We start from the raw sequence: 53,471 nt of genomic DNA, 5'->3' as shown, positions 1-53,471 counted from the left end.
CTTTCCTTTCCTTTCCTTTTTTTCTTTTTTGTTACCAGGGATGCTTAATCATTTAGCAACAATCCCAAACTATATTGTTTAAAAATAGTTTTCTTTAGTAGTGGATGAACACAATACCTTTATTTAGTTTATTTTTTAATGTGGTGCTGAGGATTAAAGCCCATTCTGCACACTTGCATCAACAGTGAGCTACAATCCCAGCACCCAACCCCCGCCTTTAAAAATTTGAGACAATCTTATCCTACATTTCCTATGTTGCTTAGGGCATGGATAAGTTGCTGAGGCTGGCTTTGAACTTGTGATACTCCTGCCTCAGGCTCAAAAATGCTGGGATTACAGGCATGGGCCACCATTTTTGTTGCAACTTGCGGTGGTGTACAGAAGGCCCACCTTTTGGTGACATAGTAAGAAATGTCTATATTGATGTATTTATCTGTATTTTTAGTCTCTGTCCTAGGTTCCTAAAAAGTGATTTCTCTCCCTGATTCCTGAAAACATCTCTTAAAAACCTTGGAATTTTCTGTTTAGATGAAGGGAGAGTCTATTGTTTTTAATAATAAGCCCCTTTCAGCCATCTGAGTTTATGTTAATAAGACAATTTTTAGAAAGCCCCTGGGTCACCTCAGGATGGGGGCAGGTTACCAAAGGAACAAATTTTATGAATAAAAAGTGAAAGAGGGGACAAAAATAGAGCTGAAGGTTGAGTTAATTAATTGCAAGCAGTCAATGATTTGATCAATCATAATGACACAATGAAATATCCATAAAATATTGAGGGAGCTTCTGAGTTGATGAACAACAATGTATTCATGTTTCTGGGGGTGCTGCCTCTCAAACTCCACCACAGGATAGGTATTCCTGTGCTCCAGGCTTTTCTGGGCCTCACCCTATGTGCATTTCATCTGGCTATTCACTGTATCCTTTACAAGATCTTTTATACTAAATTGGTTAGTAAACAAAGTTGTTTCTGTTGATTTTCTGAGCCTGTATAGAAAATGTATGTAGAAAATCACCCAATCTAAGAATGGATCATGGGAATGGAAGATGATTATTTGGAATGAGATAGAAATTTAGGATACTAAAAAAGGCTCTAAAGGAGAAATGTGCCTGTTGGGATGTGGAACAATAACTTGTGTACTGCTCCTGACCTGGACAAAGAATATTAAGGGAAGGAAAGAGACCAAAGGTAAAAATGTACCAAACAATCTCAAAAATTACTTTGTAAGTTTTCAGTTCTGTATAGATTTTCTGGAATGCAGCAAAGCAGGAAAAAGTTTTCAAAAGAAAGACACTACTAACCTCATAAAGATAGGGGCTAACATTTGATTGGGTCAAATACCTGATCAAATATCAGATGAAAACAACATAGCAGACTAGATTTCCTAATGGGAAACCATGTTACTCAATATTTCCCAGTCTCCAGGGAAGTCCTGTCCCTTTGGATCATATATTCTACCTTTGTACCCTATAAAATAATCTGACCTTAATCCCTGGTGGTGTGGTTCTTCTTCCTCTTGAGATTGCCCACATTATTCTCTGAGGGTTTCTATATTCACTTTTCACTTTCTCATGATGCTCTTCTTCTCATTACTAAAGCCAAACACATCCTTACATTCTTTTCTGTGGTATGGGCAAGGGTCTGAAAGTCCTGAGTATAGGTTTTCTTTGCCACTGGAGAGACTACATTGGACCTCCTTACAGTGACAGGAACTTCAGAAACAGGTGGGTAACTTGAGGAGCCATCTTGTGATTGTCATCTGAAGACATGGGGGGGCATACTTTTAAGACTGTGGGTTCCACTTAACCTGTAGGACTCTCTTGTAATTCCTTAATTGAATTATAGGACACCGTGATATATGCAGAGAATTGGTGTGGAAACCTCCAAACATTTGGTGTCACAAATGTTGGAGCGGGGGTATTATGAAAGAGGACACCTGGTGAGTTGGAGCATTACAGATCCATTTCAACCTTCCAGTGGGCCATGGTTCCATCTTCCCCAATGAATTCTGCACCTCAGTCTCATTGGCGACCTTGTCATACATTTTTTTCCTTCCTTGGCTACTCTGCCTCAATCCAGAGGTACTACTATCTTTTCCCTATATATGCCATTTCTGCATTCTTTTGAGGCTTCTTTTATTTCTTTTAGTAGTTAACTCCTTTTTTTTATTCGATTCTTTTTCTTTTTTCTCTGTGCTGGGGATTAAATTCAGGGCCTCAGCCATGAGTAGGTCTATGTTAAATTTTCCTTGTTCAAATGATTTATGTGGTTTCAAGACTTTGAGAGAAGCATCTAAACTACAATAACTTAGTACTTGTTAAAGGAGGGTGCTGAATTGCTCACAGCATGTCAGAAAGAGTAATTGAGAAATTAATCAACTTAGCAAATGCTTAACTCTAACAATAATGTTATATAAATATGTTGATTTTTTGGTGGTTTTTTAAGTATTTTCTACATGTAAATATATTAATTGTCAGTTTGCTTCAGAATTATATTGTCTGACTTAGAATGTGATGACATTAATGCTAGATCATGTTGCTCAGAATTGCTTGGCCATACCATTGTCACTGTATTTTTCTTATTTCATTTAACTGCTTCATCTTCCTTTTCAACTAACCTGTTACTACTTGGAATACAGATTGGTTCATTATGGTGCCAAATGGCAATATGGGGGTGTTTGATTCAACAGAAATACAAAATTGAGGGCAACTGAAGTTGTTCATGAAAGAAGCCTTGATCAAGCTTGGCTTTCTCTTGGGAGCTACCATTTAGGAATTGAGTGCCCCTTGACCTTGAATGATGAGAATGTGGAGATGTGGCAAGCCAGCCATGGGCTGTGTGTGTGTGTGAACTATGAGCACTGAGCACACAAAGTGTACTGAACCAACATTGCCCAGCTGTTTGGGCTGACCTCACTGTGGTCTTTTTGCTTGCTCTGCCATGATCCCTATACAGCTCATGAGATGGGCATGACCTGCCCAGATGTCAATCAACCTGCTGACAGCAGACATCACATAGGTAGACTCAGTCCCTGAAATCTGACCCCTTGCCTCATTTGAATGGCTTCTTCCCAATAAAAGTGTTCAGCATGTGCTCTCTCTCTCTCTCTCTCTCTCTCTCTCTCTCTCTCTCTCTCCCTCTCTCTCTCTCTCTTTCTCTCTCTCTCTCTCTCTCTCTCTCTCTCTCTCTCTCTCTCTCTCTCTCTCTCCATGGACCCCCTAAGGTTGGAGGAGCTGTCACAAGACCTAAGGTATTTCTCTGTCTCTGTGTGATTATTTCATGCAGCCCAGTTCACCTGGAGTGACCCTAAATGTTTATTCATGAAATGCAACAGTTTCCATTTGTTTTGTTTCTTTATGTATCTTTAAAGTATGATTTTTAGCTTTGATAAATATCTGAAGGCAGAGAAACTGTGGTTGGAGTTAAGATACACTACAGTGGCATATGATCAACCCAAACTGAGTCAAGAGGACATACACAATTTATACAGATCAATTTCAAGCAAGGAAATAGAAGATACCATCAAAAGCCTACTAACCAAAAAAATCCCAGGACCAGACTGATTCACAGCTGAGTTCTACAGGGCCTAAAAGGAATAATTAACACCAACACTACTCAAATAATTCCATGAAATAGAAAAGGAAGGAATTCTTTCAAACTCATTCTACAAAGGTGGTATCATCCTGTTACCAAAACCAGGCAGAGACACATCAAGGAAAGAAAGCTTCAGATCAATATCCGTGATGAACATTGGTGCAAAAATTCTCAAAAATGGGACCGGGGTTGTGATTCAGTGGTAGAGCACTTGCCTAGCATGTGTGGTGTACTGGGTTTGACCCCTGGCACCACATAAAAATAGACAAAAAATAAAGGTATTGTGTCCATCAACAATGAAAAGTATTTAAAAAATTTCAATAAAATTTTGGCAAATTGCATACAAAAACGTATTTAAAAAATAGTGCACCATGATCAAGTGGTGTTTATTCCAGGATTGCAAAGTTGTTTCAACATACGGAAATCAATAAATATAATTCATCACATCAATACACTTAAAGATAAGAATCATATGATTATATCACTTGATGCTGAGAAAACATTTGACAAAATACAGCACACTTTCATGTTCAAAACACTAGAAAACTGAGGAATAGTAGGAACATACTTCAACATTGTAAAAGCTATATATGCTAAACTGAAGACCAACATCATTCTAAATGGCAAAAAGTTGGAACAAAAAACTGGAACAAGACAGGGATGCCCTCTTTCACCACTTCTATTCAATATAGTCCTTGAAAAACTCTGCCCAGAGCAATTAGACAGATGAAAGGAATTAAAAGGATACAAATAGAAAATGAAGAATTCAATTATTATTTATTTGTGACATGATTTTATACTTAGAGAATCCAAAAACTCCACCAGAAAACTTGTAGAATTAATTAATTAATTGAGCAAAGTAGCAGGATATAAAATCAACACCATATATCAAATGCATTTCTATATATCAGTGATGAATCCTGACAGAGAAATTAGGAAAACTACCCCATTCACAATAGCCTCAAAAATATATGCTTGGGATTTAACTTAATAAAAGGTGAAAGACCTCTACAATGAAAACTACAGAACACTAAAGAAAGAAATTGAAGAAGACCTTAGAGGATGGAAAGATCTTCTATGTTCTTGGATAGGCAAAATTAATATTGTCAAAATGGCCATACTTCCCAAAGAGCTATACAGATACAATGCAATTCCAATTAAAATCCCAACATCATTTCTTATAGACATAGAAAAAGCAATCATAAAATTCATTTGGAAAAATAAGAGACCCAGAATTGACAAAGCAATCCTTATCAAGAAGAGTGAAGCAGGAGGCATCACAATAATAGACCTTAAACTATACTACAAAGCTATAGTAACAAAAATGGAATGGCATTGGCACCAAAATAGACATGTAGACCACTGGCAAAGGATAGAAGACACAGAGACAAACCCATAAAAATACAGTTATTTTATACTAGACAAAAGTATCATAAAAAAACATTGGATAAAAGATACCCTCTTCAACAAATGGTACTGGAGAACTGGAATTTCATATGCAGCAAAATGAAAATAAACTCCTCTCTCTCACCATGCACAAAAATCAACTCAAAGTGGATCAAGGACCTAGGAATTATTACAGTAACCCTTCGCCTAATGGAAAAAAAAGTAGGCCCAAATCTTAATCAGGTTGGATTAGGCTCTGACTTCCTTAAAACGAGTCCTAAAGTGCAAAAAATAAAATCAAGATTTAATAAATGAGATGAACTCAAATGAAAAACCTTCTTCTCAGAAAAAGAAATAATCAATGAGGTGAACAAAGAGCTTTCAATTTGGAACCAAATTATTCCCACACACATGTCAGATAGAACACTAATCTCCAGGATACATAAAGAACTCAAAAAACTTAATACAAAACAAAACAAAAAAAAACAACCAAAAAACCAAATCAACAAATGGGCTGGAGCTTAACAGGCACTTCTCAGAAGAAGATATACCTTCAATGAGCAAATATGTAAAAAAAATGTTCAACATCTGTAGTAATTAGAGAAATGAAAATCAAAATTACTCTAAGATTTCATTTCACACCAGTCAGAGTGGCAGTTGTCAAGTATACAGACAACAATAAATGTTGATGAGGATGTCGGGGGAAAGGCACACTCATACATTGCTGGTGGGACTGCAAATTGGTGCAACCACTATGGAAAGCAGTGTGTAGATTCCTTAGAAAACATGGAATGGGACCATCATTTGACCCAGCTATGCCACTTCTCAGTCTATACCCCAAAGACTTAAAATCAGCACACTACAGTGACACAGCCATATCAATGTTCATTAGCAGCTCAATTTATAACTAAACTATGGAGGAAACCTAGATGCCCTTCAGAAGATGAATGGATGAATAAACTGTGGTATATACACACAATGGAATATCAATCAGGATTAAAAGGGAATAAAATCATATATTTGAAGTAAATGGATGGAGTTGGAGAATATTGTGCTAAGTGAAGTAAGCCAGTCCCTAAAAACCAAAGGCCAAATGTTCTCTCTGATAAGTGAATGCTAATCTAAAACAAGGAGGGGGAAGGCATGGGGAGAATGGTGAAATTTGATTGGGCAAAGGGAAGGGAGGGTGGGGAGGGGTTATGGAGGCAGGAAAGATGGTGGAATGAGATGGACATCATTAACCTAGGTACATGTAAGACTGCACTTAGGGTGTGATGCTACATTGTGTAGAACCAGAGAAATGAAAAGTTGTGCTGCAATGTGTACAACGAATCAAAATGCATTTTGCTGTCATACACCTAATCAAAATTTTAAAAAAATGATACACTACAGTGAGCAATTGAGAGTCAGTGACTACCTACATCATCCTGAGAACCATGACCATAACAGTATATAATTTAGTATTTGAACAAGATAGTATTTTTACCTTATAAAGTATTTAAAAAACAACAGAAAAAATATTACTTGTCCTATCCCCCTTCCATTTAGCTTTTATCTTTATGAACTACATTATTTTTGAATGAGCTACAGACACACTTCCTTTGAAACAGAAAGGATGCTATGCAGATAACATGATTTTATCCATACAAAATAGAAGTAATCTTTCTAACAAGTAGACCAGCTGCCCAATCCCAGAGAGAATGCTTAACATCCTCACTATTGGTAAAGCTTTGTTAACATTGCTATGATTTATAAGTTACCTAGGTAGACATCTTGCAATGAATTTCTCTTGGAAAGTTATACTGATCAAGGTTGCAAAGTGTTTTTCTGAGCTTTTTAGTTTTGTTGTAGGGACATGTTTGATTTTATAGAGGAAGACTTTTTTTGGCTACATTTATTACATCCAAATCCATGGTGTAGATCCTTGAAACCCTGTTCTCTTTGTTTTAAAGCAGAGATCACTTCTCCAGAAGATTCTTGGTGCTTCTGTACAGGCCCAGGTTCTTCAAAGTCCCCCAGACTTCAGAAGGGAGTGTGAACATAATCCCACAGGCCAGCTCCACTTCACTGTTCACATAGATTGGCTGCTCTAGGTCCTTGTTTGAGCAGTTCTACTCAGTCTCTGGTTGTTTTTGTCATGGTTTATTCCTATCTTAGTACTATCTCAGTATTATTCAAGGTATCCATTCTTTATGTTGTCAGGGAAAATTATTTAAAACATAATAAGTTTAATAAGTTGGGTTTTATGTCCTTTCAGTGTAATACTGGAGCATTAATAGGCTATATGTATTACCTGTATGTATGTATACATATGTGTTTATGTTGTGTGTTTGTTCATATATTTTCTTAATCTATACATCCATCCATGGACACCTAGGTTGATTTGCCACAGTCTGCCTGGGCACAAATAACCGAGCCGCCACAAAGCCTTGTAGATTCAAACAGCAACTCTTTATTCCCCAACTCTCACTGGCACTCCTTACACCACAAGGGACCACACTCCCTCCACCAGGCTCTGTCCAATCTCTCTGAACCCCGGTGAGAATTCCACGGGAACTCCAAAATAGCGGGCGCTAGAGGCAGCAAGAGCTGCCCTATTGCCCGACAGTAAATGTCAAATATACAATACAATCAATCCAGCATCACAGAAATAATATATAGCTTAACTTAAATCATCATCTCAATGGTTCGCTGGCATCACCTTTCAACCATTCCCTCTGGCAAATGCCAGGCATCATTCTGACTGGGCTGTGGCTCTCAACATTGATTCCATATCTTAGCAATTGTGAATAGTATCACAATGAATAGAAGTTCAGATATCTCTTTGCCACACTGAATTCCTTTCCTTTGGATATATTACTAGTCATAGGATTGCTGGATCATAGCATCTTTAATTTAAATTGTATTCCTTGTTGCACAATAACAATTTGTTCTTTAAAACACTCTGTGAATCAGTCTAGAGTAATACTAATTCTAATACTGATTAAGTAATTAAATAATTTCTTTGATTTCTATACTTGTCCCAGAGTCTTATTTATTTAATATTTTAGTACTAGAAAAGATTTATTAAAAATTTCTTGCCCCTAACTAGTATAGTATAGTATGTGATACTGAATGACCATTCATTAAAACTCGAGGGAAAAAGAAAGAAAAATATCTAAATGAGTAAATGTGGTTTGATTGAGGAATAAAATACATATATAAATAATTTTCTTTTTTCCCATTTTTATTGGTGCATTATAATTATACATAATAGTGGGATTCATTGTTACATATTCACAAATGCATGCGATATAACTTGGTCAGTATTGTTCCTCAGTAAGAAAGATATTTATGACTATGAGAACTATACAGTATTTTATTGCTTTCAATAGATTGATTTTATAAACTTTTATACTAGTTGTAAGTTGAATACTTTTATATTAGGGGTTTTATGATAAACACTTTACAAAATATCTTTTTATTAATTTGTAAATATCAAACATTGAAATTTAAGTTACAATATACCCAAATATTTTTTTCTGCTGCAGAATTGACAAGAAGAGTAAAGAGAGGAAGAGACTTTTCTGGATCATCCCCACAGGACTGGAACTCAGATCCTCTATTCTAACTTGAAAGCTGCTCATCTCATAACTGTGGACCCCATTCTCATTCCCTTACCTTGGTCTTCCCCATAGCTGAGTACCTTCCAGTTTCCACTTCATAACAAAGTCCTTGCTAGTGTTTTCTTTGCCTCATTCTCTGTATGAACCTTTGCTTGTTGTCTGTCACCTTTGCCACTCACCTTTCTGACTCTCTCTGCCTCAGTGAGGAGGACATCTGATGGAAAGCAGAGTGCTTTAGCCAGAGGGAGGGGGAATCTCAGAATGACCAAGGGATGTTTGGGAGAGTTAGTTTCTGTTCTCAAGGGTCATCCTCCCCAAATGGCTTTTTTTTTTCTTCTTTGAAGCCTCCTATGTGTCCTCCCACCACCCAAAGCTCTGGAGAAACATCAGAGTCTCTTGAGTGAAGCCCAGACCAGGATATTTCAACACTGGTTCTGAGGGAGTTAATGAATTTTTCACTTCCACTGTGTCCTTTATTTTTTCCTTCTTTCTTTCCTCTACTGTTCTTTTTTAAGTTGATTTTATTTTTTGAATACATGATGGTGGAATGCATTACAATTCTTATTACACATATGGAGCACCATTTTTCATATCTTTGTATATACAGTGTGTTCATGCCAATTCATGTGTTTATATATGTAATTTGTTTTTTAATTATAATTCCTATTACACATATATACCAAATTTTTCATATCTTTGTTTATATATAAAGTATGTTGACACCCAATTTCAGTCTTCATACATGTACTTTGTATAATGATGTCCATCACATTCCACCATCTTTTCTAATCCCATGCCCCCTCCTTTTCCCTCCCACTCCTATTCCCTATCTAGAATTCATCTATTCCTCCAAGCTCTCCCTCCCTTCCCCCACTATGAGTCAACCTCCTTTTATCAGAGAAAGCATTCAGCATTTGCTTTTTTGGGATTGGCTAACTTCACTTATTATCTTCCCCATTGCCATCCATTTACCTGCAAATGCCATGATTTTATTCTCTTTTATTGCTGAGTAAAATTCCTTTGTATATATATGCCACATTTTTTTTTTATCCATTTCTCCACTGAAGGGTATCTAGGTTGGCTCCACAGTTTAGCTACTGTGAATTTTGCTGCTATAAACATTGATGTGGCTGCGTCCCTGTAGTATGCTGTTTTTAAGTCCTTTGGGTATAGACCAAAGAGAGGCATAGCTGGGTCAAATGGTGGTTCCATCCCAGATTTCCAAGGAGTCTCCATACTGCTTTCCATATTGGATGCACCAATTTGCAGTCCCACCAGCAATGTGTGAGTGTACCTTTCCCCCCACATCCTCCCCAACACTTATTATTGTTTCCTTTACTGTTCTACATTGACTAGCCACATGGCTTTTCCAGTGGCATCAGAGTGATGCTCTAATAATCCTATTATGGTCCAGACTATTCTCTCTAGTACCACAGGATATTTTAACAAAGTTTCTCTGAGCCGAGCACCATGAGGAATGGCACACAGCCCACCTGTTCCTTTATCAACTTACCTATGAAGGAGCAAGGGCAGCAGAAAGTTAGGTCCCTGTTGCACTTATTCTCATTCCCCCTGGAGATTGCTCCTTTGACCTTGACTTTGGCATTTTGCCCGGGTCCACACCAGGAAGTGTTACAAAAAATGATCTCACTGGACTCATTGTTGAGTGTATTGTGGGGATTTTGCTTGCTCTATTAAGTGCTGTGTCTGTTTTAGTGAGGGATGACAGGGGTGGGATCTCTCTGTTCTTACTACCAGGAAACAATGGAGTAGTACCATGCTACTATGGTTAGGGTCTTAAATGTCTGCAAATTTAAATGTTTGGCTCCCAGCTTGGTGCCAATGGGAGGTGGTGGAGCCTTTAGGAAGTGGGGACTAGCAAGAGGTCTTTAGGTCATTGGGGGTGTGCCCTTGAAGGAGATTTTAGGACACTTTTCTCTTAGTCTTTCTCTCTTCTTAGCCATGAGATGAGAGGTTTTGCTCCTGCATATGCTCCCACCATGATGAACTGAGTCACCCGAAAGCAACAGGGCAATCTATGTGATCAGTTATAGTCACTGAACAAATATTTATTAAGTAGCCATGATATGACAGGCTCATATCATGTAATCCCAGGCTTTGGGAACACATGCACACCACCATGAAATTTATATTCTAGTGGAACGTTGGGCATCAATCAAATAATGAAGACTAACTGTAAACTGAAAAAGCTTATGTAAGCTTGATGTGTGCTATAAGGATTATTTTGACCATAGTTAAGTTTTACCTGCCTAAAAACTTTGTGTAAGGTGAACAGTTTTTTTTTCTCTTCCCCTCTCTCATAATCTCTTTCCATATGTATGTATGTATGTGTGTGTATGTATATATATATATATATATATATATATATATATATATATATATATATATATATATATTTCTAGTAGGGATGGAACCCAGGGGTGCTTACTCCCTGAGGCACATTCCCAGCCATTTTTATTTTGAGAAAGAGTCTGCTCAGTTGCTTAGTTCCTCACTAAATTGCTGAGTCTTGCCTCCATTTTGTAATCCTCTTGTCTCAGCCTCCTGAGCTGCTGGGTTTATATGTGTGTTCCACTGTGCTCAGCTTTTTCTTCTTTTTTTTAATGTTGGAAGTGAATGAATGCACTGATCTTTAGTTTCCAATTACACAGTTTACATGTGTGTATACCTGAGGAAGCACCCCAAATTAAGATATGAAACCTTCCCTCACCCCAGGAGGCACCCTGCTGTCTCTTCTTGTCTTAACTACGTCCTCAGTCTGCCCTGGAGCTCCTCATATGACTTCTGTCACCACAGCTTTCGTCTGTCTATTCTTTAACTTCATATATTTGCAATCCTACAGCATCTGGCATTTTATGTCTGGTTTCCTTTGATGTCTTCCACATTTTTAAGATTCCTTTTTTTAAAAAAAAGAAACTTGATTTAAACTTGATTTTATTCACCTTTTTTTAATGTGGTGCTAAGGATTGAACCCAGTGTCTTGCACATGCCAGATAAGCTCTCTAAGGCTGAGCAACAACCCCAGCTCCCCTCAGTTTTAAGATTTCTTGTCTGCAACTCCATACCCTTTCTCTGTCTTCCTTATGGGAACTGCCCTTTCTCTCTGCCACATTCTAGCCACAAGGGGGAAGCAGAGGCCGAGGAAACCAGGAGAGACTGCCTGGGTGGCCTTTCCATTTGCCCAAGAGTGCTCTGGCATCCATGGAGCACCCTCTTGTTGGGTGTTTGTGTTTCCTTCCTCTCTGGGAGGGAGTTTCCAAATGGTTCTGGACATGCCCTAATTTTTTAAAAATATTTTTTAGTTGTCAATGAACTTTTATTTTATTTATTTATATGTGGTGCTGAGAATTGAACCAGGTGCCTCACACATGCTAGGCAAGTGCTCTACCACTGAGCCACAACCCCAGACCGCATGCCCTCCTTTTAAAGTTATGTATTTTGAAAATGCAGCTAACAAATATGTACACATATTATTCAGCTTATGAAAACAAATAGATGTAAGGATAAAATTTTATGATAGAAGTTCTGATGTACTCTTTTCCTTCCCTTTTGACTCCCAGGTCCCTGGAGCACCCATAGCGCTGGTGCCCCCAACTCTTTTAGATTTAGATTTTCCTTGGGGCAGACCTCTCCCTGTCAGTGTTTGTCCTCATGACCCTATGACCTTGGATAGCTGCCACATATTGCAGAGGCTCCATCCCTCAGCTCTAGAATGAGGTCAGTGAGAAACACCTCATGGTATTATACTAAATCATCATGGGAATGAGGTATAAAATGTTCCAGGTAAAATGACCCTCAGTGAATGGTGTGCCTAAGTATTTCTTGGTGGTTATTAGAGAGCAGAGGCCCTTGCTGGGCCTGGGGAGAGGAGTCTCTGTGACAGGAGAGGAACAGAGTGTGTAGCATCCCAAGGACTATTAGAATGTGCTTTTTGGGGCTGGACAGGGCCTCTCCTGCCCTATGCACCCCTCTATTTCTCTGAGGAGAAGAGGTCCAACTTTGAGATCTCTAGGCCATTTTCCATGACCTAGCTTTGAAATCCCTCCACTGGGACTCACCTGTTTCACCCTTAACCATACATGGGCCTGACCTACCTGGGATTGGGAGGGTCAGTAAATTTTTCCTGGGTCACTGATGGGTCACACATATGGTCAGTGCCTGTGCTGGCTCTCTGCAACTGATCTGATATTGCTGTAACTGGGGAACATGTTTCAGATATTCTGGGCCAATGTGTCCATTCTTGTATCTCATCTCCTAATAGGCAGACCAAAAGTCAGGCCCTTCTAGCCTCTCTTTTCTTAAAAAAAATATTTTTAGTTGTAAATGGACACAATAACTTTATTTTATTTACTGTTATGTGGTACAGAGGATCAAACCCAGTGCCTCTCATGTGCTGGGCAAGAGCTTAACCACTGAGCCACACCCCCAGCCCTGCTCCTTCCTTTTTATGGCAGCTTTCTCTCAGTCTGCTGTCTTTCCTTTTAAATTTTTAGTTATTGTTTGCTTTTCATTAGTCTAATACACTTCACTTAACTTTCTACAGGCATGTATATTTTTTCCCTCTGGCCTCACTCCCTTACTCTGTTCTATCTCAGGGCTTGAGTGGGAGGGATACTTTACCTCCCCTGGAATTTCATATGAGGAAGGGGTGGATGCTCATGCAGAGGGTGCTAGGGCAGGTGCTCCAGGCAGGAGGGCTCCGCAGCTGAATTCAGGGTGGGGCTGGGCCAGGCCCTGGCTCCACTAAGAGTGAGAGGCATAAGGAGGTCTCTCAGACAATTCTGGTTGGATATTTCAGGATGTGTTCAATCCACAGTATGAACAGAATGGGGGGTTTGGGAGAGTTAAATACTTTATATCAATCATCACTTTTTAAAAATATTAATGCATTTAATACATTTTACATTAACCATTGTTCTGTGGTTTAGGCATTTATCTGAAGCTATTTAGAAAACAGTTAATATAGGAAAAAGAAGAGGTATTTATTGCAGGTTGGTCATAAAAGAAAGTTAATATTAACTTCATTAGTATTAGGATCATTTAAGTTTATACAAGAAAAATAATTTGTGGTTTAGTGAATAATGTTTCTTGTCAAAGCAGCTGAACAGTAATCCTCATGAGCTGGGAGAGGACAGTGCTTAAGTTTGGTGTCCCCTGCCAGTGCTGGTCAAGGATTCTGCCAGTGTTCTTTAAGGAGACCTGACCTGCACTTTGTCACTACTTCCATGCCCTCCTCCCCAAATGGAGGGCAGAGGGAAACCTTGGGAGGAAGAATGCTCAGGTCAGGGTGAGATAAGCTTTCTGGTCATGTAAATGAGGCAACTGAGAGTCCAAGGTCACTTTCAGGATCTTGATCACTTGAGTTACCTGGGTCAGGGGGCTGGCCTGGGATGGAGATGTGGTGGTGGGAGGCAGTCTCCTGGCACATCTAGCCTCTCCCTCCTCTAGGAATTTACTAGATTGATGTTCCCAGATAGCAGGGCTCATGGCTTTATCTCTGCAGTTGTGATAATGAGATGGCATAAGTAAAATTTATGTAGCATAGTTCTTGATACTTAGTAGGAATTCAATATAATTTTGTTTTCTTCTTTTTGTAAGATTTCCCTTACAATTCTAGGCCTTGGGGAGTCTGCCTTTAGGGCAGTGATTCATGGTGGCATTGTGGGGTGGTGGTGGCATTTCACCTCTAAGTGTGGTTGTTCTGTAGGGTTCCAGGAACATTGTGGGCACCATTTCTTGCTGCTGTGCTCTGCTGCCTTCTTCATGGTAAAGGGAGCGATGTCCAGAGGGCAGGGCACACTCTGCCCAGGATCCTTTTGCAAGCTTTTGCTTTAGATGGTGGAAGGAGCCAGAGAGGGGTTGCTCCTCTGACTGGGATGGCTTTGTGGGGGCCCCAGTGTCAGAGACTCTGCAGAGATCACTGCAACTTATGTCCAGCTCTGCTTTTTCCCCACTTCCTGGGAACCAACTTCCTCTTGGAAGTGAGGAATTTGGGCCCCCTGCATTGGACTCAGAAGCAGAGGATTGGGCTCTGAGAGCAGCTTGGGGCAGGTGAAAATTCTGAGGGCAGCTTTGGGGCCTTCTGGGGTCCTTGTGACTCTGATCTATCTCCAGCTGCTGTGTTTCAAACACTTCAGGAAGTCATAGCCTTTCATAGGGGGGAGAACAGAGAAGCAGGTACGTTGGCTTTGAATACACCTCTGACCTAAGAGGAGGAAACCAGGGAGAAGCTAGTGGCAGGAAGAAGCTGAGGATGAGGTAGTCGGAGAGGCAGTGGGGGTGGGCAGGTGGGACAGTCTTGTTCTAGGAAGACCCAGGAGAAGCTTAATGAGGGTTGTTCCTTTATTCATTTGTTTTAATGATATTTCTGTAATATTTTCTGGGCCTGGGCCCTGTTCTAATTACATGTATAGTGATTATAAATTCTCATCATTTTCATTACAAACTTGGGATGTAGATGTTGTAACTATGCCCATCATACAGATAAGGAAAAGGAGGCCAATAAGTTCATTTTGGGAGTGGCTGAGCCTGGAGGGCAGCCTAGAAGACATCTACAAGAATTTATTTTTCCTTATACCACGGACTGACTTCTCTCTGCTCCTTCCAAACAGTAGGTAATTTGGGGTCTTTTCCCTGACTAGGGCTCTTTTATCTCTAAAAGATAAAAAAAAAAAAAAGTGGAAGGGAATGGGCTGAGATTCAGGTTTAGGTGAACTCCACATCTAAAACAAAAGCAAGACAGTGTTCTGGGCTCCTGTGAGGGGCACTACAGCCTCCTTGAGGATGTGTGTGTCTCTGACACTGCCCAGGCCAAACCTGCACATAATTAGAGGGAAGAACAAGAGAGAAGCAGGACTTGAATATCCTTCCTGATAGGGACCCTGAATCTGGGCCCTCCTTTAGGGGGAGTCATGAGTGGTGAATAACAGAGAAAGAGAGAGGAATGGCTTTCACCACAGAGCTCCAGGTATGGGGAAAGGAAAGGCCAAGTAGAGCTGCCCTGTGGTTGGGGTGGGAAAGAAAGGAATAGTTTCTTACCAGGTAATTCTATGGTTTCCTGATACCACAGTCTTCCCAGAAGTGCTGGAAGGATCCTGGGCTCAGCTATTTGTCAGTGTCAGGGTTCTGGGGGGCCCAGAACCCTGTTAGTATGATGTGCCAATAGGAAATGCTTTGCTCCAGCAGGGGACTGCTGTCCAGCCCTGAGCCCTGCTCTCTATGCTGAGGTGCTGGAGCTCTGGGCTGGACCTGCCTCCTGCCTGCAGGTCTCGGCCCTCATCCCCATCTCTCTCCCCAGCTCTAAAGATATGGAAGGGCGCTGCAGTCGCTCCTTGCTCTGCTGTCTCGCTTCCCTGCTTCTCCTTGTCCAGCTGTCCACAGGTGAGTGTCCCCATATTTACTGCTTTGTGGTTTTAAAAGGCAAGATATAAAAATATTTGAAAATATATTTTCCCTCATTTTTTGTTTTCTTGCCTTTTCTTGTGTGTGTGATGCATGCATTCCATTCATTCATTCATTTTATTCCTGAAATATTAATGAAATGTTGTTTGCTAGGTGCTATTCTATGAAAGAATCGGACAGAAATCTTGCCATAAAGTTTACCTTCTGGCAGGAGAAAGTGATAAAAATTGCAAGTAGGCAGAGGGGCCTAAATGTGTTGGAAGAGGTGGCCACAATGGGAAATGCAGCAGGGCAGGATGTGGGCAGTCAGGGGCATGGGAGGCGGGTGTGGGCAGGCAGCAGTGTTCAGTGAGGTGGTGTATAGATGGGAACATAATCCTGGAGAAGGAGGAGTGAGCTGTAGGACCATTTGGAAGGAGGGTTCCTGCAGGAGGAACCTGTGCAGAGCTGGCAGTGTGCTGAGGGGTGAGGAAGCACAGAGGCCAGGGTTTGCTGGGCTAGAGCCCATGGGGAGAGAAGCAGTAGGTGAGTTCAGAGAGGTCTTGGGAAAGGGGTCCACCTTGTCAGTCCTGGGGAGAATTGGGGAGCCATGTGGAGGCTTTGAGCAGAGCAGCAACATGGATTAGCTAACATGTTAAAAGGATCACTGAGGTCAGGAATCCTAGTCATCCTCCAGTTGAGATGTAATGGTGGCTGAGACCAGAGTGGAGAGGCACAGGGTCTGAGAGTAGCTCTTTGGAGGTGTTGCAGCATATCCTGCAGAGGAGTCATGTGTTAGCCTCAGAAGTCCAAGAGAACTAAGGGGGTGGAGAGTGAGGTGAACTGCTTCTTGAACATGCATTGATGGGGGTTTCCATGAATGACAGAGAACAGGATTTTCACAGCATTAAGTAGCATTTGACTCTGTGTTTTAAAGTGCATATGTATTTCTCTCCTCCCTCAGTGGAGGATAAAAATATAGACTGAAGTAAAAATTTAGAATTGGAAGAGGGGAATTTCCTCGGTGTGGCTGAATGACCAGAGTCTGATCTCACCACAGGTGTGCTCTTTGTCTGTTTTCAGGTTTGTACTGAGATAGGGCAATTTAGGCCTGGTGTTCCCAAGGTGTGCTCCCCAGACCAACCTTGGAACTCCTTGTAAATGCACATTCATTGGCCCACCCCAGACCTAGTGAATGAGACAGTCTGGATTGGGCCTAGTGATGTGTGCTCTATAAGGCATCCTAGTGGTTCAGGTGCAGAAAGCTTGAGAACCACTGAATTAGAGATTATTTCATGGAAGGGCCTGATGCCAGTGAGGGAGTGTCTTTGGCATCATTTTGGGGCCATATCATATAGTCAGGAGATCTCTTCCAAATCTATCAAACCTCACGGGTCATCTCATCTGGCCCCTGCCCCAGCTTTCCTGGCCGTCCCACCTGATGGTATATGTTCTCTGTTTTTTGGGCTGTGTATCTCTAGCTTTTTCCCCCATGTCTGTGTCCACAGAGCAGTTCCAGGTTATTAGCCCTTATTGCCCCCATTGTGGCAGTGCTGGGCAAGGATGCCATACTGCCCTGCTCCCTAGTCCCTGGCATCAATGCAGAGAACATGGAACTGAGGTGGTTCCGCACCACATTCTCACAAGCAGTGTTCATCTACTGGAACCAACAGGAACAGACTGAGGAGCTGATGGCTGATTATAGAGGGTGGACCTCACTGGTGAGCAAGTTCCTCACCCAGGGGCAGGCTGCTGTGCACATCCACAAGGTCCAGGTTTCTGATAATGGAATGTACACCTGCTTCTTCAGACATGGAGGCTTCTCTGAAAAGGCTGATTTGGAACTAAAGGTGGCAGGTTAGTTACTTGATACCTATTCTGGAGACTTGGGAGTACTGGGTTTGGTGGGAATATCAGGGATCATCTAATTTAGCCTCACATTTAATATGTGAAATAGAGGGAAAAAATGGTTCATTCAGTTTTTCATTGATCAATACAAACACTGTATATTGGGCATCTCAAATATGGGGGGGGAATTGTTCTGTGTTCCAGAGATATATCAGTATAGCATAGACCCCAGCAGTGAGTTTACCTTCTAGAGACAAACGAAGAATAAGTATAATAAATAATTTAGTACAACATGTGATAAGGTGATAAGTACTTAAGACAAAAGACCAAGTAGAATTAAAAAAGAGGCACAGGATGTGGGCTAGTAAGTTAGGACAAGCTGTAGTGTTACATAGAGGCCAAGGCAGAGCCTTACTGACAATCTGAGCAAGGTTCAAAGGAAGTAGGTATTTAGCCAAGGGGCTATCTGGGTGGGCCAGAATTTAACACTCACCTGGTGTGAAACCTTTGAGTTAGAAATATTGTTGATTATTCAGGGTATAATGAAACCATCATGGTTGGTAGGAGGAGTGAGGGGGAGGATGGTAAGAAGTAGCAATGCTGGAATAAGGAGATGGTCCTGTATTAACACCACTGACAGATGTAGAATGAAGTCATTAGGAGTGGACACCTGGGCTGGCACAAAAGCCCTGGATGTTGATGGGTTGGAAGTTAAAAAGGCAGAAGGCATACAATATGGTGATTTTGGCTACTTGCACTTAACCAGATAGTTTTTGGGGTTGAGTGTATGGGCCTTGAGGGTCTCAGATGGTAGAGTTTGTGGAGAATTGTTGGAGAGAAAGGCAGTTACCAGATCAGTAAAGACTTTGTGTGCTGTGTTATGGAGTTTGGATGCAGACTAGGGGAAATCCTAAACAGAGCCATGCTGGGAATGCTCATGTTGGCAGTTGTGAATGGATGGATGGGAGGTGAGCAAGAAGGAGGCATGGAGTGCAGTTATGATGTGGAGAGAATGAGTGCCTGACCTGAGGCATGGCAGTGGGGTGCGGGAGGAGGGGTCAGACAGGTTTAGAAACTAGATTCAACTGAATAGACTTGTGCACACAAAATTTGGAGGGGGAAGAAAATACTTGAGAGACTTTCAGAATTTTATTTAAAACATTTGTTGTTTCATGGCAGGACTATTGATAATTATGTGTCACTTCTACTGCTGTAATAATGCTGTGTAACAAGCAGCCACTATTTCAGGTATGTTTGGCAATAAAAATGTATTTAATTTAGGCACTAACCAAATTCAACTAATTGGGGCTGATCTTGGCTAATAATCACCTGGGTTTAGTTTCGCATACTTGGTTATGTATCAGAAATATAATTAAAAACAAAATCTCTCATACTAGGAGAAAATACTTTTAATACTTAATAAGCATCAAACCAGAATGATACATATCATGCATGATCTCCTAAGGAATTACACAACCAGAAAGGAATTTCATCTTTCTTTCTATAGCCTGTATACTTGTTTTCAAGATGAACAATAAGTAATTCTCTACTGAGGCCTCAAAGCAATTTGTTCTGCATATGTCATTCTAAATTTACCTGATAGTTTGGGAGACCATCTGTATCATATAACAGGCTTCATCTGGAAGAAGAATAAACTCCTCCAGCTTTATGACATGAGGTGGTTTTACAATTTGGAACAAGATGCCCATATAAGTTTGACTCCTACCTTTACACAGAAAAGGGGCCAAGGGTTGGTATCTTCCCTGATGTTTACATTTCAAACATATGATTCCCAGATCCTTGAGAAAGAAATTCCTGAGCTACAAAGCTGGCAAAATCCTAGCCAGTTTTCAAAATCATGTGTCAACATTTCAAAAGAGGAAAAAGTGCCATTGTGTAATTGCAGTTTCTCAAAGAAAATGCTAGAAGAAAAAGAGAAGAATCTTATTTTATTTAACAGGGAGAATTGATATTTTCACTTTTAATTTTCATTTGTTCTGAAGTCAGCAGAAACATTCACCAGGTGCACCTTGGTTAAGTGTGCTCATGTTTCAGGTGGTCATTTGACTGAACTAGGGCAGCTGAAGCAGGTGGACCAGGCAATGTCACATGATCCATCCTCCACTGGGTAGCCCAGGATTGTCCTCCTGTGGAAATGGCAAGGTTCAAGTGCTTTTCAAACCTCTGCAGTCACATTAGCTAAATTTTCATTGCCAATTTGAATCCCATGACTGGTCCCAGAGGCAAAAGCTAAAGGCAGTAAAAAGTGGAAGTGGAAGAACTGGCTATAAATAAGGGTGAAGAATTGGGATATTTTAATAATCATTTTATCACAAGTGGTCCAAATTATGAAGTCAGTTTTGGAGTTTTGAGTTTGAAATGTTTGTGAGGAAACCTGGTAAAGATAACTCATGGAAACATGGGTGTAGGGGAAGAGAATTCAGGAAACTAAGTAGTCATGCAATACAATTTTGGAAGTGATATACACAGAGAGGCAGATGTCCCAGGAGAGTGTGTGAGGTGAGAAGACTGAGATTCATGGAGGGAGCCTTGGGACCAAATTCTTTGTGTTGCCTCTGGCCTCACAGTTTGGGAGAAGAGCCCACTGCCCTGTGTGGGTCATGCTCCTTGATTTAATCCCCTCTGGTAGGTGACCCTTCTGATAGAAACCCCAGAATTCAACATGGAAAACCTTCCCCCTGAAGTTGTGTAACTCATAGGCAACTCTGTGGTCTCAGGGCCCAAGGAGGCCTACTGGGGCTCCACAGCTTCCTTCCTTCCAGGGATGGGTGCTGACCCTCAAGGGCACATAGAAGGACCAGAAGAGGATGGAGTGCGTGTGATGTGCAAAGCCTCAGGATGGTTCCCAAAGCCCCAGGTGCAGTGGAGAGACCTCTGTGGAAACAAGTTCCTGGCCCTTTCTGAGGACCAAACCCAAGACAGTGAGGAGCTGTTTAGTGTGGAGGCCACTCTGGTGGTGAGAGACAGTTCTGTGGGGAATGTGACCTGCTCTGTCCTTAACCCTGTCCTGGGCCAGGAGAAAGCCATGGCTATTTACATCCCAGGTCAGTGCTGCTTCCCACTCCCAGCAGAGCTATGGGAAGGGGCTGGCCTCTCTGAGTGTGCTGGTCTCCTGGGTGTGCCCCTGACCTGCTGTCTGCCTGGGCCACAGAGCCCTTCTTCCCTCAGACTTCTCCATGGAAGCCAGCATTTGCTGTGATCCTGACCATGCTGGGGCTCCTACTCTTGGGACCTAGCTATTTTATCAGAAAAGAACATTCCAGAAGGATGCAGGTGAGGCAGGAAAAGGAGCATCTGTGCAGCTTAAGGCAGAGAAACACCAGGCAAAGGAAGAGGTGCTGAAGGCCATTGGTAAGACCCCACAGGGCAAGTGCAGACCTGGTGGTGAGTGGGACAGCTGAGGAGGGCCAGAGTCTGGGGTCCAGCTCTCTAGGGAGATCTGGGGTCCTGGGCCAGAGGAGGTGACTGAGGAGATCAGAGAGGACAGCTAGAGTCAGTGGGGTTGGGTGGGTTTGTAGTTAGAAATTCAATAAACAGAAACGTTTTTCTGGGGTTTTTCAGGCACACAGTCTTTCCTTTTCTTGGGGATGGGTGTTCATGCTGTTTTTCATTTTCTTTCAGATGAACTCCAGGCAGATCTCAGCAAATTCTGCTTTTCTGCCTGAATTTTGTATGTTTCTTTGTTAGCAGACATTCTAGTTCCCAGCTCCCCTATTTCTTGGGTTGTTTTTCAGATCAGAGAAAAGCTGCTTATCTGTTTAGTACGTGACTCTCCAGGTATCTCTTGTTTCCTTATCCTACCTGGTGTCCCTTCTCCTTCTTTCTATCTAGGCAGACATGTGGTTCCCCGTCCATGGGAAGCTGATTAGAAGCTAGTGGAAGCCAGAACCCTGCTCCCTGAGCTTTCCATGATCTTGGCTGCTATTTCCTACCTAGAGCTTGGAAACTTGGGTGTGATGGTGACCCCTTGTCTGTCATGTATTCTGCATCTCATTTCAACCTTGGCTTGCCCATGTTATATTGTGTGGGAAGCCATCCATGAATTATTTGAGGGTCTTCTTTAGTTTTGGCAGCCAGGAAGGCTTTAGGATTAACCTTGGAAACTATCTGTGGCTCTCCCATGCAATAGATTTCCCAAGACACATAACCTTTATCCACAACCTACTAGATAACTTCATAGTAGCTGTGGAGGTGGGTGTAACCCATTGGGAACTGGACAGCCCACCTATAACTTTTTTTGGTGAAGGACATTCTATGGAAGGCCTTTGATGTTCCCTGATATAAAAAATGCAACTGTGGGCTCCATTTTGCAGTTTTAGTATAAAAGCTCGATCTGTATGATTGACTACCCTGTCCCACCCCTGCTTTCTAAAAATATTTACTGTGTCCTGTGGTTTTTTTTTTTGTCATTTTATTTTTCTTAGGTTTCATTTTGCAGCCAGCATATTCCACTGATGGGAACCATATTACCATCACCTGTGTGGGTCTCATGTGAGAATATGAATTTTTAGCTTTCAGTGGATCTAGCGGTTGGTTTGCACTTAGAAGCTTAAAGGCAAGTACTAAAAGTTCGTTAAATGATCTGTATAAGTAAATGGAGTCATTAAGTTTAGGAGTGTGACCTTGTGTTCATCTCCCAACAAATCACCATTGAGAGATTATGTTTTCTCCAGCTCCCAAAGGTGCTAATACAAGTAGGCTGCTTACTACAAGTGAGCATGTGGTGGAGTGAACCAAGTACTTCTTGAAATAGTGGTTCTTATTCTCTAGAAAAATTTCACCAGTGAAAAGTTAGTTTTTTAAAATTTATTTTTATTTTTTAGTTGTAGTTGGACACAATACTTTTATTTTGTTTATTTATTTTTATGTGGTACTGAGGATCGAACCCAGGGCCCTGCATGTGCGAGGTGAATGCTGAACCACTGAGCCACAATCCCAGCCCCCAAATTTGGGTATGTTTACCGAAGAATTCACCTTACATTCCTGTCTTTAAATCATTCTTAATTTTTGGTAATTTCCCAAATGTATTTTTTTAATTTTTATTTTTTTTATTTTGTGGTGGTGAGCTGTGAATCTGGAGCCTCCTGCATGCTAGGCAAGCCCTCTACCACAGGCTACATTCTCACCCCTTTCCCAAATATATCTTTGCCAGAGAAAGCTTGGATATAATAATATCTCTGACAATTGTTGAGTAAATTATATTTTATCCTCTCAAATATTTACACACATAGTATAACTTATCCTTAGCAGCAAAACTGAATAAAGACAGATAGAATATGGACTTTTATGAGTTTTGATGCAAACAGTTTTCTGACAGAGAGAAATCAGTGGGACAGTGGTAGAAGTTGGCCTAATAAAGCAGCCATCTTGATCTGTGGTCCAGGGAATTTCCCACAATACCCTGCGGTCCCTGAATACTGCAAGAGGCCATCTCCTTTCTGGCTCTCTCCTCCTGTGGGTAGTCTCATCTTTAGAATGGAGGGGAGGCCAGGGCAGGAACATTCATGCTGAGCAGGCTTGTTTTAGCTGTGGTCTCACCACCGTGTGTTCCCTTTCAGCCTGGAGGAAGGCCCCCCTGTATGCAGGTAAGTGACTCTGATGTGTCCTTGGCCTTCCCTCCTCCTGGCTCCATCTCTGCCCTTCTGTATCAGTGGCCTCCTCCCAGGATGGGATGGGTTTTCCTGCTCTCTCTTCTCTAATTTGTTTCCCACCCCTCCCAGTAAACACTTTTAACTTCTCTTGTTTTTTTCTTTCATAATTGTCACACATCAATCTGCCCCTTCTCCAAACTAACCAAAAGCCAAGAAAAATAGGAAAGCAAAATTCTCCTAAAAGGAGAGAAAAATGATTATAACTTGTACTGGAAGATCACAGGGACTTCTCCTTGGGTTTGGACCACAGAACTCACCTCATATTTCTGTATTTTAATCATGCTTCATTTATTTTATTTTATTTTATTTTACTTTTAGGTGGACACAATATCTTAATTTTATTTTTATGTGGTGCTGAGGTTCAAACCCAGTGCCTCTCACATGCTAGGTGAGCTCTCTACTTCTGAGCCAAAACCTCAGTCATAAATAATTCTTCATTTTTGGTAATTTCCAAAATGTCTTTTTAAATTTTGATTTCAGTTTTTCATGTTCTGGAGCTGAGAAATGAACATATTCTAGGCCCACCATCTACTGCAGGCTAGTATTAGTTGTAGATCTTGAAAACATGGGGTTCTACTGGTATTTGATGTTGGTGCAGTGACACTGGAGAGTTCAGTTGTGAGGAGAGCCTGGATGGAGCAGGTTGGAACTGTGGATAGGAATTGCTGGTCTCCATTATATTTCAGAAATCATATTTGACAGCTTAGGACTTACATCTTTCTAACGTGGGCCCTTGGTTCTGTATTCTCTTTATCCCAGATTCATACTGTTTAGGTCCAGGTTTGGTTTTCTTCTTTCTTCCTGTTCCTTTGGATATTGGTCTCCTCTCAGCCACCTCATGCTCTGACTTGCTGTCCTAGCTGGGTTTCTGCTAAGCACCTTAAATGTTGAGAAATTAGTTTTTGGTGTTCTGAGTTTAGGGTCCTGGATGCTTAGAGGATCTGGAACCGCTTGAAAGTATATGCAATGTTCTGTGTTTGTGTTTCTGTTATAGGAACAAAATTAAATTAATAATGTTCAGAAAAATTTATCTTTTAAGAGAATTTTGCGGTCGAGGGCCAGCATTTCCGGAAGCGCGCTGCGTGGCTTGTGTCGCTGCGGGTCTCAACATGGTGGGGTCTCCGTTCGTCGTCCCTCCCTGGCCCATTCTTTCTCTGAACATGCAGGAAGACGTCCAGTTTCAGAAGGAGGTGCAGCACGTCCGGCAGCGCATAACCCAGCAAAAAAAGCAAGAAAAACTTATTCCTGGAGTAATATTTGTGGGCTATCTGCCTCCAGCACTTTATGAAACCCAAATCAAAGCATATTTCTCCCAGTTTGGAACTATTACAAGATTTAGACTATCCAGAAGTAAAAAAGACTGGAAATAGCAGAGGCTATGCCTTTGTGGAGTTTAAGTCTGAAGATGTTGCCAAGATAGTTGCTGAAACAATGAATAACTACCTTTTTGGTGAAAGACTCTTGATGTGTCATTTTATGCCACCAGAAAAAGTACACAAAGAACTTTATAAAGAGTGGAATACTCCATTTCGTCAGCCATGGTATCCAGCCGTGAAGCGGTATAATCGGAAGCGGACATTTTTTCAAAAACTGCAAATGGAAGAGCGATTTAAAAAGAAAGAAAAATTGCTCAGGAAAAAAAAATAGCAGCAAAAGGAATTAATTATGATTTTCCTTCATTGGTTTTATCATCCAGTAAGACCAAAGATCCTTCAGATAAACCTACAAAGAAAAAAAAAAGTCTTCAGGCATACCAAAGAAGAAGAAGAAGCGGGTTTCTAAAGGCACTGCTGCCACTCCTGACAAGTCTATAGATAGCCAGGGCCCCACACCAGTTTGTACACCAACATTTTTAGAGAAACGAAAATCTGAAGTGGCGGGAATGGATGATGATGAAGATGATGAAATAGTTTTCAAGCTGCCCTTATATGATGCAGAAGGAGCAGTAGAGACTCCAACACCTAAACAATCAGGGAAGAAAATACGAAGACAAAAACCAAGCAGTGATTCTGAACGTATTATATGAATATATATCTTCTGACAAAATGTGATGGTTTTCTTAAAGTGGCTGACTATATTTTACAAGGTACAATGAAATGTAACCATCAATAGACTCAAAAGAGAAAACATGCTATTTGGAAAGCAATCAGTACTTTGGCCTTTTTGCCCCTGTTGAAGTACCGGGGTACATCAGAGATTGCAGTGGTTGGGCTCACACTGCCTTTGCCCTGGTCTCAGTTTTCCTATCCCCTCTTTATTTTGCCTGTGTTAAAGAGTCACTGTTAACTGTACATTTAACAACTAATCTGAAGCTATTTTTATCGCCACCAAATAAAGACAGTCAATCCTGCTTAAAAAAAAAAGAGAGAGAATTTTGCTTTGCCTGTTGGTCTTGGAGATATATATATATATATATATATATATATATATATATATACATACACACATACACACACACACATATATATATATTTGTTATATATTATATACATTATAATATATAATATATAAATATAGATTATATATTTATATTTGTTATATATTCTATATATTGTTATATATATATTTTTTGATTGATGAAAATCATAAAAGGAAGAATCTGGAGATGTTAAAATTGTTTACCTGAGAAAGGTGGTGGAACAAATAAGAGAATAAAAGATGATGTGGGAAGAGTGAGGAGGTGAGAAGGAAAGTAGAGTGCTCAAGATTCACCTAGAAATTTTAGGTGTGCTGAAGCAGTGAGAGATGGAAAATCACATCCTAGGTGGTTTGAATTGAGTGTGAATAGGATTTGCAGGTTATTTGTGTGCATGAAATGTAACAAACTCCTTGACATATCTTTGAGAGATTTCTGTGAATACATTGTTTTGTGTGTGTGTGTGTGTGTGTGTGTTTGTATGTGAATTTCATTAAGCCATTTCCAAGTGATTATCTCATTGAGTTTTCCTGTAATAATGAGACCACTTCAACCTTCCAGAGCAGTAAGGACAGGCATATGCTAAGGCAGTTTCCAATGCAATGAAAGATTATCCAGAAGACTCTTCAACTCTGGAGGTGAGTTTAGGACCTGTGCCATCTGAATTTGTCTAATATGCCCTTTCTTTTTTGGTTGTATCTTTTTTACATCAGGGATATAGACTGTGAGAGATAGAGAAGGGTGAGCCATGGCATCAAGGAGGCTTTGGGATCAGATGTATGAGGAACACTCTGAGAATCTTAATGATTTTTCTAGGGACAGGTTTATTAAAAAAAGAAGGATCAAATAGTCATTTTTTAAACCATCTCCCCATTACCTGCTTAATTAATGTCTATATATTTTTATGTATAATTGCATACTCTTTTATTTTGTAAGGATAAACACCGTTACTATACTAGAATCCACACTTTCATATTGCCAGGTCCATAGTGTGAGGTGGACAAATGTCTGATCTCATCATGAAATTGTAACAATGAGTTATAAATTAAAATTTTCTGTGGGAATTATGTGAAGAATGCATTTTAAGGCACACAGCATAGTACTTGATACACTAGGAAGTCTGAAAGTTTTTTTTTCTTTCACTCCTTCTCTTTTTCTCCCCTGTCTGCTTCTTTGACCTCCCTTTGCTTCTCCTTTGATAATCTCAGTCAGTTACTATATATAAAATTATAATTGGATTCCAACTAATGTGTTGGTGAAAAATGAGCAAAATTTACTTTTCTCCAAAAATCATCTGGGTCTGCTCAGCCATTTAGTATTACTAGTTTCTATCAAGCAACTCAACAAAGATGGAAATACCAATGTATGTGATTGAACCTGGGTTAGTGGAAATGGAGGGTACAGATTTAAACACAGATCTTTAAGAAAGAAAAGATCTTCTTTATTTATTATTTTCATCATTCTAATCTTGTTCCTGAGGCTTTGAGATCTCTGCCCTTTTGAGGCAAAAGCTTTTCAAATGAAGACATTTTGAAGTGTATGACATATTTAGACTTTGCTTTGGTCAATGACCTTCCTATCTTCTTCCCAAAAGGGAGTATGGAAATTGGAGGAGACTTATATGGCCTTGGGACAGTGGGGGAAGAGGGACCATGTGTTTTCTCTTAGTTATTTCAGGTCCTCATCATCGGGATGCTAGTGTGAACTGGTTCATAAGACCCTTGGTTTGGTGTCTCTTGAGAAAAGGCAGGTCTCACCTCATTGCTTGGTCTCCTTTCTCTGACCCTGAAGTAAATCCAAGGTCTGTGTCACTTATTCCTGGTTGTGATTAGGCTTTTTCCTATGACATTCAGACCTTTTCTGTTTCACTGACTCACTGGACACCTATATGTCTCTTCACCATCTAGCAGAGCATGTTATATTTTCTGGGTCCTCAGCTTCCTGTGTGCAGGAAACAGGGAGTTTTATGTTTTCTGCAAGCACATTTCTCTGCCAGTGCTTTGTTCCACATTGGGTGTGACACCTATGTAGGCATATTAGTTTTCAATTTGCTGCCAAATTACTAAAAAACTAGTGACTTAAACCAACACAAATATATTATCTTACATGTGTGTAGGTCAGAAGTCCAAGAAGGTGTGGACAAGGCTGTATTTCTTTCTGGAGGTTGTTGTCTTGTGCAGTTTCTAGAGGCCATCTGTATTCTCTCATTTGGGGTCCTGTTCTTCCATCTTCAAAGCCAGCAGCATAGCATGTTTTTGACCTTGTTTCTGTGATTCTATCTGCTTCTCCAACACAGTCAAAACCCTGTTTTACAAGAGTTCATGTGATTCATTTGGATTGATCCAGAGATTCCAGAATAATGTCCCCTTACTTTAAGAACCTGAATCTTAATCACATTGGTAAAGTTGCCTAGTCATGTATTTAACATATTTACACACTCTGGAGTTTAGGACTATGGGTTCTATCATAGCTGGAAGCTTTAAAACTCTTCAGGCAATTCTTATGGTAGGCAAATGATTAGGTCCAATATTTTTGGTTTCCCCCATATCTGTAAGGATGTTTTTCTCTTATTGGTTTGTGAGAAGTGGAAGAAAAGTCACTAGTGTTGACCTCTCACTGGATATGTTTGTTTCCTGTTTTGAACTTCTTTCTCTTCCATCTTAAAACCCTCTTCATTGCTACCTAAATGGGTAAGATTTCTCTGAGTTCCCTACACTCATGATTTATTGTCATCCTCCAAATTCAGCTAAGCTAGATGTAATTCTCTACTCATTGCTTAGAATTAACCTTAAAAATTCAGCATAGTCAGTTCTTTATAAGTCAATGGAGGTCTTAGAAATTTTGATAACCTCAATTGTATCACAAGATAACCTAGTTGTTAGAATGGTTGTGTGTCTGTGTCTTGAGAACATATTATTTGGTAGGTAAATCTGAACAGTGATCTTTCAGATTGACATCCAGCATTTTGATCTTGGGGTATTAAGCTTTTTGGCTTAGTCTTCATGGAAGGCTGCAGCAGGATGTGTGAGTGGTGTGTGTGTGCGTGCATGTGTGTGTGTGTGTGTGTGTGTATGTATGTGTATGTTTGTGTGTAAGAAATAAATACAGCAGCTGAATGTTTTCACACAGATTTTCCCTTCTTCCTCCCACATCACTGTTTCAGAAGACTGCATGCTGACCCTGATGTGTAGAGACTCTGCAAATCCCTGATATGAGATCTGTGTTCTCTTGTAGATTGGCGGAAGGAACAATTCCAAGCCTGTGAGTGACTGTGTGCTTCTAGATGTTCCTCCTGTTGCCCTCATGGCTTCTGGTGTCTCTTTAAATTCTCTGTGGTGATTCAGGTGTTGGCATCACCAATGTTGTTGCTGTAGCAGAAGTGATGGTCACAATACTGGTACTGGTTCTCAAGGGACCTGTCACAAGTCTAACCCCCAAATAAGCCTCTGGCTCCTTTCTTCTGGTTGAGGATGTGGGCTTGAGTTATAAAACTCGTATCTCAGGCGGCTTATCCCCTCCTCAGCTCAGGCAGTGATGTGGCTCTGAGGTGGTGGGTGGCTGTGTGCTTTGTCTTGGGGCAGGTGAGGACCTTGCATGTTTGAGAACTCTCTCAACAGGGCCTGTCACTCTGTATCCAGACTCTGCTTACCATAGGCTTTCTGTTTGTTATGAAAAAACGCGTCTGACCTGGAAGGACCCCTGTGTGTACTGTGATAAAACTGCAGTGTGTTGGGTCTTGAGGGCATCACGTCACTAAGATGGTACTGGGAAGTGGAGATAGAGAATGACCTCATAAGCAAGTGGACTCTGGGAGTCTGTAGGAAAGATGTGAGCAGAACATGCTGGCACAAGGAAGTACCAGGTAGGGGGTTTTGGGTCAGTTTAACAACAGATATTTTGCCTGGACTGGTCCATGACTTTGTAATCTCCTAGGCAGGTTCTTTGCAGAGTGGGGGTCTTCCTGGACTACAGTGAAGGGGGTGTCTCCTTCTATAACATGATTGATGGTTCTCACATTTTCTCTTTCCCTCCAACTTCCTTCTCTGGAACTCTCTTTCCATACTTAATGTTTATGTATGGAGATGTGTCCATGACAATCTGCTCTATGGCAAGTGAGTCTGAGGGGCTCCCTATATCCCTTCACAATTCACCTCTTTTGGAGGAGGTCCTGAGCACCTCGACAGAGTGGTTCAGCTTAGGCTGTGGTGTGAAGGTGTTCCCCCGGAGGCTGAATCTCCATTACTTCCCTGACATTCCAAGGTTTTATCTTCATAGTGTCCCTTGCTGTCTATGATCCTTTACTGTGGCTGTTCCTTTGGCTACAGACTCCTTGTGGCAAAATCCCATGAGATGATGCTTAGGAGGCTCAGTGGGCTTTTCCTCCTGTTCTTTGTTCAGACTTCAGATGTGTGAGAGTTCTGTTCATGTCTTATATTCAGCTACCAGAAGATAAAAGTTGACTGTTTTATAACTGGTTTAATGAATGTGGAATTTAACTATAAGGAGATATATATGTATAGAGAGAGATATAGATGTATGTATGTATTTCAGACAGGTGTGGCAGCACATTCATGTAGTCCCATCTACTAGGGAGGCTAAGGCAAGAGGATCACTTTAGTCCATATGTTTGAGACCAGGTTGGGCACATAGTGCTACCCTATCTCAAAAAAAAAAATCAAACAAAGGGGATACCACAATACTGGACTTGAATGTTTGTAGAGGAACCTTGAGGTTGAGAATGGTCCCCTGTTCTATTTTTGCAGATTTGTACTATCAGATGATAGAAGTTTATTATCCAGAAATTTCCAAGGAAATGAATAGTCTGTTACTCACCTTTTGTTCTCTGTGAGAAAATCAACCTATAAGGAGGAGAGATTTATTTTCTTCACAGTCGTAGAGGTTTCAGTCCATAGTCACCTGCCTTCATTGTTTCTGAGGCAGAATGTCAGTCATATCATGACAGGGAGCAGGTGGTGGAGTGAGTGGTTTACCTCATGGCAGACAGAAGGTGAGAGAGAGAGAGAGAGAGAGAGAGAGAGAGAGAGAGAGAGAGAGAGAAGAGAGAAGAGAGAAGAGAGAGAAGAAGAAGGAGGAGGAGGAGGAGGAGGAGAAGAAGAAGAAGAAGAAAGAAGAGAAGAAGAGGAGAGGAGAGAGGAGAGAGAGACAAGGAGCTGGGACAAGACAGTCTTCAAGAACACATTCAAGTTATCTACTTCCTTTCTGTTCCTAGTCCCCACCTCCTAAAGTTTCTACCACCTCCAACAGGGCCACCAGCTGGGGACCAAGCTTTTAACACATGACCTTTGGAGGGTATTTCAGTTCAAACTCCAATGAATGATGGAGTTTTAAGAGTCCAACATTCTATGTAACCTGCTTCCTATTCTGGGATGAATGGAACATACCTATTTTTACATGACTCAGTAAATTTCTGGTACCAATGAGAATGTGTGATATGTTAATCCAGGGAATTAAGGAAAGGAATCGATCCCACCCCTCTTATAAAACTATCAGTACATATCCATTATGCAAATTATTGGGTTTTATTGTGACAATTTTATACATGCATATAATATACTTTGATCATATCTACCATTCCTGCTGCCCTCTTGACTTTTCCCTTCATTCCCCTTTTGTGTCAATACTGCAACCAGAGAAAGAGAAGAAACACTAGAGTAAACATAAATGAAAATGAGAATTTTCAGATGCAAGATGAATTGCAGATCTTGAGCAGAGGTTCAGTTAATATATTTTCTCTTAGTACTTCCAAGCCTGATGTTAAGGGTGTATGGAAAATCATAGCAAACAAGAAGAGGACTATTGAGGTCTTAGACCCTGCAGGAATAAAGGTGTTCACTCTACCAGTTGTTCTGACTGGGGGAGAGAAGACACAGAAGGAGAATTGGAAGATAGAAAGTACATGTAACTACACAGTCCTTCTAGAAATGAGGACTGTAAAACTTTGTATACTTTCTCTTTGCTTGTGGCTTATCTGTGTATATTTGTATGTATTGACCATTTACTTTCTCTGTCTTCTTATATTCATTATTTTATACACAAATTGTTATCTTTCAGGTCCAGTATAGTCAATGAGACTGAGTGAATATGAAGAGTAAATACTATAGCAGTGTTGTATACAGTGACTGGAGTGCTTCTTTCCTTATGTGGGGGAACAGATGAGAACCTCTTCATTCGTCAGGTGCCTTTGTCATAATATATTTGTTGTCTTATGGAAGTTCAAATGTTTGTAAAATGGTGTAACATGTAGGCATAGATAAATAAAGTCAAAGGTATGGACAGAGTCATTATCATTTCATTGAATTTCTGCTCCAAATCCACTCTATGTTGGTCTTCTTTGTGTTCTTGGAACTGGACCTTGTAAACACTTCTTTGCCATCTGACACAATGTGAGATTGTTGGTACAATGCACTGGAGGGGCCACTTCAAGTCAAGGTATTTCTGTTTCTCTCTTTCTTTCTTTTTCTTTTTCTTTTTTTCTTTCTTTTTTTTTTGTACCAGGGATTGAACGCAGGTGTGTTTAACCATTGACATACATCCCCAATCTTTTTTTAAGAATATATTTTTCTTTAGTTGTGGATGGATGCAATGCCTTTATTCAGTTTATTTTTTAATGTGGTGCTGAGTATCTAAGCCAATGCCTCACACATGCTTCAACACTGAGCTACAATCACAGCGACCCCAATCCTTTTTAATTTTTATTTTGAGACAGTGTTTTTCTGTGTTATTCAGGGCCTGGATAAATTGCTGAGGCTGGCTTTGAACATGTGATACTCCTGCCTCAGCCTCCTAAATGCTGTGATTGCAGTCATGGGCCACCATACTAGGCTAGGGTCCAAGCTTTTAAAACATGAGCCTTTGGAGGGTATTTCAGTTCCAAACTCCAATCAATGATGAATTTTTAAGAGTCCATCTTCCAGTGGTGTACAGAGGGATCAAATATAGAAATTGCTATATTGATATCTTTATCTGTATTTTAGTCTCTGTTCTGGGATCCTGAAAAGTAGTTTCTCTCCCTGATCCTTGAAAACAGCTCTCAAACCCCTTGGAATTTCCTGATGGGAGATGAAAGGACAGTCTTTTGTTATCAATAACAAGCCCCTTTCAGCCATCTGAGTTTATGATAATAAGATAACTTTTAGAAAAACCTGGTCCCCTCAGGATGGGGGCAGGTTGCCAAAGGAACAAATTTTATGAGTAGAAAGTTGAAAGCAGGGAGGAAATAGGGCTGAAAGTTGAGTTAATTTAATTTACAGCATTCACTGATTTAATCAATCATAATTACACAGTGAAACCTCCATAACAGCTTTGAAGGAGCTTCTGACTTGATGAACAACAATGCATCCATGTGTGTGTTGATGTGGTGCCTCTCAAACTCCGGGGACTGATACCTCTGTGCTCGACACATTTCTGGGCCTCACCCTATGAACATGTTCATCTGGCTATTCACTGTGTACTTTACAAGATATTTTGTAATAAATTGGTTAGTAAACAAAGTTATTTCTCTTGGTTTTTGTGAGTCATTCTAGAAAATCACTCTCAAAAATCATCTAATCTGAGGATGGTCCTTGGGAATGAGATAGAAATTTAGGGATACTAAGGAAAAAAAGTCTCTCAAGGAGAAATGTGCCTGTTGGGATGTGGAACAATAACTTGTGAACTGCTCTTGACTTGGACTAAGAAGCTAAAGGGACAGAAAGAGACCAAAATATAAAAATGCACCAAAAAATTCCATAAATTACTTTATAATTTTCCAGTTTTGTATAAATTTTCTAGAATAGAGCAAAGCAGGAACAAGATTTCAATACAAAGACACTACTAACCTCATGAAGCTTGGTGCTAATGTTATTGGATCAATTGCCTGTCCAATCAGCTGAAAACAACACAGAAGACCAGATTCCCTAACAGAAAACCATCTTGCTGAATATTTTCCAATCTCCAAGGAAGTTCTTTCCCTTTGGATCATATATTCTACCTTTGTACCCTAATAAAATAACCTGAACTTTATCCCTGGTAGTGTGTCTCTTATTGCTCTTGAGATTGCCCATTTTATTCTCTGAGTGTTCCTATATTCACTTTTCACTTTCTAATGATGCTCTTCCTCTTTTTGATAAAGCCCAACACATACTTAAGTCTTTTCTACAGTATGGGCAAAGGTCTGAAAGATCTAAGCAGTGGTTTCCTCTTCCACTGGAGAGACTTCATTGGACTTCCTTACAGTGACAGAAACTTCAGAAATAGGTGGGTAACTTAAGGAGGCATCTTGGTATGTCAACTGAAGTTATGGGGGGCATTCTTGCAAGAGTGTGAGGTCCACTTAACTTGTGGGGTCTCCTCTAATTTCTTAATGGAATTATAGGACACCCAGATATATGCAGAGAATTGGAGAATACCTTGGTGTGGAAAACCCCATACATTTCGTATTATAAGTGTTATGTGGGTTATTATGAAAGAGGACACCTGATTAATTGGAGCATTACAGATCCCTTTCAAACTTCCAGTGGGCCATGATCCATTTTTCCCCAATAAGTTCTGCACCTTAGTCTCATTGGGGTCCCTATTGTACATTGCTTATTTTCTTTTTTTTTTAATTTTTTATTGTTGGCTGTTCAAAACATTACATAGTTCCTGATATATCATATTTCACAATTTGATTCAAGTGGGTTATGAGCTCCCATTTTTACCCCATATACAGATTGCAGAATCACATCAGTTACACATCCATTGATTTACATATTGCCAGACTAGTGTCTGTTGTATTCTGCTGCCTTTCCTATCCTCTACTATCCCCCCTCCCCTCCCCTCCCCTCCCCTCTTCTCTCTCTGCCCCCTCTACTGACATTCGTTTGTCCCCCTTATATTATTTTTCCCCTTCCCCTCACTTCCTCTTGTATGTACTTTTGTATAACTCTGAGGGTCTCCTTCCATTTCCATGCAATTTCCCTTCTCTCTCCCTTTCCCTCCCACCTCTCATCCCTGTTTAATGTTAATCTTCTTCTCATGCTCTTCGACCCTACTCTGTTCTTAGTTACTCTCCTTATATCAAAGAAGACATTTGGCATTTGTTTTTTAGGGATTGGCTAGCTTCACTTAGCATAATCTGCTCTAATGCCATCCATTTCCCTGTAAATTCTATGATTTTGTCATTTTTTAATGCAGAGTAATACTCCATTGTGTATAAATGCCACATTTTTTTTATCCATTCATCCATTGAAGGGCATCTAGGTTGGTTCCACAGTCTAGCTATTGTGAATTGTGCTGCTATGAACATCGATGTAGCAGTGTCCCTGTAGCATGCTCTTTTTAGGTCTTTAGGGAATAGACCGAGAAGGGGAATAGCTGGGTCAAATGGTGGCTCCATTCCCAGCTTTCCAAGAAATCTCCATACTGCTTTCCAAATTGGCTGCACCAATTTGCAGTCCCACCAGCAATGTACAAGTGTACCCTTTTCCCCACATCCTCGCCAGCACTTGTTGTTGTTTGACTTCATAATGGCTGCCAATCTAACTGGAGTGAGATGGTATCTTAGGGTGGTTTTGATTTGCATTTCTCTGACTGCTAGAGATGGTGAGCATTTTTTCATGTACTTGTTGATTGATTGTATGTCCTCCTCTGAGAAGTGTCTGTTCAGGTCCTTGGCCCATTTGTTGATTGGGTTGTTTGTTCTCTTATTGTCTAATTTTTTGAGTTCTTTGTATACTCTTGATATTAGGGCTCTATCTGAAGTGTGAGGAGTAAAGATTTGTTCCCAGGATGTAGGCTCTCTATTTACCTCTCTTATTGTTTCTTTTGCTGAGAAAAAACTTTTTAGTTTGAGTAAGTCCCATTTGTTGATTCTAGTTATTAACTTTTGTGCTATGGGTGTCCTATTGAGGAATTTGGAGCCCGACCCCACAGTATGTAGATCGTAGCCAACTTTTTCTTCTATCAGACGGCGCGTCTCTGATTTGATATCAAGCTCCTTGATCCATTTTGAATTAACTTTTGTGCATGGCGAGAGAAAGGGATTCAGTTTCATTTTGTTGCATATGGATTTCCAGTTTTCCCAGCACCATTTGTTGAAGATGCTATCCTTCCTCCATTGCCTGCTTTTAGCCCCTTTATCAAATATAAGGTAGTTGTAGTTTTGTGGATTGGTTTCTGTGTCCTCTATTCTGTACCATTGGTCCACCCGCCTGTTTTGGTACCAGTACCATGCTGTTTTTGTTACTATTGCTCTGTAGTATAGTTTGAAGTCTGGTATCGCTATACCGCCTGATTCACACTTCCTGCTTAGCATTGTTTTTGCTATTCTGGGTCTTTTATTTTTCCATATGAATTTCATGATTGCTTTCTCTATTTCTACAAGAAATGCCGTTGGGATTTTGATTGGCATTGCATTAAACCTATAGAGAACTTTTGGTAATATCGCCGGCAGAAGAGGAGCAGCGGCCTGCTGAGGGGCAGAGCCGCCCCCCACCCCCCATGCCTGCCAGGTAGGCGGAACTGTGACCACTGACAGAAAAGGCCCAGTGGCCCGCGGAGGGGCAGAGCTTCCAATCACTCCTGCAAGGTAGGCGGGCCTGCGACCCACCGGCAGAAGAGGAGCAGCGGCCTGCTGAGAGGCAGAGCCGCCCCCTCCCCGCCGCGCCTGCAAGGTAGATGGAACTGTGACCACCATCAGAACAGGCCAGACCTGCAACCGAGAGACAGACAGGCCCAGTGGCCTGAGGAAGGGTAGAGCCCCCCCCCCGCGCCTGCAAGGTAGGCGGACCTGCGACCCACTGGCAGTACAGCCCCAGAGGCCTGCAGAGGGGCAGTGCCGCTGCCTGCGCCTGCAAAGTAGACAGAACTGCGACCACCGACAGAACAAGCCTAGCGGCCCGCAGAGGGACAGAGCCGCCGCCCGCGCCTGCAAGGTCGGCGGACCTGCTACCGACTGGCAGAGCAGGCCCAGCGGCCTGCCGGCGTGGTAGGCACATTGCCCCAATTGGAGGAGGGACAGAGCCGCCGCCCGCGCCTGCGAGGGAGACTTTGCAACTATACAAGACCAATATAAATATATAGGGGGAAAATTCAATAACACAACAGTTTCACCAAGTAGAAAGGAACGCGAACAGTATGAAGAGACAAGGAAAGAAAGGACCACAAGCATTGCAGGTCAACTCAACGTTAGAAGAGGTAATAGCTGCAGCAGATGGAATATCAGATAAAGAATTCGGGATATACATGCTTCAGATGATCTGGAGTCTCAAGGAAGACATCAGACAGCAAAATCAGACAATGTAAGATCACTTCAACAATGAATTACATAAACAAATCCAAGAAGCAAAAGATCAACTATACAGGGAAATAGAGGTTATAAAAAAACAAACAAACAGAAATCCTTGCTTATTTTCTTGGCTATTCTGCCTCATCCCAATAAGTAGTATCTGCTCCCTATATATGCAAATTCTGCATTCTTTGGAAACTTCTTTTAGTAGTTATCCACCTTTTATTAGTTAATTCTTTTTCAGGCATGAATCAATCTATGTTAAATTTTCCTTGTTGAAATGATTTCTGGACTTTGATATAAGCATCTAAACCACAATAACTTAGTACCTTTTGAAGGAGGACACTGAATTGCTTACAGCATGCAAGAAAATGTAACTGAGGCATTTATTAACTTCTAAAATGGTTAACTTCATCAATAAGGTTTTATAAATATCTTGAAGTTTTTGTGGATTTTAAGTATTGTCTACATGTAAATATGTTATTTTTCAGTTTAATGAAGGAATCTCAGCAACAACGGAGGAAGGAAAGGAGAAGGAGGAGGATGGAGGCAGTAGTGTTGTTCTCCTCACTCCACAATTGTTGCGCCCCTATTTCCCTCTCAGTCTATTTCAGAATCATATTGTCTGATTTAGAATGTGATGACATTAATGTTAGATCATGTTGCTCAGGATTTCTTGGTCATATGATTGTCACTGTATTTTGCTTGTTTCATTGCACTGCTTCATCTTCCCTCTCAACTTACCTGTTGATACTTGGAATATAGATTGCTTCATTATGGTGCCAAATGGCAACATGGGAATGCATTACAATTCTTATTACACATATAGAGCACAATTTTTCATATCTCTGGTTGTATACATAGAAATACAAAACTGAGGACAACTGAAATCACACATGAAAGAAGCCATGATCAAGCTTGGTTTCCACTTGCTTTGTTTCTTCATGTATCTTTATGGTATGATTTTAGCTGTGATAAATGACTGAAGCCAGAGAAGCTGTGGTTGGAGTTAAGATAGACTTCAGTAGCATATGATCAACACAAACAGAGTCAAGAGGACATACACAATTTAAACAGATCAATTTCAAGCAAGAAAATAGAAGACACCATCAAAAGCCTACCAACCAGGAACATATTGGGACCAGATGGGTTCACAGCTGAGTTCTACAAGACCTACAAGGAAGAAATAATGCCAACAGTTCCCAGGTGCTGGACACACCCTTACTAGTTTCTCACAAACATGTATGCAGTATAGTAGTTTGTAAAAATGAGTAAACAAGGTCTCTGGCCTTGAGCTGGGGCTTCACACAGAAATCTACATTTCTAAGATAGGAGAAGTTACCAATTGGGCTCTGTGGTAATAGCTGGAGGGGAAGGAAATTTTTTAAAAATTTATATATGAAAGCAGAATGCATTACAATTCTTATTACACATATAGAGCATAATTTTTTATATCTCTAGTTGTATACATAGTATATTCACACCGATTTGTGTCTTCATACCTGTTCTTTGGATAATAATGATCATCACATTCCACCATCATCAATAACCCCATGCCCTCTCCCTTCCCCTCCAACCCCTCTGCCCTATCTAGAATTTGTCTATTCTTCTCATGTTCCCGCTTCCTATCTCACTATGAATCAGCCTCCTTATATCAAAGAAAACATTCAGTATTTGGTTTTTTGGGATTGGCTTACTTCACTTAGCATTATCTTCTCTAACTCCATCCATTTACCTGCAAATGCCATGATTTTACTCTCTTTTATTGCTGAGTAATGTTCCATTGTGTATATATGCCACTTTTTTTATCCATTCATCTATTGAAGGGTATCTAGGTTGGTTGCACAGTTTAGATATTGTGAATTGTACCAGCCATTTTTATTTTGAGACAGGGTATCACTAAGTTTCTTAGGGCCTAGCTAAGTTGCTGAAGCTGGCCTCAAATTTCAATCTTCTTGTCTTGACCTTCTAAATTCCTGGGATTATAGGTATATGCCACTGTGCCCAGCATCATGAACTACTTTCTATTACTATAAATAAATAATTATTCTAGTTGATGACTCATTTATTTTCAACACTACTTTTACAAATAAATTCCTGTGGTTCATTTTAGGGAAAAGGTAAATCATTAAAATGAATTTTAAGTTTAAATTGGGTAATATATATTTCATAAAACTGCCTTTCCATCCAACCAATTTACATAAATTTAAGGCATTAAAATTTGAGATGGTGTTATGATGGTCTAGGAATTGTTAAAAACATCTGCTCATCATCACTTACTTAATTTTTTAAAGATAATATTTATTAAATGAGGCATTTTTCAGAATCATTAATTTATTTAATCTTCCCTAGGACTCTATGAGGGAGATGCACTATTTTATAAGTGGAGAAATAAAGGCATAATTAATCTAAATTTCCAATGATTAAAAATTTACATGATAGAATTTGGATTTATATTGAATTTTCTTAATTCTATCACTCCTTCCCTCTACCAAATTATCTTTCCTAATACATAGCATGATCCTTTTAAACTCTTCAATTATCATGTGTTAGGAACAATGTAGACAAAATTGTCTAAAGAGTTAAACTTTTACAAGACACAGAAAGTACATAATTAACTGGTCCAACAACCTTAACCTCTATATTTAGGCTAGACACTTGGGATTCCTTGGTATTCCTAGAAAAATAGCACACAATATGCTGCCTTTATATGGAATGAATTCTCTGCTTGGAACTGTTTTTGCTTTATTTTTCTCCATAAGAAGTCCTGTTATCAGGCTCAATCTCTTCTGGGTGTTCTTCCTTAACAATTCTTATCTAGGTCTATCCTTTCCACTCCTGAAATAAACTGATTTAGCCTTGGTACTCTAGTAATGGAAATACACATATTATGTGATAGCATGTGTCCCAGGGGGTATTTCTTTTGCTATGTAGGTGTCTACACAAGAGGAGATCTCTCCATCTCTTATTTTTTCTCCCCCAAACCCAATACAGTGACTATAATATAATAGTTTCAAAAAAATGCAGTTATTCTTGGTGTATGAAAATCAAGGTAGCTATTACTATATGTAGTTTCTATTTAGTTTTAAAAACATTATTTTATCTCAATGCACATCCTTATGAAAAAATTGAATAATTTTTATTTTATAGATTTTGCAGATCATTTAAAGCTCAGAATGATTTAGTAAGTTGCTAAAGTTCATATTTTCCTGTGGACATTTTCCCCTGTAATGAAAAATTATTCAAAACCCTGATTTTATTTTAAAAAGTTTATTTTTTAGTTGTAGGGGGACAAAATACATTTATTTATTTAGATTCAAATGGGGTATAAATTCTTATTTTTCCAGTGTACAGATTACAGGATCACATTGGTTATACAGCCATGTTTATGCATACTACCATAGTAGTGTCTGTTGTATTCTGCTGCCCTTCCTATCCCCCCTCCCCTCCCCTCCCATCACCTCTCTCTACCCCATCTACTGTAACAAATTTCTCTCTTTTTTTCTTCCCCCTCACACCATCTTATATGTAATTCTGTATAACAATGACAGTCTTCTTTCATCTTCTGTGCAATTCCACTTCTCTCTCCCATTCCCTCCCACCTCTTGTCCCTGTTTTATGGTAATCTTCTCCTCATGTTCTTCCTCCCTGCTCTGTTTTGAGTCACCCCCCTTATATCAAAGAAGACATTCAGCCTTTTTTTTTAGGGATTGGCTCACTTCACTAGGCATAATCTGCTCTAATGCCATCCATTTCCCAGCAAATGTCATGATTTTGTTATTTTTTACTCCTGAGTAATATTCCATTGTGTATAAATGCTGCATTTTTTTCATCCATTCATCTATTGAAGGGCATCTAGGTTGGTTCCACAGTCTAAGATATTATGAATTGTGCTCCTATGAACAGTGATGTAGCTGTATCCCTGTAGTATGCTCTTTTTAGTTTTTTTGGGTATAGTCCAAGAAGGGGAATAGCTGGGTCAAATGGTGGTTCCATTCCCAGCTTTCCAAGGAATCTCCATACTGCTTTCCAAATTGGCTGCACCAATTTGCAGTCCCACCAGCAATATACAAGTGTCCCCTTTTCCCCACATCCTGGCCAACACTTGTTATTGTTTGACTTCATAAAGACTGCCATTCTTACTGGAGTGAGATGGTATCTTAGAGTGGTTTTAATTTGCATTTCTCTGATTGCTAGAGATGGTGAGCATTTTTTCGTGTAATTGTTGATTGATTGTATATCCTCCTCTAAGAAATGTCTGTTCAGATCCTTGGCCCATTTGTTGATTGGGTTATTTGTTTTCTTGTTGTTTAACTTTTTTAGTTCTTTTTATACTCTGGAGATTAGTGCTCTATCTGAAGTGTGAGGGGTAAAAATTTGTTCCTAGGCTGTAGGTTCCCTATTTACCTCACTTATTATTTCTCTTGTGGAGAAAAAACTTTTTAGTTTGAATACTTCCCATTTATTGATTCTTGATTTTAACTCTTGTGCTATAGATGTCCTATTAAGGAATTTGGAGCCTGTCCCCACTAGATGGAGATTAAGGCCAATTTTTTCTTCTATTAGACGCAGAGTTTTTGGTTTGATTCCTAGCTCCTTAATCCATTTTGAGTTAACTTGTGTGCATGGTGAGAGAAAGGGGTTCAATTTCATTTTGTTGCATATGGATTTCCAGTTCCCCCAGCACCACTTATTGAAGATGCTATCCTTTCTCCATTGTGTGATTTTAGCACCTTTGTCTAATATATAGTAGTTGTAATTTTGTGGATTGGTCTCTGTGTCCTCTACTCTGTAACATTGGTCTACCAGCCTGTTTTGGTACCAGTACCATGCTGTTTTTGTTACTGTTGCTCTGTAGTATAGTTTAAAAGCTGGTATTGCTATACCGCCTGTTTCACTCTTCCTGCTTAGAATTGCTTTTGCTATTCTAGGTCTTTTATTTTTCCAGATTAATTTCATGATTGCTTTTTCTATTTCTATAAAGAATGCCCTTGGGATTTTGATTGGCATTGCATTAAACCTATAGAGTACTTTTGATAATATGGCCTTTTTAATGATATTAGTTCTGCCTATCCATGAACAAGATATATCTTTCCATCTTCTAAGATCTTCTTCTATTTTTTCTCTTTAGGGTTCTGTAGTTTTCATTGTATAGGTCTTTCACCTCTTTTGTTAGGTTGATTCCCAAGTATTTTATTATTTTTTTTTTTTGAGGATATTGTGAATGGGGTGGTTGTCCTCACTTCCATTTCAGAGGATTTGTCACTGATATACAGGAATGCCTTTGATTTATGTGTGTTGATTTTATATCCTGCCCCTTTGCTGAATTCATTTATCAGCTCTAGAAGTTTCTTGGTAGAGCCATTTGGATCTGCTAGGTATAGGATCTTGTCAGTCGCAAATAGTGCTAATTTAAGTTCTTCTTTTCCTATCTTTATGCCTTTAATTTCTTTTGTCTGTCTAATTGCTCTGGCAGTGTTGTGAGAACTATGTTGAATAAAAGTGGTGAGAGAAGGCATCCCTGTCTTGTTCCAGATTTTAGAGGGAATGCTTTCATTTTTTTTCCATTTAGAATAATGCTAGCCTGAGGCTTAGCATAGTTAGCTTTTACAATGTTGAGGTAAATTCTTGTTACCCCTAGTTTTTCTAGTGTTTTGAACATAAAGGGATGTTGTACTTGGTTGAATGCTTTTTCTGCATCTATCAAGATGATCATATGGTTCTTATTTTTAAGTCTATTGATGTGGTGAATAACTTTTATTGATTTCTGTATATTGAACCAGCCTTGCATCTCAGGGATGAATCCTACTTGATCATGGTGCATGATCTTTTTGATATGTTTTTGTATTCGATTTACCAGAATTTTATTGAGGATTTTTGCATCTATGTTGATTGAAGATATTGGTCTGCAGTTTTCTTTCTTTGAAGTGTCTTTGTCTAGTTTAGGAATCAGGGTGATGTTGGCCTCATAGAATGAATTTGGAAGTGTTCCCTCTTTTTCTATTTCCTGAAATAGATTGAAAAGTACTGGTATTAGTTCTTCTTTAAAGGTTTTGTAAAACTCTGCTGTATACCCATCTGGTCCTGGGCTTTTCTTGGTTGGTAGTCTTTTGATGGCTTCTTCTATTTCCTCAATTGATATTGGTCTCTTTAAGTTGTGTATATCCTCCTGACTCAATCTGGGCAGATCATATGACTTAAGAAATTTACCCATGCCTTCACTATCTTTTATTTTATTAGAGTATAAGGTTTCAAAATAATTTCTAATTATTTTATTTCTGTAGTGTCTGTTGTGATATTGCCTTTTTATCCCATATGCTAGTAGTTTGAGTTCTCTCTCCTCTTCATTAGCATGGCTAAGGGTCTGTCAATCTTATTTATTTTTTCGAAGAACCAACTTTTAGTTTTGTCAATTTTTTCAATAGTTTCTTTTGTTTCAATTTTGTTGATTTCTGCTCTTATTTTAATTATTTCTTGCCTTCTGCTACATTTGCTGTTGTTTTGCTCTTCTTTTTCTAGGGTTTTGAGATGAAGTGTGAGATTATTTATTTATTTATTTATTTATTTTATTTTTTATTTTTTGAGGACTGAACTCCAAGCAATGCATTTTCCTCTTAGAACTGCTTTCATTGTGTCCCATAGATTCAAATATGTTGTGTCTGTGTTTTCATTTATCTTTAGAATTTTTTAATTTCTTCCTTTATGTCTTCTGTAACCCATTGATCATTCAGTAATATATTATTCATTCTCCATGTGATGTAGGATTTTTCCTTCCTTCTTTGATCGTTGATTTCCAGTTTCATTCCATTATGATCAGATCAGATGCATGGTATTATCTCTACTCTTTTTAATTTGTAAGAGTTGCCCTATGGCATAATATATGATCTATTTTTGAGAAGGATCCATGTGCTGCTGAGAAGAAAGTATATCTACTTGATGATGGTTGATATATTCTATATATGTCGGTTAAGTCTAGGCTATTAATTGTGTTATTGAGATCTATAGTTTCTTTATCCAACTTTTGTTTGGAAGATCTGTCCAAAGATGAGAGAGGTGTGTTGAAGTCACCCATAATTATTGTGTTGTGGTCCATTTGTCTCCTGAACTTGAGGAGAGTTTGTTTTATGAATGTAGCAGCACCATTGTTTGTGGCATATATATTGATAATTTTTATGTCTTCTTGGTGAATGGTACCCTTTAACAGTATATAGTGTCTTTATTTATCCCATTTGATTAACTTAGGCTTGAAGTCAATTTTATTCAATATGAGTATGGCCACCCCTGCTTGCTTCTAAGGTCCATGTGAGTGGTATGATTTTTTCCAACCTTTCACCTTCAGCCTATGTATGTCTTTTCCTATCAGATGAGTCTCCTGAAGGCAGAATATTGTTGGAACTGTATTTTTTAATCCAGGTTGCCATCCTATGTTGCTTAATTGGTGAGTTAAAGCCATTAATGTTTAGGATTACTATTGATATACAGTTTGTACTTCCAGTCATGTTTGTTTGTTTGTTTGTTTGTTTATTAATTTTAATTTGGTTTGTTTTTCCCTTTTTGATTAGTTCCCCCCCCCCTTTTCTGAGGTACTTCCCACTGTTGGTTTTGGTTGTTGTTTTTCATTTCCTCTTTGTGTGTGTTTTGCCCATAATGCTTTGCAGTGCTGGTTTTCTGTCTGTGAATTCTTTTAACTTTTGTTTATCATGAAATAAACAAAATGATATAAAAATATCATTTTTATTTCATTTTCAAACCTGAAGCTTAATTTTACTGGATACAATATTCTTGGTTGGCACCCATTATCTTAGAGCGTTTGAAATACATTGTTCCAGGATCTTCTCACTTTCAGCATCTGTGATGAAAAATCAGCCATTAACTTAATTGGCTTACCCCTGAATCTAATCTGCCTCCTTTCTCTTGTAGCTTTTAATATTCTCGCCTTGTTTTCTATGTTGGATATCTTCTTAATAATGTGTCTTGGTGTTGGTCTCTTGTGGTTTTGTAAATTCAGCATCCTGTAGGCTTCTAGGATTTGGACATTCATTTTTCATGTCTGGAAAGTTTTCTAAAATTATTTCATTTAACAGTTTGCTCATTCCTTTTGTTTGGACCTCTATACCTCCCTCTATCCCAATGACTCTTAAGTTTGGTTTTTTTGTGATATCCCATAACTCTTGGATGTTTTGTTCATGGTTTCTTACCAGCCTTTCTGAGTTGACTAGACTCTTTTCAAGATGATATATTTTGTCTTCATTGTCTGATGTTCTGACTTTTACTTGATCTACTCTACTGGTAATACTCTCATTTGAGTTTTTAATTTGGTTTATAATTTCCTTCATTTCTAAGATTTCTGTTTGATTTTTTTTATAACCTCTATCTCCCAGTAGAGTTGTTCTTTTGCTTCTTGAATTTGTTTATGTAATTCATTGTTGAAGTGATCTTTCACTGTTTGCATTTGCTGTCTAATGACCTTTTTAAGATTCCATTATCTGAATCAGGTATGCTTTGGTCTTTATCTGACCATTTCTCTGATGCCTCTAGGTTCTGCTGTAAATTTAAGCTGTCCTGCATTGTTTGTGTTCCTTTTTTTCCTTGTTTTTTCATGATGCTCATGTTACTTTCCAGCTCTGTTTGACTGCTGTGTTACTATTTTCTCCTATAAATTAGTTTTGGTTTTGTATAGCTCTGGGACCTCTCCTTTGTGATGGGAGACAATGTCTAGAGATGTTGGATTTTATTGTAATTTAAAGTAAATTCATTTGTTTCATAAAAGCCATACTGATTCTGGTGGCATATAGAGAACTGCAGTTTGGTCTTAGGACTTTATGTTTAGGTTAGGTGATGTGATGGTATGGGGGTTAGTGTATCTTAGATACTTTGGAAGATTGCTGTACTGAAAGAGGATATTAACAGGAGAATAGACAGGAGTATTCGGGGTAGCTAGGGACTTGCCAGCACTATAGACAGCCTCAGAACTTTCACCTATTTGCATTTAGTAAATTACACGTAATAGAAGTCATAATGCTTGGGAGAAAAGGTAGGTGAAGGGAAAGGAAGAAATCCATAAAGAGAAAGAGAGAGAGAAAAGGAAGTAGAAAAAAGAAAAGGAAAAAATAAAAATGAAAAATGAAAAAAAAAAAGAAAAGAAAAATGCACTCTTAGAGTTCTATTATTTTTTCTTCCAGTAGGTGGAGCTGTGCTTTCCGGGCCAGGTTTCTGCCCTCAAGATGCAGAAAACAGGGCTGGGGAATGTGGCTTAAGCGGTAGCCTGCGGCCGGATTCGATCCTAAGCACACATACAAACAAAGATGTTGTGTCTGCCGAAAACTAAAAAATAAATATTAAAATTCCCTCTCTCTGTCTCTCTCTCTCTCTGTCTCTCTCTTTAAAAAAAAAAAAAAGATGCAGGTAAACAATCCAAGTGAGGCGGTTCAATCCCGGTCACCCAGAGCTGCTTCTGGTCTCCAACCCTGCTGCTTCTCCTGCCAGCCAGGCCCCACTCACAGGTGCCGTTTTCCACAGATCTAACTACACTCTGGGCCTACAGCCTCCTGGAAGCCCTGATCTCTTGAATGACTGGGCACTCTCTCTGTTTGCCATTCAACCAAACCCCAAGGTTGTGGAGCATGGGAGTTGGGGACAGGCAGCTTATTCTGCCTGATTCCCTCTGATAGCCATGCCCCTAAGAGCTGGCAAGAAGGATTTCGGTTTTCATCCCTGGTGGGAGGGGGAGTTGGAGGTCAGGTGCCTTTCCTGTTTCCCTTGGCTCCAATAATCATGCCCATGGAGAGCTGGGGAGAGATTTTTGAGTTTTCCTAGCTGTATAGATATGGTGGGCTTAGGGTCACACACCTGTTGTCGCTTAATTCGCTGTGAAGCAATCCCATCCACGAAACTCTGATGACTTCAGTTCTCTGCTATGGTGGATGCCAGTTTTCTTCCTGGGGTGTCCAATGGGAAGGGTGGGTCTGGGCTGTTTCTCTCCAATTCACTCATGTCTGAGCACGCTGCAGCCTCTGAGATGTTCAAACTCCTCCCCTAGGTTTCACCGGAGCCCAACTTCATTGAACGTTTGTGACAAGATAGCATCCAGCCATTCTGAACTCACTCTCTACCAGTGCAGTGGAGCAGGTCATGGGAGTGCCACCTCCCCAATCGCTGCCATGTTGAATTCCCCCCTATTTATTTATTTATGTGGTGCTGAGGATCAAACCCAGAGCCTCGAATGTGTTAGGCGAGTGCTCTACTGCTGAGCCACAACCCCAGCCCTCAAAACCATGATTTTTTACTAATATAAAAATCTATGGTGTGGACCTGCTGTAATTTAATCTCTTAGTTATTGTTGGAAAGTACTTGCTTAGTCTGCTTTTACTGGGAATTTGGTTGCTTCAAATACTCTTGTTATAAGAAAGTACAGTAAACAATTTAAGCCTAGATATGTGTGCTTCAGTTTTCTTTCAGAAATTTATAAATTATAAGAGTACTTACCTCCAAGAATTATAGCATCAGATAAAAGGCTTTGCTGTTGCCAGTGCATATCTGATACGATCCAGATACCTTGCTGTTAATGCAGATGTGTCTATTGGTAGTTCCACAATTAACATGGGCTTATAGACTAATTAAATAAATAAATGGAAATATGCATAATACCTTTTTTTTGGAAAAAGGATTTCACATTATGGAGCAATGAACCCCCAGGTGTTGTATCCAGGAGCCATCTTGAGAAAAAAACTATAGTCTGAATTTGGACTACTGTAGGGGTCAGAAACCCCTCTGCACATTCCTATATCTGGGACTTCACAGACATTTCACTGCAATGGCTCAGTGGGTAACTGTCTCATGAACTAAACTTGGTACAAGAGAGTGACTGACTCAAGCCCTCTAGCTTCCTTCCCTCTGTTGGGGAAGGATGTTGCAAGATGGAGAGAAATGAAGGACACTGCCCTCAAGAACCAGGAGATTAGGGAGCTTGCATTCTAAGACCAGGGACTTGTTCAGTTATGTGCAGATTCACACCTGTGTCAGGTCTGAAGGCAGTAACCTACTACCAGTCCCTCCCAGCACCACACACAGTTCTTTCCCTCTTTATGGGGAAAGAACTCAGTGGTTCCACTGTTGCCCTGCCCACAGGGGCCTGCTGGGGTAATTTGGAACAAGCCCTGCTTCAGCTGTTGTCTTGCCTCTAGGTTGCTTAGCCTAGGGAGTTCCAGAAAGAAACTTTACCCAGTGCTGACCATGTCCCACTCTCAGTCACTGCTGCAAGCACTTCAGCCGAAGATGTCGGGAGTTGGGGAGAAAGGTACTGACCACCACCCTGCCCCTGGATTCACACAGCTAAGGGAGGCCCTGAGAGGAATTTTGCCTAGGTCTGGCCATATTCTTTCTCCTGCTTGCTCCATGGTGGGCACAAAAGCTGAAGGAACTTGTTGGGGGGTAAAAGCCTCAGCCATTGTCTTATTCCTAGGTGTGCAGAGCTAGGGATCCCAAGGTACCACTCCTGGGCTAGCACTCCCTCATAGCAGTGGAGAGAAATACAATAGTTCCTGCTGCCACCACACCTATTGGTTTCTGACTGTTGTCACCCTAGCACCTTGTCTGACCACTTCTGTGATGACTAAGTGAGCTCCACAAAGGGGATGGTGTAGTTTGTGCTATTGCCTTTTCCTATGAAGCCCCTGAGTTTGCAGCACTGATTAGTCAGAGGGAAAGTGCTTCAGGTCACTCACTATTACTGGAACAGCCATTGCCAAGGGTACTGACAAGCAATAAAACCAATATCAACAGTGCTTTACTGATATCAGGAATATTGGTCTGTAGTTTTCTTTCCTTTTTGGTTTTGTTATCAAGGTGATACTGGTTTAATTGGATGAATTTGGGAATGTTCCTCCCATTTTGAATTAACATAAAAATTTGAGAAGAACTTGTAAAGTTCTTCTTTACAGGTCTGGTAGAATTCAGCTGACAATCCATCTGGTCCTAAGGTTTTCTTTGTTGGATGGCTTTTTATGGTTTTTGGTCTGTTTAGATTTTCTATTCCCCAGTGGTTCAATTTAGGTAGGTCTTATGTGTCTATAAATTTGTCAGTATCTTATAGGTTTTCCAATTTATTGGACTAAAAATTTTTGTAATAAATCCTAATGATCCTCTGAATTTCAGAAATGTCTGTGGTGATATCTCCCTTCTTATCTTTGATTTTGTTGATTTGGGTCTTCTTTCTCTTTTGGTTAATTTAACTAAGGGCTAATTAATTTTGTTTATCTTTTCAAAGAACCAACTCTTTGTTACATTGTATTTTTTAATTTTCTATTTCATTATTATGATTATTATTTTTTGAGTACTGGGGATTGAACTCAGGGGCACTTGACCACTGAGCCGCATCCTCAGCCTTATTTCATATTTTTTTTTATTTAGAGACAGGGTCTCACTGAGTTGCTTAGCACCTTGCTTTTGCTGAGGCTGGCTTTGAACTCATGATCCTCCTGCCTCAGCTTCCTGAGTCACTGGGATTACAGAAGTACACCATTGTGCCCAGCTCAGTTTATTAATTTTGACTCTGATGTCTACTATTCCTACTGGTTTTGAGATTAGTTTTTTCTTTCTTTTCTAGGGCTCTGAGATATAAAATGGGCAATGAGCTAAATAGACTTTTCTATAAATAAGACATGCAAATGACTAAAAAATATATGAAAAAAATGTTGAGCATTATTACCATTTGAAGATGCAAATCAAAGCTACTCTGAAATTTCATCTCATCCCAGGTAGAATGGCAAACATTGAGAATGTAAATAATAATAAATTCTGGCAAGAATATGGGAGGAAAGGGACAATTTTACATTGTTATGGGACTACAAATTAATACAACCACTATGGATATCAGTATGGAGATTTCTCAAGAGACTGGAAATGGAACCACCACATGACTTAGCTAATCCATTCCTTGGCATTTATCCAATCAGTATACTATAGTAATACATTCATTTCATTGTTTATGGTAGCACAATTCACAGTAGCTAATTTATGAAACTAGCCTAGGCATCCATCACAGATGAATGGATAAAGAAAATTTGACATATAATACACAATAGAGTTCTACTTAGCCATAAAAAAGAATGAAATTCTGTCATTTGCTGGTAAATGTATAGAACCTGAGAACATGAAATGAAATAAACCAGATTCAGAAATTCAAGGATGAAATGTTTTCCTCTCATATGCAGAGGCTAGAGAGAAAAAGGAAAGAAAAAAGTGAGACTCTCATAAAAAAATAGAAGGGATGTCAGTAATGTAGAGGGAGGGAGGAGGAAAGGGAATAAAAAAGAACTGGGAAATGAAATTGACCGAATTATGGTATCTGTATGTATGAACATATCACAATGAATACTACTTTTATGTATAATTATAATGCAGTGTTTTAGACAGCTTTTTTGCTGCTGTTACTAAAAGACCTGACCAGAACAATTTTAGAAGAGAAAAAGTTTATTTGGGGGCTCATGGTTTCAGAGGTCTCAGTTCATAGATAGCTGGATCCATTCCTTGATGCTCAAGGTGAGGCAGGATATAGCAGCAGAAGAGTGTGGTGGAGGAAAGCAGCTCACATTATGATCAGAATGCAAAGAGAGAGGGAGAACTCTATTTGCCAAATACAAATATATACCCAAAGCCATGACCCCAATGACCCCCCCTCCTTTAGCCACACTCCTCCTGCTCCAGTTACCACTCTCAGGGGATTAATTCACTGATTGGGTTAAGTCTCTTACAACCCAATCATCCTCTGAACCCTCTCTTCTTATCTCACATGTGAGCTATTGGACACCTCACACCAGATTATAACATGTACTAATTAAAAGCATGTATAAATAAATAGAAAAGATATCAGTAGAATAGAGGGAGAGGACCAAGGGGAGGAGAAAGGAAAAGGGAAGGGGAAATACTGGAGAATAATATGGAACAAATTATGTTATGTGCATATATGAATATGTCACAATAAAATCCACTATTGTGTGTGTGTGTGTGTGTGTGTGTGTGTGTGTGTGTATATATATATATAGTTATAATGTACCAATAAAACAAAAAAGGTTTCATTGAACCTCATTTTAATTTTCTAATAAAATAGAATCAAATGTTATCAATACAGTAAAACTGCTAAGTTATAAAGATGAACAAAAAAGAGAACACAAAATATTCAAAACAACTGGAGGAAAATTAACAGAATGCATGAGGAAATCCTTACCTATCAATAATAACCTTGAGTATAAATGGACTAATCTCTCCAGTGAAAAGATATAGGTCATCAGAATGAATAAAAAGATGGAACTCAACAATATGCCCCCCATTAGAAACTCACCTCATCAATAAAGACACAGAAATTGAAAAAGAAAGACATTCTAAGCAAATGGAAACCTAAAACAAAGAGCAGTAGCAATAACTATATCAGATATAATAGATTTCAGGACAAAAATTATAAGAAGAGACAAAGAAGATCACTATATAATGACCCTTCATCATTGTTTATGGTAGCACAATTCACAGTAGCTAAGTTGTGAAACTAGCCTAAGTATCCTTAATCTTTTTATTTTTTTTCCATATATTTATTAGTCATTTGCATGTCTTCTTTATAGAAAAGTCTGTTTAGCTCACTGTCAATTTTACATCTCAGAGCCCTAGAAAAGAAAGATGACCCTTCATCATTATATAGTGACCTTCATTGCCTCTTATAGTTTTTATCCTAAAGTCTATTTTATCAGATAATATCATAATTCAACAGATGATATAATAATTATAAATCTATATTCACCTAATATTGGAGCAGCTAGTATTACCAAATATATGCTATTAGACCTAAAAAGAGATATGGACTCCAACCTAGTAATCACAGAGGACTTCAACACCTCACTTTTATCAATAGATCATCCAGACTAAGAACAAACAAAAAAAAAGCAAAACAAAACAAAACAACAGGATTGGGGTTGTGGCTCAGTGGCAGAGCACAAGCCTCACACATGTGAGGCACTGGGTTTGATCCTCAGCACCACATAAAAATAAAACAAAATAAAGATATTGTGTCCATGTATAAATAAAAAATATTAAAAACAAAACAGCAATAACAACAACAAATATCAGGTTGAACTACATTGTACAGCAAATGTACATAACAGACATTTATAAATCATCCCATTAAACAGCTGGAGAATACACATTCTTTTCATTGGCACATGGAACTTGATCTAGAACAGATTATATATTAGGCCACAATACAAGCCTTAACAAATTAAAAAAATGGAATCACATCATGTATGTTTTATGATTATAATGGAATAAAACTAGAAGTCAACAAAAAAGAAAATTTTGAACTGGGTTGTACATGCCTGTAATCCCTGTAGCTTAGGAGGCTAAACCAGGAGGATAACAAGTTCAAATCCAGGCTCAGCAACTTAGTGAGGCCATAGGCAACTTATCAAGATCCTGTCTCAAAATAGAAATAAAGAATGAACTGGGATGTAGTTCAGTGGTTAAGTGTCCTTGGGTACACACACACACACACACACACACACACACACACACATATATATATATATATATATATATATATATATATATATGAAATAATACAACTGCATGGAGATGACATAATACACTTTTGAATGAACAAAAGATAATTGAGGAAAACAGAGATTAACTTTTTTTAAAAGAACAGAACACACCAAAACTTATGGAATATAGCAAATGCAGTACAAAAAAGGAAGTTTATAGCAATAAGTGACTATATAAAAATAGAAAGATTTCAAATAAACAACCTAATGATGCACCTTAGTGATTTAGAAAAGCAAAAAAAAGCCAAACTCCAAATTAGTAGAAGGAAAGAAGATCCTCAAAGATTAGAGCAGAAATAAATAAAATATAGAAAAAAGTCCAATAGAGATGATCAATGAAACAAAGACTTGGTGTTTGAAAACATAAATTAAGTTGACAAACCTTTAGGTAGACTAACAAAGTAAAGATCCAAGTTAATCAAAGATAAAAAAAAGGGAGACATTACAACTCACATCACAGAAATACAAAGGGTCATTAGAGATTATTATGAGAAACTATATAAAAACAAATTGGAAAACCTAGAGGAAGTGTACAGGTGTCTGTACACAGAGGACTCACTAAAACTGAACCACAAGGACATAACAAACTTGATAGATGAATAACAAATAATGAGATAGAATCAGCAATAAAATAATCTCCCAACCAAGAAAAGCCTAAGACTGGGTGCCTTCATTGCCAAAATTTACCCAAATTTTAAAGA

General features: G+C 39.5%; 1 protein-coding gene and 1 pseudogene across 1 annotated transcript; both read left to right on the top strand.

Annotated features, from left to right (window-relative positions):
* The first annotated feature begins 15,547 nt into the window (after positions 1-15,547).
* On the top strand, positions 15,548-29,362 carry LOC124080037 (butyrophilin-like protein 1). The gene is made up of 6 exons (XM_046425877.1): positions 15,548-15,571; positions 17,493-17,841; positions 20,616-20,897; positions 23,412-23,438; positions 29,155-29,181; positions 29,265-29,362. Exons 1-6 carry the CDS (start codon positions 15,548-15,550, stop codon positions 29,360-29,362), a joined length of 807 nt encoding a protein of 268 aa, XP_046281833.1.
* Positions 29,363-37,729: 8,367 nt separating this feature from the next.
* LOC124080036 (protein cornichon homolog 4-like) lies at positions 37,730-38,193 on the top strand (annotated as a pseudogene).
* Positions 38,194-53,471: the final 15,278 nt, after the last annotated feature.

The sequence above is a fragment of the Marmota monax genome, unplaced genomic scaffold, assembly GCF_021218885.2.
Source record: "Marmota monax isolate L192 unplaced genomic scaffold, Marmota_monax_Labrador192_F-V1.1 WCK01_AAM20220418_F8-fsc00693, whole genome shotgun sequence".
NCBI lineage: Eukaryota > Metazoa > Chordata > Mammalia > Rodentia > Sciuridae > Marmota > Marmota monax.
This window is presented reverse-complemented; position numbering and strand designations above follow the sequence as displayed.

What these genes read in the sequence shown, in the direction of transcription:
- LOC124080037 (XM_046425877.1), top strand. Translation starts at nt 15,548, where the DNA reads ATGGCTTTCACCACAGAGCTCCAG. An exon ending in GAAGGCCCCCCTGTATGCAG is followed by an intron (nt 23,439 to 29,154) that starts GTAAGTGACTCT and finishes GTTCTCTTGTAG; the next exon opens with ATTGGCGGAAGGAACAATTC. An exon ending in GAAGGAACAATTCCAAGCCT is followed by an intron (nt 29,182 to 29,264) that starts GTGAGTGACTGT and finishes GTGGTGATTCAG; the next exon opens with GTGTTGGCATCACCAATGTT.